The sequence below is a fragment of the Leptosomus discolor genome, chromosome 1, assembly GCF_034619465.1.
Source record: "Leptosomus discolor isolate bLepDis1 chromosome 1, bLepDis1.hap2, whole genome shotgun sequence".
NCBI lineage: Eukaryota > Metazoa > Chordata > Aves > Leptosomiformes > Leptosomidae > Leptosomus > Leptosomus discolor.
This window is the reverse complement of record NC_141391.1, coordinates 130,954,710-131,015,657: the sequence shown is the minus strand read 5'-3', so window position 1 is coordinate 131,015,657 and position 60,948 is coordinate 130,954,710. Positions and strand designations below refer to the sequence as shown.

The 60,948-nt window shown below is 44.0% G+C and overlaps 3 protein-coding genes across 6 annotated transcripts; 2 read left to right on the top strand and 1 right to left on the bottom strand.

Moving 5' to 3' along the window:
* Positions 1–2,033: 2,033 nt before the first annotated feature.
* Positions 2,034–5,657, top strand: DUSP12 (dual specificity phosphatase 12). 2 transcript variants are annotated; one of them, XM_086464710.1, is made up of 6 exons: positions 2,034–2,284; positions 2,375–2,488; positions 2,569–2,687; positions 3,689–3,785; positions 4,531–4,717; positions 5,312–5,657. In XM_086464710.1, the coding sequence occupies exons 1-6, from the start codon at positions 2,034–2,036 to the stop codon at positions 5,471–5,473; spliced, it is 930 nt and encodes a 309-aa protein (XP_086320836.1). In that variant the 3' UTR covers positions 5,474–5,657. The 2 variants fall into 2 exon arrangements, with proteins under 2 accessions (XP_086320836.1, XP_086320828.1); XM_086464702.1 differs by having other exon boundaries at positions 2,569–2,711.
* A 595-nt stretch (positions 5,658–6,252) lies between these two features.
* Positions 6,253–38,128, bottom strand: ATP6V1A (ATPase H+ transporting V1 subunit A). 3 transcript variants are annotated; one of them, XM_086478266.1, is made up of 15 exons: positions 38,103–38,128; positions 25,149–25,243; positions 23,368–23,496; positions 21,218–21,432; positions 20,347–20,484; positions 19,687–19,838; positions 18,680–18,842; positions 17,362–17,470; positions 16,437–16,559; positions 16,223–16,337; positions 15,038–15,101; positions 14,104–14,307; positions 11,887–11,981; positions 10,504–10,675; positions 6,253–8,550 (listed from the first exon to the last, which is right to left on the bottom strand). In XM_086478266.1, exons 2-15 carry the CDS (start codon positions 25,228–25,230, stop codon positions 8,458–8,460), a joined length of 1,854 nt encoding a protein of 617 aa, XP_086334392.1. In that variant the 5' UTR covers positions 25,231–25,243; positions 38,103–38,128; the 3' UTR covers positions 6,253–8,457. The 3 variants fall into 3 exon arrangements, with proteins under 3 accessions (XP_086334392.1, XP_086334400.1, XP_086334408.1); XM_086478274.1 differs by lacking the exons at positions 6,253–8,550; positions 10,504–10,675; positions 11,887–11,981 and adding an exon at positions 12,225–12,581; XM_086478282.1 differs by lacking the exons at positions 6,253–8,550; positions 10,504–10,675; positions 11,887–11,981 and adding an exon at positions 12,597–12,674.
* Positions 38,129–51,557: 13,429 nt separating this feature from the next.
* NAA50 (N-alpha-acetyltransferase 50, NatE catalytic subunit) lies at positions 51,558–57,653 on the top strand. Its single transcript, XM_086460636.1, has 5 exons — positions 51,558–51,629; positions 53,138–53,321; positions 53,769–53,888; positions 54,815–54,881; positions 57,431–57,653. The coding sequence occupies exons 1-5, from the start codon at positions 51,558–51,560 to the stop codon at positions 57,609–57,611; spliced, it is 624 nt and encodes a 207-aa protein (XP_086316762.1). The 3' UTR covers positions 57,612–57,653.
* Positions 57,654–60,948: the final 3,295 nt, after the last annotated feature.

Sequence of the window (60,948 nt, the reverse complement as noted above, 5' to 3'; positions counted from 1 at the left end):
TGTGACATTTTACGTCTGCTCAGAAACTTGCAAAGTCTGGCCTGTGCTGGGGAAAACTTGCAGTTACATGGTAGAGACCTCTTTGGACAAAAAGGCTTAAGGAAGAAAAGTGTTGGGGTCTCTGGAGACAAGAGGGAAAAGCTAAGGCTGGTGATATGCTGGGTGGTGATGTTTTGCACAGGCTGCTAAGAGCTAAGGGAGAGTATCCTTATCTACAGGAGGAAAGCAAGTTCTCTGTCTCCTCTTGCCATAGAACAGACCTGAACCTTATGATGGGCAGAGAAAAGGTGGCTGTACCAAGATTTCTGCATTGCTCCATCATCTTCAACAGTTTCACGTGGACAGCCTTGGAATCAAGGAAGATTACCAGAAGATACGATGCCTCTTGTCTACGCTACATCGGACTTCAGTGCTGAATGCAAGCCATAGCTCAGTGAATGGTAAGGGATCAGAATAAAAATCTCGATTTAGTTATGATTCCTGTTTTGCAGTTCAAAATCTACTCGTTGCCTGAGAGCTACTATAACACAGAGGAGTGGGGCAGTTTTCAAGCTGGGACAGACATTTGATTTTCAGTGGCAAGAGCCTATTCAGCTATTTTAAACAAATCCAGCAAGGAATTGTTTTGTCTGTCTTGTAGTTTAGGTTGCAATGGAAAGCGTAAGCGGTTCCTAACATGAGTAACAAAAAAGCTTCACAGGGATGCAAAACCTGTGACATTAAAAAAGTGCTTGCAGTTTGACTCCTGTGTGAGAAGCTTCCATCTAGAAGGAGTTAAGGCTAACCACCGTCTGCTTTCTTCTGCGTGCCGACTGCACTCCCACTTACGTGGATGTGGTCGTGCAGCAGACCTTAGCAGTAAGCTGATGCATTTCCCAGAAGCCTTTCCATGTGCTTGATTTCCTCAAGGCTTGTGGTGACCATCCTACAAAGCAGCCAGGGGTTGTACAGTAAGTGAAGGCTCCTCACAGCCCTCCTTTGTGGTTTTGATCTCCAAGCCAGTGATTCACAACTACGAACCTGGATCCTGGTGCGGCTTCCCAGATACCTGCTCCTCTAGGCCACCTCTCCGCACCACGCTTGCCATTGGCATGACAGGACTACTCTGAGGAGTAAGGATAGCAGAAATCAAAATCAGAATTGGGAGCTCAGTGGTGTTCTCCTCTAGTGCTCACCTCTGATCTATCTGTATCTATTCTAACCCCCACTGAAGGTTGCACTGAAGCAAACTCCAGGCATCCATCTCGAAAGAGCAGCCCACTGACTCCACGCAGAAGACACCAGTTACTAGAAAACCATTCTGAGAGTGTCAGGGAGTCAGTTCTACCTCATCTCCAAAGCGAAAAAAAAATTGCAAAAATGGCAAAACACACAAACAGTAGCAAATGGGGGTCTCAAAACCACAAGATAAATTAAAAAAAAAAGGTATTTTAATAACAACATATTGAGAGATTCTTTAATGATATGAAATTGTTTTCTGAGCATTTATAAGGAGACAGGACAGGAAGGTAGGAGACCCCCTTGATTTTAAAAAGGACGAGGTGGGACAGATACTCGTGGGTGTAGCGAGGACAGAATTGCACCGGTGCTCACAGAACTGTGAGGATTATTATGGAAATTATTGCTTAAATACTGGTAAGGGAAAAAGAAAGTGCCCTGACATCACTTCCCAGGTTTCTCGTGCCTGCCAAGGCAGCCGTGCGGCGGCGGTTCCCAGCAGGGTCTCCCACAGCCGCCATCGCCGCAGACACGGCGGGACGGCCCACGGGTGACACCCCCCCCGCCGCCCCGAGCTGCCCCGGCCCTGCCGCCCCCCCCAGGCGGCTCCCGGCGGGGCCGGGCCCAGCGGGCTACCGCCCGGCGACCAGGCGGGCCCCGCCGTCTCCATGGCAGCACCCTTCCAGTTGGGAGGGGGAGGCCCGGCGCCATGCTGGGAGTGGCGGCCGCGGCCCCGCCATGTTGGGGGCGGCGCCCTGGCCGGCCGCGGCGAGCTGGCTGCCATGTCGGTGGCTCCGGGTTGCCGAGGCGGCGGGATGGTGCTGGTGCTGCCGGGGCTCTACGTGGGCGGCGCGGAGTCGCGCTCTTCCCCGGAGTCGCTGGCGGCAGCGGGTGTGGTGGCGGTGCTGACGGTGGACGCGGAGGAGCCGCCGGTGGTGCCGGGGCTGCGGACCATGCACGTCCGGGCGCGGGACGAGCCCGGCGCCGACCTGCTGAGCCGCCTGGATGACTGCGCCGCCTTCATCGGCGCGGCGCGGGCGGGCGGCGGTGCCGCCCTCGTCTGCTGGTGAGGGCCGGGGCGGCGGGGGCTGGGGGCCGGCCGCAGCCTCCGGGCCGCGCTTCTCACGGTCGGCCTGCCCTGTCCCTTGCCTTGCAGCCAGGCTGGGGTGAGCCGCAGCGTGGCCGTGGTGACCGCCTACCTCATGAAGACGGAGGGACTCGGCTGGGAGGAGGCCTACGCCGCCGTCAGGGCCGCCAAACCCGACGCAGAGTGGGTCCCCGATCCCCCGCCCGCCGCTCTCTGCCCGCCCGGCGCCCCCTCACCCCGCTCTCCTCTCGCCCCCGCCGCAGGGTGAACCCGGGTTTCCAGGGGCAGCTGAAGCTCTACGAGGCCAGGGGCTGCGCCGTGGACAGCAGCAGCGCCCTCTACAAGCGGTACCGGCTGCAGATGCTCACGGAGAGGTACACCGGTGAGTGGCGGGGGAGGCTGCGGGGCCGAGCCCTGGGAGCATCGGCCTTGGGCTGGGACGGGTGCTCGGAGTGGAGCTTGGGCAGTCTCCGAGGGAGGGTAGCCCCAGGTGGGACCAGTCTGTCCTGAAATGAACGCAGAAGGCCATGTCAGAGGTGGCTGACTTTTGAGTATTGCCTTCAAAGCAGCCGAGCATTGAGTTGGCTGGGTAAACGTTTGCATCGTACTGGCTCTAAAGAATTCCAGCTCATCAGTGGGGGAAAAAAATGTCTTTGAGAGATGCCTGAGAAACAAGATCTGTAAGGAACTGTTCTCTTTAGCGAAATGCAGAAATGGTAAAGGTCAATTTGATACATTTCCTGATTTTTATGTACCTGGCAAAGCAAACTTAACATCCTCTAAAAAGAAGCCAACGAAATTTAAAAAAAAAAAAAAAAAAAAAGGCAAAACTGAGATAAAGTTGAAGTCAAGGTATTAAGTAAACTTGTAAACTTTCATACTTTAATTTGCCAAAGGATGTCTGTAGTAGATATGTGTGCATATGTGTAATTTTATAATTGTAGCTTTTTTGCAAGATCTCAGTGTTGCATATTCAGCATGACAGTGCTGTCTCCCTTTATGTGTCATTCTCCTCAGCATTTCCCATTCGCCAGCTGACTGTCTGTATTGTGTACGCTAAAGGATTGGCAGAACTGTCCTAACTGCTCCTCTGCCTTTACTTTCTAAGTAAGAACATAAAGCAAAATGCAACTATTTTACCATTGTTAAGGCCACAGTCCAGATTCCAGTTCCTTGCATTAAGCAGATCCCAGTCTTGGGTGGTGGGACAAGGCTCTTTCATTTTTAGCTTATCTAATGGGATTGGTGAGCAGACGAAGGAATACGAAGAAGGTGGCTTCTGCATGGTGTGACTGGAGTAGAGGCGTAGCACTGTCTTGTCCCACAGAAATGCAGCATGGCTGCGTTGATCTGATTCACAACTTGGTACTGACCCCTCTGCAGAACTTCAAGACTTGCCCCGAGAAGTCTTTGCTGTTGATCCAACCAATGTATGTCAAACTCCAAACACAGAGGTTCTCTACAGGTGCAGGAAATGCAGGTACTGAACCTTCTATATTTCTCCATAAAATGACATTTTGAAATCAACTCAAGAGAAAAGTAGCCCGTGTAAATCAACAGACACGTCATTATTGTCAGGACAGGGATGAGCTCTTGCCAAGGTTTCCATAGCGTGTGTGCCACAAAAAAATCAGACAAATAAAAGTATCTTATGAAATACAACGCTTTTTGTACCTTGGAGTTGTGCAGTACTTGTGCAGCCTAACCTGCCATGTTCTATAGGCTGGCATAATTCTGCTTGGCGCTCTGAAGTTACTTGCTCTGAAACCATAACTTCTAGTTTGTTTTTGACAGTTGGTTTCTCCAGAAGAAAATTCTGGTAGATTTTGGGGTTTACTGCATTTTAACTACCTTTTATGATTGCTGAAAGTGAAATTGAATAATCCCGCTATTTCCTAGGTGTAGATTTCTTCAAGTATATGAGGGTAGATTTACAGTTTTAGTAGGCAGGAGTTGTTTAAAAATAGATCAATATAAAAGACAGCATACAGCTGTGGGGCAGAGCTGAACCTACACAAATCACTACATTTGTTAAGAAGCAACCCTGAATGGAGTCGGTGGCTGCTGACCTCCTTCAAATAAAAAAAAATGTAGGATTTGTAATCCTGCTTGATTACTTACTGTCGAGGGGCCCCAGGTCCCTGTTTTCTTTTGTCTGTAGGTTTCCCCAGTAAAAAAAAAACAACTATTTTACTTCTTTCCCCCCCCTTCATCATGGAGGGCAGGCGCGCTCTGTTCCGTAGCTCCAGTGTTTTGTCCCACACGGAAGGAAGCGGACCGGCAGCCTTTGCCCGCAAGAGGATAACGGACTCTGCTCAGCTTGGTGGCGACGGCCGCGAGAAGTGTACCTCTTACTTCACTGAGCCCGTGCAGTGGATGGAGCCAGCGTTGCTCGGAGTATTGGAAGGACAGGTGAAGGAGAGAGTGTGCTTTATTTTTTTTTTGTTTTTTTGCAAAGGCAGAAAAAATGTTTCTGTTCCCTGATACGAAAGCCCCTGCACAAGGGCCTAGGTCTCCCAGCCTTTCTGGTGTGAATTTTGCAGCTTATGAACGAATTCTTAAATGTTAAATATCCTTTTAATAAGGAGACGAGCTGGTGGCCTTGTTGGACTGAGAGTATGAGCCAGAGTGTTAGACAGGGTTTATCTGCTGCTTGGTTTTAGTATGAGAAAAATTGTTGGTGGGACTTAGAAAACCTGCTGTGGTGTCAGGCTGCCTCATGCTTTCTGGAGACTGGCAAAATTGTCCTGGGACCACACTGGCTCTGAGCAGCTGCATTTCCACCCACTCCCTTCTGCCAGCACAGCTGCCTGCTACACCCCAGGGCTGACGAGCCACACCAGTTTAGCTTTTTTGCTCCTTTTTAAGCCCGTTTACCTTCTGTGAAGTGTTACAAGGAAAGGAGCTGGCTCAGCGCAGGTTGCACAATTTAATCTACCATAGAAGTGAATTCTAAATAGACCTACGTCCGCGTGTGCCTTAGAGCGGGTCGTGTTTTTCTTGCAGCTTCTGTGTCCTAAATGCACATCGAAGCTGGGCTCCTTCAGCTGGCGGGGTGAGCAGTGTTCCTGTGGCCGCTGGGTGACGCCTGCCTTCCAGATCCACAAAAGTCGGGTGGACGAGGTGAGGACATTTCCAGTTGGTAACTTCCAAACTGCCAAAACCTGAATTTGTCGCTTCTCTCGATGGATTTCTCAACGTCCACGAAGAACTGCTGGCTAGTCTGTGGTTGCCAGGTGTGAGCTTGTGACTTCCACCCTTTTGCAATGCGGTGGAATTACTTGAACATTTGCTCTATTCGAGCTTGCTGTTATCTCTAATATATATAAAATAGCAAAACACTTCCTTCAAAGAGGTGTTGAACAGTGGTCAAATATGTTAAAAATGCCTGAATGTGATGTCTTTAGTATATTCTCACTTCATTTGTTGCTATTTACAGAAGGTCTCAGCTCCTTATTTAAAAGGAACACTAATGTGTTACTTTCAGGCTGTGGCCAGCAGTGCTGCATATCTTCCCATCCACACGTTCCAACCAGTCTGTCCGAAACACACAGCGGAGGTTTTAGGAGGAATATCCCACAGTTGTGAGGTACATGGCAGGGAAATATTTTAAGGCTTAGCAAAGTGCTGTAAAATAGTACAACTGCTGCATTAGCATGCATGGCAGCTACCAGCAGCAAAAGGCAAGTTTAGAGTTACACTTTTATTGCAATAATAGTAGTCCTAAAAATACCTAACCCAAGAATATTTACTACATTATAACTCTTTCGTGTAATGTTTGAGGAGACTAGGCAAGCCGTACGGGAACGGGAGAACTGAAGTAAAGTATCCCTGTCAAACTGCTGATACCAGATTTAAAGAAATCCCTAAAACGATGAGGTAAGATTTTAAGCAAACTGTGAGCTTTCCTGATGGGGTGCTGCATTCCTAAGAAAACAGAAAAGACCTACTTTAAAGCAATTTTATTTTCATTGACTTCAACAATTTTTTAAACTTTTTTTTTTGTACACAATTTCCAGCAACATACATTATGAAATATACAAGATAAAGTAGGTGGTGTGGTTCTGCTCATCTTTTAATTCCTCCCACAGCTGTGGAGGGAAGACTTGCAGGACACAGTGAACTTCAGAATCTCAACACTGAAAACAGACACAAAACAAAAGAAGACAAAAATATATATGAAACTGTTTGAACTGGTCACACTTCAGGGCCAGGTACAGCACAATAAATATTAGAACTGCATTATCTTAGACATCTTCTGTAAAGTTTATAACATCCTCTAAAGAGATAAGAACATCTGGTTTCTAGCATGAAATGCTACATAGTACAGTGGTGAAGGGTACGAACGATGAGGAATCCAGCAAGGGCTTGGATGGTGACTACTCACTCACACATGCTCATTGGTAAAATAAGCAGCATACACCGAAAGTTTAGTGAGCTGTAAACTTAACCATTCACTGCCAGAGTATCAGCTGGAGTAGCTCCTCTTGGGAGAACCAAAAATAGTCAATCCCTTTAAGTTTCTCCCTGACAAACAGTGAGGTGATACCATAATGGAAGTGGCAGCATTTGGTCCGTAGCGCGAGATCCCTTCGCATCGCTACTGTTCAAAACTGGCAGCCAGTGGAAATACGTCAGTGCAGAATTAACGCTTACGTAGCCGCACCACTGCCACGGTGTTGCCGACAACGATTACTGTTTCATGACGGTAACAAAGCAGCACACATCAGCTGGAACCCAGCTGGGCACAGGGTGCTGCACAACCAAGCAGCATCGGCTGCCACTGGACATAAGCAAGAGGGAGAGACTGGAGAGGATGCCCGCATGTCTCTCTCTGTCCCACTCTGCAGCAATGGTACGAGTGCTGGGCTCTTTGAGTTTGACAGAAAGGCTGCTCTATGCTCATTCCTCATCTCATACTAGTTTTGCCCATAAACAAGCCCAAGATGCAGCAGTTTCGGCCGCTTGACAGAGTGCTTCCACAGCACAGAGCGGAAGACCAGAGTCACTGGTTGCTCTTGCATCACGATCAACGAGGCAGGAGTAAATACATTTTGTACTTGTCAGCCTTCCCCCTATTCATCCCCCGCCCCCAGTTTAGCATCATACATTCCTCCTACACAAGAACTGGGAACCTTCTGTGCTGCCACCAAACAGGCCAGGTGAGCACAGGTGGAGGAGGAAGGCTCAGCACACACTTTCCTTTCCTTAGCATGGCCTGGGCATCGCACCAGGAGGCAACTGCACGGGCAGGCAGAGCACCACCGAGGAAGGACCACGTTCCTGGTCCATGCACGTGGCATCACCAGAACTTGCTATCTATGTCCTGCAATACACGGCAGCGGTCACAAGCTTCACAGACTAAAGCAACTGAGTGTCGTGAGATTTTATGGGGTGAGTGGGAGGCAAGAAGGTAAAATTCTGCTGGAAGCTGAGCACCTATGGCTTTGATTTTAGCTGATGCTGAGTCCAACAGTCCTATCTGTATTAAGTAGGAAAATAAAACTCTACTTTTCCAGTGTACAAAAGTATACTGGTCGCTTATACGTGCTCATCTTCTAGTTAGTCCCTTCTTGGGGAGATCCAGAACTACCACGTTTCAATACCAACAGACTCAGCTGAGGGTTGCAGAAGGGAGAGAGTAGTGAAAATTTTTTGGTTGTATCAACGTGTCATCAGAATATGGTCAGAAATTCTGTTTGAGAATAGGGACTTTACATCATGATAGTCACTTAGCAAAGTGCCAGATGTAAGTGTCCTTACCACTGCCAGCTCAGAACGTACCGTGTGACTGCACTGAGATCTACACCTCCTCTGTCAATACAGCTCAATTGGTTACAGCCCAAGGTGAAAGACTGGTTACCAAGAGAGCTGGGAGAGGGAAGGTGAATTTTTTCCCACCCTAGAAGTGTACAACAGCGTTTCCTCACTCAGCCAGGCCCAATCACACATCACTCGCCATTTCAGACACACAAAGCAATGCCAAACACAAAGAGGAATGTTTCGTAAGGACAGTCTCCAAGTATGAACAGGGAAAACACAGGGCTATTTATCAACTCAAGTACTGTTGCATCATTCTTGTAAGGTAGGGAAGCAGAGGAGTTGAGATGAGGAATCGAGAGGACAAACTGGAGTGGTCGTAGAGGTCGAGTCTAGTCTTCCAGACTGCGAAATGCATTCTGCATATCCTCAAACAGCTGAGCGTAGTCTGCCTTGATTTTTGTTTCACCATCTTTGACAGGGTCCTGAAAGACAACGCAGCAAGTGGTCAGGAAAAGCCTTGTGTACTTTGTGTACTTGTGTACAAAACCCTACTTTGCCAGTGCTGTAATTTCTCGACCTCAGGATTAATGCTTGCTAACTGCAGAGCAGGCATTGTAGCTCCATCCCTGTCTCCTGTCTGTCTCACCAACAGCCATACGGTTTAAATCTCATCCTCTTTCCATGTTCAGTGAGCAGGCAGAACAGATACTGGACAGTGAATTTTTTTCATGAGCAGTGGTTACTTTATTGAAAAGCAACCGATTTGGAGAGCATTCAACAACACTGAGGGTCTTGGTTAATGCTGTGTGATTCAAGAGCTGCAGTGATTGGTACCAGCTCCTACCCCCAAACTGAACAGAGTAAGGATCTTTGTGACTCAGAAGTGCTCTGCTGTACTTTTCAGGGTGCATCCCCTCTAAGTGCAAGAGTTACTTTGCCATCACTCAGAGATTGCTCGGTTCCAACTAAAAGCTTATTGTGAAATCATAACAAGCTCAACATCATCTTTGTACAGCTTCATTTTCTCAGAATACTTTTCATGAAAGACAAGGCCAAAAAATGTAACAATCAGCTTTGCTCTGAGGCTGCAGGGCCTTCCCTGCAAGAAGCATTAACTGCCAAGCTGTGCAATCTGTTCAAAATCTTCACCATTCCCCTCTCAGCGCTACATTCCTCTGGGTCAGTGCAGCTCTTGGGAAATACAGGAGACTTACATGTGTGGATACGTTACTTCTTCACTCTCTCCAAAGTACACAGACCGCAGGATGCAAGAGGTTTAAATTCTCACGCCTTTTAGACTGTTACCCAGGAAATACAAGTTTTCCTTTCATAACTATATAGTTGTAGTACTGTATTAGAGGGCTGCCTCCACTTAACATGTATTCACCCTCTGGATTCCCTTTTTCAGCCATGCTGTCCACCGCTCCGCTGCATGCCAGATGTCTGCCAGGGTTTGTAAAAAGTGTATTACTTCCCCTATCTCTACATAACCAGCTCTCAAAGAAGCTCACGTCCCCAAGTGTATCTTGTTATGTTCTTGATGCTTTGAGAATATAGACCAGGGATTCACGTACTGCAGAAGCAAGCCAGTAACCTGAGGGAACAGAATACACTGGCAACCAGAACGCTTAATTTTAAACATAATTTTACCTTATAGTACTCGTTCTTGAAAAATCTGCAATATTGGCTTTTAAGAGTTATAACAGAGTAAGCATTATACTTTATGAAGAATATTCCTTAGCTGCTTTAACATCAGGCAGCATCACAGGTTACTCTCCTACCAGTAACTGCCACACCAGCACACTCCAGACCAGTTTTAGGAAAGCTGTACTCTAAAAAGATGGCCACTGATGTGACGCAGAGCAGGTGCTCCAAGCCACTTGTTTTCTCTTTAGCACGTGTTGAAGTTACTCGTCCCTTCCTCTCCTCCTAGTTACCTGCCTTAGGCCCTGCAGCCAAACACAGGGCACACCATGTATTACTGCAGACCACCAGCATTTCTTCCCTTAACTTCTATTCAAAATAGCTCAATTAACATTTCATCATTCGCTTTTTAGCACATTCCTGGATTTAAACTTTAGGCTGCTTTTATCTGGCAAGAACATTTCTCTCCACACAGAATTTTATCACAAACCCCCCCAAACAAACAGGAAAGGTGCTTGTACTACCTACCACAAATATATGTAGCATAAAAGAGACTATTGAAGGTGGGGTTGCCAAGGCACTGCAGCCAGCATCACCCGACTAGATTTCTTACTGTCCGTTCCTGTGCTCACAGACTAAAACCAGTTCTTAAGTGTATTCAAAATGATTGCAAAAAGTCTCTGTTCGTAGGCCTTTATCTAAGGCAACTCATGTCCACCTTTGAGTAACAGCCTTCCAGAGGCGCTGGAAGCTCACAAAAAGCAGCACAAGCCAGTTCCTTACAAACATACCTTGAACTTCATGGAGGTAAGTCTGTAGAGGATTTCACTCATGTTCTCTCGGATGATGGACCACGTGATCTTGTTGTCACTCTGGGCTGTGGTTTCTACGGCACGGCGTGCCATGTCATAAAATGCAATCATATTGGAAAGCATTCCCACTGTTTTATAGAAAGGGCAGAACCTGATGGAACAGAAGAGGATCTGTCAGGCATCTTGGAACAGTTAACAGGACTAGCCTTTGCTCCTGCCTTCGCAGCGACTCTGAATTCTCACCCGAGAGGAGCACTAGCCTGCTTTACTCCAGGTATTTTTAGTACATACTGTCAAAGCAGAGTGACTGCCTCTGACAGGTCCCACATTTTTAAATAGGTGAATCATAGGCTAAGACAATCATCCTGAAGTGAGACTTCTGAAGCAGCACCCAAACAGTGGGCAAAACAGGAGAGAACAGGAACCATCACTGTTGCCAGTCTCACATTTCAATCTGTGCCAATGCTAACGAGAAAGGGAAAACACCAGGGCAGCCACCAAAACTCCTCCTTGCTGTTTCGTCCATCAGGGGAGCAGGCTTCCTCCAAGCAGCCTGGCATGACCTGACAGCTCTGCAAGTTTCTTCGCTCACAGGAAAGGGAGTATTTCCATGGCAGGAGCACTCCATACACAAAAAGCTCCATTTTTAATGGGTAGATGACTGCCACGGAAGGTAGCTCATTATTATTTATATACTACATTGTGCTACTTCTTGTGCTTCCCTATCGCACACAAGCATACCTGCCCTAGTAACCTAATCACGGGCACACACACCATTGCAGAATGATGTGCATCTAGTTTTTCCAGTGATGAAGTATTCAAGACCTCCTGATCTACCTGGGCTGGAGAGCGAGATGAAGTACAAAAGGCCCCTTGTCAGGCTGTTAGAACACAAGGATAGCAAGGAAAAAAGCAAAGCACAGAGGGATAGTAAGCATTGCACTAGGGAAAAGATCCAGTAAGTTTTTTTGATGGATCAAACTTAGTCAAGAATTATCCAGCAGTAACCAAAAACAGATTCTTGCAGTCCCCCATGCATTGCTAGAATAAACAGGAAGACTTTGGGTCTTGACTATGAAAATAAAGTGGTCCTCTTCTCCTCCTCAGGACCTACTATTGCAGAAATACTGGCTAACTGAACACAGGGCCTGAGAAACTCAAAGGGCGTGACTGCATTCGGAAAAGGTCTGTGTGCCTTGGGTAAGACAAGGTGAATACACTGATGGCCTATCTAAGCACAGTTCTTCCATTTGTTTTTGGTGAGTAAAATTAATTTCTGCACTGATCCATTTCCAAATAAAATAGCTGTCTAAATCCAGGCTACACAGGACCAAGAGGGCAGAGTGGCCTGTCAGATCTCACCTGTCATAAGGCGTATAACCGTTCTGTTGCAAGAAGTCATCTTTTATCAGCTTGGCAACCTCCAACGTAATTTTGTCTGTTTCTGCCAAGGAAGCCTAGAAAAGTAAGGTACACTGTTAATTTAGAACTCAAGTCCATGAGGACATGGTATGTCCTGGCCAAGAACCATTATCTTTTAGTACCTGTTTTCTTCCCACCCTCTTAAAATGGCTTCCAGCAGAATTCTGTCTTTTGGGTATTTCTCACTCCCTGCTATAGAACAGCCAATTTAACTGATTGGCAAATTAAGATGGGCCAAACAGTCAATAAGTCTATTTTAATGTACCTAATGATAAACAATGGAAGTTTCCTTTAAGATAATGGAAAAGCCACCAGATAGAAAATGCACACGGCTCTGCTACGAGGCACGTTGAAGCATCACCTTCCTACATAAAGAGGTAGATTCATTCTTACCTTCCTCAATCCTTATGTCCATGCAAGAAAAACTAGATCTCAGCATGCTAGATCAGTTAGTAATCTTAAGGATTTGATACCGGCCTCCACAGCTACCAACGGGCTTTCCCTGTCTGGCGTTCCAGACAAGTAAAGGAGTCGACGACAATGCCTGTCATTCCCTGCAGGACAGCCACAATCCTCCTGGCTCACTGCTGCTGTTGCACCACAGGTCACTCTTCTCCACCTTCACTGCCCTTCTGCTAAAGGGGGCAGATTGTGTTTTAAGTACCCCAGCTTGCTTTCTAGACAGGAAGTTTGGACCTTCTTTCATGAGAGACTAACAGAATTCAGAGCTAAAAAGAAAAAAAAATACCTGATTGCTTTTACACAATTCCCCCTTTCTAAACGTTGGTTGCAGTTGTTAGCCAAGCCCAGACTGAAAGAAGCTTTTAAAGATAGTACCTGTGAGACCAAGATCACCAGTTCCAGTACTTCTATCATGGGAATAAAGCCTAGTTATAAGCACTGGCTTATCAATATCCCTAATCTTAAATCCAGCTGGTGGCCGGTCACAAGTGGTGTCCCCCAGGGCTCAGCACTGGGACCAGTCTTGTTTGACATCTTTATCAATGATCTGGATGAGAGGATTTAGTGTCATTGCAGATGACACTAAATTGGGTGGGAGCATTGTTCTGCTTGATGGTAGGAAGGCTCTGCAGAGGGACCTGGACAGGCTGGATCGATGGGCTGAGGCCAGTGCTATCAGGTTCAACAAGGCCAAGGGCCAGGTCCTGCACTTGGGTCACAACAACCCCATGCAGCGCTACAGGCTTGGGGAGAAGTGGCTGGAGAGCTGCCTGGTGGAAAAGGACCTGGGCGTGTTGGTTGACAGCCGGCTGAACGTGAGCCGGCAGTGTGCCCAGGTGGCCAAGAAGGCCAACAGCATCCTGGCCTGTATCAGCAATAGTGCGGCCAACAGGAGTAGGGAGGTGATTGTGCCCCTGTACTCAGCACTGGTGAGGTGCTGTGTGCAGTTTTGGGTCCCTCACTACAAGAAGGACATTGAGGTGCTGGAGCGTGTCCAGAGAAGGGCAACAAAGCTGGTGAAGGGCCTGGAGAACAGGTCTTATGAGGAGCGGCTGAGGGAACTGGGGTTGTTTAGTCTGGAGAAGAGGAGGCCGAGGGGAGACCTTATCGCTCTCTACAACTACCTGAAAGGAGGTTGTAGTGAGATGGGGGTTGGTCTCTCCTCCCAAATAACAAGTGACAGGACAAGAGGAAATGGCCTCAAGTTGTGCCAGGGGAGGTTTAGATTGGACATCAGGAAAAATTTCTTCACTGAAAGGGTTGTCAAACATTGGAACATGCTGCCCAGGGAGGTGGTGGAGTCACCATCCCTGGAGGTGTTTAAAAAACGTGCTGATGTAGCGCTTCTAAACATGGTTTAGTGGGCATGGTGGTATTAGGTAGACAGTTGGACTTGATGATCTTAGAGGTCTATTCCAACCTAATGATTGTATGATTTTAATTTACATGAGAAAAGTAGCATCAAGCCAAGGTTTATCAAATCTAAAAAAGTATATTTCCAGTATTTTCATGAAACCTGGAATAAAGCACAGTTAGAGGCAGGAGAGTTTGACATCTCCTGGTGACCATTTGCCTTTTTTGCACAGTGCAGCATCCATCAAAACTGGTCTAAGACACAGTCAAAAGCCTGCACTAGCAGTAAGGACATGAAAGATCACTCATTGATAGCACATTTCCTCATAGCTGTTTACTCACTTTCCCCACAAGCTGCACAATCTCTGCAAGGTCCTCTTCCTCCTGTAGGATCTCTTTGGCCTTTGTCCTGAGAGGGACAAACTCTGTAAAATGCTTGTCGTAGTACTCATCCAGGGCACGTGTGTATTTGCTGTAACTGATCAGCCAGTTGACAGAAGGAAAGTGCTTGCGTTGTGCCAGCTTCTTATCCAGGCCCCAGAAAACCTGCCAGAAGCCAGAAAGATCAACCAGTGTTCCAAATCAAAACCGAACAAAAATAATTAAAGGCAATAAAAAAACCCCAACAATACAGAAAGTAAGTTTGAGCATATGCAACATGGCAAAGGCTACCACGAATGCTTGAGACAGGAAGGGAAAGCCTTACTATAGCAGCGACTTTCAAATACACCTCTCAAAAAATTAAGCATCTTTTAAGCTGAGTTCAGACTTACTCAGCTTGAGACTCCTCACAAGGGAGAAGTCAGCCATAACAAAGACAATACTGGAGTGTAATTAAGTGGAGCCCTATTAGGCATAACTGCTTTTCCCAAAACAGTGCTGGGCAATCAGTTGCAAGACATTCTTCTTCCAGTCAGCTGCTCTGGGGATTCGATGCACCTATTAAGAGTGGTTCACTTTCCATCTCAGCTGAGGGCAGTCACATTTGAAGGGCAGCTCAACGGGCAGCTGTCAGGAAGCACACTGATATTCCTGAGCAGTCAGCATTGGAAGGAATTGCTGCCTTCACTCCCTCTTTCAAAGAGATCTCATCAGTTCAGAAACCATCTCATAAGGTCACCTTTTACACTGTTAGAACATTTTCCAAAGCACCCTACAAAGCTGCCCATGTCAAATCAAAGCTCTCACACCCCAGCCACTGGCACAAACACACCAAAGCACAACCATTTTGAGTCTAACAAAGAGGACCGAAGAACTGCAACGTCATGGGACATACCTGAACAATGCCCAGTGTAGCAGATGTGACAGGATCAGAGAAGTCACCACCTGGGGGAGAGACACTGAGCAGATAAGGAAAAGTTATCAGAATTGCTTTCACAGTTTAAACTGAAGCACCAAACATCTGACTGCACAGCTCAGTGATCACAGAAACCAGAAAAGTCAACACAATTTCAAGTAAATAACAGACTGCAAGCTTCCACTGCAAAAAGTGTTGATGTATACCCACACAGGTGTAATATCAAGCATACCATGAAATATAGTTATATCAGTGACTGATTGACAGTATCAAGGTATGATTTCAGGCACTTTAGCTCCAGGTAGTAACTCCAGCTTGGAATACCAAACCCATCTCAGCTGCAAGACATTCAGCAAGTGTGCTGATAGGACACCATGAAACACAATGCAATGATTATTTTAGAGAAAACAATATCCCAATTTGAAACTATTTCAGGTATTCACCTATATAAAAACCACTTCAACTTCATTTGGGCCTGACATGCTAATATATGCCTTCCCAGAGACAAAAAAAAAAAATCTTCCAATCTCAAAAGCACAATGACTTTGTGTACGTATGTTGTAGACAGCAGAACTAGGCAGAGCAAAGAATGGACTCTAGGTGTTCTTGCAGATGCTACAGGCTCTCCTGAAAACATGTGGGCAGGAAACTCACTTTGCCAACAGCATGACATACAAATCAATATAGCCTAGAAGAACGTCTGGGGACCACATGCTTTTCACAGCCCATCACAGCTTGAGATACGCTGCTCCACGTAATTCTACTCTATTTAAGCAAGAGATTCACAATTCATTATGCCCCCAGGTGCACACTCCGCTGGTCTAACTGCCCCTTCTTTCTTGCTCTGAGCATGGTGTGACATAATTTTCAGTGACAGCTCTAACGACATTCTTCCCTGAACCATTTGCTCCATTGCTGCAAGTGACTGTGATTCCACACCTCACAGAATGACCTGTCCACATTCATTCTTTCTGCCCCCACGCACAATTTAGCGGCAGTTCTGAGTGTACAGAGACTAAATATCTACCTACTCATTCACATATTTTTAGTTCTGCAGCTGCACAGAACAAGACGACCTTTTTGTCTGAAAAACAGGTACTTTGACACACAAAAACACAGGGGAAGAACTGCAGCCAACGCAAAGCAAAGAAACGCGACACTCACGCTCCGACAATGCTGACGCTGCCTTCCCTTTCAGGATTTCCCAGACACTTCACTCTGCCAGCTCGCTCATAGAAAGAGGCTAGACGGGCACCAAGGTAGGCTGGATAACCACTGTCTGCAAACACCAACACACAGAAATTGAGTCAAAGGCTCGGAGTTTAAAGGATGGATGCATTTACAAGAGAAAAGGCTTTACTGAGAAAAGGCTACTCACCAGCTGGCATTTCAGCCAGTCGCCCTGAAATTTCTCTGAGGGCCTCAGCCCATCGGGAGGTAGAGTCTGCCATCATACTGACATGGTAGCCCATGTCCCTGAAGTACTCGGACAGAGTGATTCCTAGAACAAACACAACAGCGTGCTGCAGGATACAGTTCAGAAAGGAATTCTATGCTTGTATGTTGTCACTAAGATGCAAATAAGTTACTTAAGTTTACATTTTGATGGAAATCAGCACTGAAAGTCATTCTTTCTTCCTACCAGATCATGCCCTTGCTGTCTTTTTTTTTTGTTTGTTTATTTCTTCTCACTCTCCCCATTTTTGCCTATGAACCACTCTGGCTTATCTTACATTCCCATGTATTTCTTTGAAGAGACACAGCAATGTCACTGATGCTAGTCTGTCTCACTGAAACCACGAACAAAGCCTTTTCGTACTGTAAAATGTCTCCTTCCCTTTCAAACTACCAGAATATAACAATGAGAAGAGGTCATGTTTTATCTTAATTATCTGTCACAAAAAAGAATTTAACAAAGACCTCCAAGAGTCTGCAAAGGAAAGAAGACCAGCTTGCCATCTCAGATAGTATTATTCCTGCCCATTAAATGGCTGTACTTGTCAGCAAAAAGCTATTCACAAACAAAAGCTTACATAATTAACACATGGAGAAAAACTACATGACAGCTGGTGCAGTAAGTTCACCTTATAAACAAAATTTACTCAATATTTGGAAGTTGTAATTATATACAAGCAAGCCAAATTCAACTAAGATACTACGACTTCGTGCAAGCAAGGCCCAAAAGCGTTGACTTCTGAAACTAAGCAGGTTTCTTGGTACTGACCATCTCGGAAACTGAAATTACTAGAGCGTGATGGCTTGCTCTACACACACAGCCTTTTCCAGTCTCCTGTAAATCTTACCAGTATAGATAGAGGCTTCTCTGGCAGCCACAGGCATGTTAGAGGTATTTGCTACCAGAGCTGTTCTCTTCATGATGCTTTCTACCTTGCCATCAACTTCCATTGTTAACTAAAAATGCAAGAAAAGAAAAAGGTAACAGTAGCACAATTTTCTGGGTTTTTTTTGGTTGTGTTTTTTTTGTTTTGTTTTGTTTTACTGTATTACTCACCTTGTATCAGGATACTCTCCTCACAGCTACTCTACCAAGAGCAGAGACTAGATTCAAGATTTCAACATACTATGCTGGTTTGCCTTTCAGGCTGCACACAGCTTAACTCTTTAATGTACGTGCCTCAGCCTCATCTCATCTTCTGCAACTGGCAAATTCCTATTTATCTCATTCAAATAACTAATGACAAATCCACTGCATCAGGAAGTACGTTATCCTCTCTCAGCTTACTAGGCTGGAAGAGTCAAAAAATCTTAGCCTCCTGCCACAAATCTGTTAGGAATCAGAGAGCTTTTTTTCCCCCTTATCTACATAGATCCAAGTTTGTCTTTGGCAACTGGACATAAAACCACAGACATAACCTTGGTGAAGCCTCACAAGCACCCGAACAACAGAATGCACATGCTGACGTTTGTGCAGAATTCCACTTCAAATATCCTGGGATTTGCCTTTTTCATGGCCACCTCAGCTTGACTTTCTCATCTTGTAATCAATCAGTCAACACGCCCCAGCCTTTTACCCCTTATTTCTGACAGTGGAGTTTCAACCTAACAGTTCAGACTAACTTCTTTCCCATATTTTACAGAAGACTGTGCCACAACTAGTTCACTAACAGTAGGTAGAAGGATTGATAAACCTGTTGCCTTTTTTTTTTTTTTAAACCAGACATTTTCTACTTCCTTCAGAAGATATTCCAAAGCCTAACGTGTCAAGCTAGTATCCAGTAACTGTATCACCACCTTGCACCCCGTAAATATCAATGCTGCATTTGCTATGCATGGTTAAGCTAGAAAAGTTAGAGACATCACCAGAGAAAGGTAAGGTGCTTATAACTGTGCTAAATTACACCCTGGCATTCTTCTTAGCTTTATTTTAAACAAATTAGAAGGTACACCCAAAAACTAGTCCAGACATTTACTGAGGGGCCACAAAACCATTCCTGAGGGAGCCAAAAGGGATTTCTGCTACTACAGCCAGAACTTAGAGCAGGCAGGCAAGAAGATAATTTCAAGTCACTCTACCAATATGATATTTTATCCAGTTACAACACCAGTACAATAGCAAGTCTTCCCAAGAAGGTTTAGTCTCCATGAATTTTCCATACTAACCTCAGGGAAATCTCTCAGCACTTCAGACATTTCATTTCCTCGTTCTCCACAGCCTACATAAATGATGACATCGCTATTGGAGTATTTTGAGAGAGACTGAGAGATCACAGTCTTCCCACAACCAAATGCCCCAGGAATCGCTGTTGTACCCCCTTGTACACACCTGAGTAAAGAAAAAGGACTCTGATTTGCAAGGAACTCAAAGCCAGCTCTCTTTCATCTTAGAATATGTTTTCCAATAAAACTCCCTGATTAAAAGTAGAGCGACAGGAGTCACATTCAGTGTTCTGGGTGAGAAGCACAAAGGTATTTCACTAAACCAAAAGACTAAGGGAATAAACTATCCTTTTATTCTCCTGTCCTTGAAGTACCTGAGCTATGCCGGTACAACAGCTAGACTTTCTGGCTTGAAACAGCAGTTTTCACAGCTGGAAGCACCAATGGAATGCAAAGGCTAAGAAAAGAACAACTGTACTTAGCTGTACATTATAAGAATAATCAGCATAATATTTTAGGAACAAAATGACCGAATTCAGTGTCTTGGAAGCTAGCTGCTTAAGTGAGCATTCTGTGTTACAGTTAAGTGCAACAGTTTTCATAAGTGACAATCCCCAAATCATTGGGAACTACACATCCTCAAAATCATGGAAAGAGATCCTACTTATGTGTTCAAATGGAGATAACAAGCTTTAAATTTTCAGCCTTTCCATAGATTTGGCATGATTATGTTAAGTTTATACTTGTCCATTCTTTTCTAGATTAATGCACTAGAACTATCTTCTTAAACTTATGTTCCTTCTTCCACTAGTAGGTTCTCCTGCCACATACAGAATTATGAGGAATCAGGCTAAATATTTTTTGAGATTATACTATGATACATAGTAAAAGCTTGGGGTCTGTTTGCCTGTTAAAAAAAAAAAAAAAAAAAAAAAAAGGCCTGCTCCCTTCACCTATCCCCCCCCAAAGAGAGATTTCTCACATACTAGAAAATAAAAGGTAGTACTTACGGGAAGAGGGCATCCAGGACCCGTTGGCCCGTTAATAAAGGATGATTGGCTGGTAACTTCTCAGTAACAGGACGGACTTGACGTACAGGCCAGACCTGGACCATAGTGAACTTCTCCTTCACACCTTCGAACTCCAGCTCTAAGACAACATCCTAACAGACAGCACCAGGCATCTGAAGTAAGCAAACAGCTGCACACTGGACCAGCACACAAAAATCTCACCTCAGCTACTCTGTGCATCTAGGTCTTTGATACCACCACAGATTGCTCAGAACCTCAACATGCTACTGTCCCCTCCTGAGGGAAGGCTCTTTCCCTTATTTACGAGGCTACTGGGGAAAAAAGTGCAAGATGAAGCTTCAACTAAAAATATGCTTTTGAAGAGCAACTGAATTTTACATATTCATACGAATCTGTAGATCCCCACAGAGGTCAGCAGACATTGTATGCTGAAGTGCCATAGGGAAGCCACATACATAGAAAGTAACTGCACAAGATAACCATGTAATCCCTGCAGGCAGGGTAGCAGAAGCGATCGTTAACTCGGACATCTTGTTGCAAGAAACACTTTCTAGTCGGCATCATGCAGAACAGAAAGAGTACATCAACCTTATGAAAGAGGCATGGAATATACCAGCAACTGCTGTTTGGTGGACTTACTGAAGTGTCATAGTTTCCTGGTGGAGCAATGTACGTAACTGTACCCCTGTTCCGTGGGGGCAGCATGATTTTGTGTTTGATGAGGGAGTTTTCATTCACCACACCATAAATATCTCCGCCAGTGATGTGGCTGCCAACCTAAAATCAGAACAGGTCTATAGTCATAAGTGAGAATTCCAGTTTTAAAAAAGAACCTTGACAAAGAACTGTATAAAATAACTACAGCTATTAAGTCTAGCACTGTGATTAGTTCCTTTATAAATGCATTGTTACAGCACAGTAGGCCATTTACATAACTCATTACACTAACAGCACATTGCTAGCAACACTATCTGGGCTCAGGCGCCTTTCAAGGCTCAGACAGTAGCAACTGCTGACTGATGCAAGGGATTCTCCTGGTTTCTTTTATACGTCTCAGCTAAATGCGTTAAGTAGAGAAAGAATAGCATGTGCTGAGCTGCAACGTTTGAAAAAGGATGCTGCCAAGGGCTAAAGCTGTGACATTTTCCAGCTCTAAGGCTATCTTCAATGTTCACAAAATGTGTGCTGCAGTCATTCTTTTTGCTCAGGTAACATCTGCTCCTACTAATGCTTAGTGCAATTCCACTACCTTCTTTACGGTTTTGCAAATACATTAAAACTGCAAGTTTCTCATATGCAGCAGCGACAACACACAGTAAGTCACATTGAGTAGGTTTTAGTGAGCCCCATCCAGCCTCAGACATCGCTACTGCCTCCTAGCACCCCTTTTCACAAACTTAAATACAGCATTAACCTTAGCTCCCAGCAGTCACAGCCTTGGCACTCTGCTCCAACCCTAAGCTCTTGAGGTAGAGGAGCAAGAGCAGAAGACAGGTTTATCAGAACCTACCCGCAGATTTTTGGAAGGTGTGAAGTCCCATTTGACATCTCGGCTCAAAGCTGACACGTTGACACCTCTGGGGATATAGATACTTTTGGTCAGAGTGCTGATGTCTGAGAGAGGTCTCTGGATACCATCAAAAATAGCTCCCATAATGCCAGGCCCTAGTTCCACTGACAGGGGTTTGCCAGTACGGAGTACAGGATCTCCTACAGAGACACCAGCTAAAGATGGCTGAGGAAAAGTTCATCCAGAGAAATGGAAAAAAAAAAAACAGGGCAGAAGGCATCACATTCAAAACATCATACTCTCAAACCACTTTTCTGACTTTAACGCAATATTTTTATTACTATATCACACATTATCATTTGAAAAGCATGTAGGCTTTATACTAAACTCAAGCCGAAATCACTAAACCAACAAAGTTGCTCATCCTCCAGAGAGACAAAGGAGGGGTAAATATTCTACTTTACAAGCATTAGTTCAAGTCAACTGTATGGATGGATGAGATTACTGGAGTGCCAAGCAGCAGGGTGACAAAACCCTGGGCATTTCTTAAATCTTCAGACCTATAAAAGAGGTTTAATTGTTAACGTCAGACAATACTATGAAATAACAAATTCTGAAGTGAAAAATTATATGAGAGCACAACTGTTTTGACCTTGAGCCTTGCACAGCCTTTTTGACGGCAATCTAATTTTAAGGGAGTTTGTCCAAGACCAGCATTATTTCCCTCCTGTCTGGTATCAAGTTGTCCAGTCTATTGTCCTGGTTTGGCTGGGATAGAATCATAGGCTATCCATTAGCAGTTTCAAGCCACCAGGGCAGCTGACCTGAGTTAACTACAGGTGTAGCCCATACCATAATGTCACAGTCATTACAAAGAGAGGAGATTTGCTGAGGAGAGGGAGCTCCTGCGAGGTTACTCCTGCTGGGGTTCTTCCTCCTGCTCCTCCTCTGCTGAGGACTACTCTGACAACAGCATATTAATTTGGCTAAGTATTTTCTGTTTGTACTGGTGGCAGTTCCATTAAATCTGTTGTACTTCCACCGACGGGTCCTCTCTCCTTTTTCCCTGATTCCGCTCCCTGACTGGTGAGGGTTCATCGGGTGATAGAGCAGCTGTTACGTTTAGCCCCGGGTACAGGCTAAATGTAGACATCTATGCACTAAGTTCCGAAGATGCACAATGGACTTCTCTGCAAAGGACCAGCCGCTTGGCAAAAGGCCCTGCTAGAATACAGAAGAAACCCCCAAAACCCTACGCAACACTCAGGAGATTGTATGCAAGTTGACTTCAGAGAGCCCTATGTCAAAGCCCTCTCATCAGCAACCTAAGAGTAAACTATACTCAAACCCGTTCTGTATAGTGATGGAAGGCTACTAGATACTACAATGATGATGACACCTAAAATGATAAATATTATGTACAGACAGGAGCTACTCACCAGTTTACCACCCAGCTCCTCAGAACAAAGCTTTGGGAGCCAGCACAGGCTTTTCCCTATCCTCTACAGATACAGAGCCAACTCTAAAGTTTAAAAGCATGTAAAAAAAAAAAAAAAAAGGTCTGCCTTCAATTTTTATGACTACTTTTCTGATATTCTCTCATATATGTGTAATAAATAATACATTTAAACTAGATTTTAGAATACATGCTGCATCCTAGATGAACCAAGATTCTGCAAGCACACTGCAGAAGCAAAACTGTAAACGACTACATCTGGCAAAATACTCTGCCCAGAAGGCAGCATCCTGCCCGCTTTACGTTTCCTGTTCAAGTGTTACACAAGCATAGCTTTCAAAAGCAAAGAAAAAAATGCAACAAATACTGATTGGTAGCATTGACATTTGTCAAACAACTTCCTTAACAAAGAGCTGTAATATTTAAATTACAATGAACTTAAATTCTAGCGTGTACATTATTTGATTTCTACTTAAAACAAAAAAAAAGGTCACCTCAGTATACAGCCAAGCAAGATAAGATTTACCTCGAAACCACCAGAATTTACAAAAGATGTGCAGAACAGATGTCCTGCTGGCACCGGAAGCAACAAGCGCTGGTTCCAGTCAGCTTTGTTCATCACCTTCACCCTAACCACCACCGTGTTCTGGAATGCACAGCCTGGCAGGCCCAGAGGGATCAGTGAAAAGGATACACGTTTCTTCATACACCTGAACAGTTGCCAAATCACCTTCCAGTCGGATAATCTCCCCCACCAGTTCACTGTGGCCTACTCGTACCAGCTCGTACATAGCAGCACCTGCCATGTTGCATGCCGTGACCACTGTAAAAGACAGGCACAGAAGTGACTATTTTTCCTGTAGCTCAGGAAAGTTACTTATTGGAAGTTAGTATGAACTGCACAGCGTAAGCTTGGTATTCACTCAAATCAAAAGCACATTTTTGATTTCACAAAATTTGGCTGCCACAAATCCTGACATTTCTAGTTTAAAAGCCAAAAGAAAAAGTTTCCCTATACTTGTCACGCTGCTCCTTTATGCTCCATAAGAGGACACTATCAGAATGCAGTAGTTCACAGACAATTCACGCCATAATTTCTCTTATCTTTCTTGACAGACAGCGAATGTTCAGGGTTTTAGAGACACAGTGAACTTTGTGTTACACAGGCACATCTCCCTTTCAGTTAGCTGGGCCACATTCCGATACCTGATAGTTACATAAACCCGTGGTTGGGGATCAGCATTTTCAAGTTACTCAAACTTCCATTTACCTTGGTAGCATCTGTATGCTCACATAACTACACAAATGCATAGGTCAAGCCAAGGCGCCAGCTAAAGTCAATACATACGTACCCTTGTATCTAGAGTGGCAGATGCCTACAAAGCTTTTAAGGAAACACTGTTTCGATATTTTATTTTGTAGAAAAGTTGTGCATATCTTAGGGCACTCAACTTTCAACAGAGGAAGACTGTTTTACAGCATGTTTTGAGCCTGAAACCTCCTACCGTTTTGAGTTAGGATTTCAGCAAGTCATACGTGAGGCCTAGCTGCTTTAGGATAAAATTTATTGTGATTTTGATATTATAATATCAATCTTGCACACAGGGTTCATGTATTTACACAAAAATACTTTTTCCACTTCTTAGGAAAGAAAGTTATATCAGTTTACATTTTTTTTTTTTTTTTTTTCTCCATTTCTGCAGCTAAGGAACTAGCAGTTAAAGAACAGGCATTTATTTAGGTAGACGGGAGCCAAGGGAGTTTTGTTCATCAAATAAGCTGCATTAACAAAACCAGATGCTATTCTTCTGTTCTCACATTCCCATTCTTTCCTTCACTCCTTGAAGAGATGCAGGAGGGAGAAAAGCCAGCACAGTCTGCATGTATTCAAAAGCTGTTACCATCAAAGCCTAAAGAAACTATTGAAGCTGAAAAAGAAGGAGGAAGAGTCGTCCTCCTCCTCCCAGTTGCACTACCACCACACTCTGCCACCTTCCCTGACCCTTGCAGCTCTTTGCTGAGCTCCTCCAGCCCACGGTGCAGTAACACAGAACAGCTTTACACTGGCAGGGGACTGAGTATTCCGGAGAGCACAGGGTCAAACAGCATTTCAGTGAGAATGGACTATGTATCTCACACCCTCTTAGAGAAGCTTAATACACTGGGCCTGCAAATTCTGACCAGCAGCTTTATCTCATCCAGAAAGCTTACCACCTTTTGTTTTTATTATTATTATTATTCAGCCTGCTTCTGCTCATTAAATCTTTAAATAAGATTAATTAGCAGTAACATCTTGTTAGTATATTTCTTAATATTTTATCAGACTAAGTTAGTGATTCTTCTTAAAAAGCTCCGCTCAAAAAAGAAAAAGCACTACCCACAGCTCTACTATACTTCTCCATTTCCAAATGAACAAGATTAACAAGACACTAGAGGAAACAGAAACTATGATTTCCTTTACAAAATAATACCTACCAGGTCCCGAGACTCCATGGACATAGCCAACAAAAGCCTCTCGGTCCTCATCACGGATTTTGGGTAGCTTGGAGAAGTCCATTTTGCCTGTTCAACTGTACGGAAGGAAAAAAGAAAAGAGTCAATCCTGAAGAATACACACAGGTAATAAGTTCCTCCTCTTTCTCCTCTCTGCTCTCTCCCTGTTTCCAGTTAGAAAGAATTCTGAACTGAAGAAAACTGAACTTATATAGCCTGAAGCACCTTAACTACACTGATTTTAAAGCTATAAAAAGTTAAAAAGTAACTAATTTAAACAAACAAAAGAACTAAGATCCCCTATTGCAGAAACACAGGGGAGGAACATCACTCCATAATATGCTCCACAAAACACCGCTGAGTGAATCGGTTACACTCCAAAAATGCTGTAACACCGCTGGACTGTTTTCAAGCCAAATAACAAGATAATTAAACAATGAAGAATCTCTTCTGTCTTCCACATCTCATCTACCCTCCTTCATAACATGGAGTTTTCCATGATTTTGAGTAAGCAAGAGAATGTTCTGGGGCTGCTTTACTACCACCAGTCTCTAAAAAGCAATACTACAAATATTAATTGGGAAAATTCTATCTTTGCTATCTTACACTCCTGCATCAGAACAATCAGAGGAAGAAACATACATTTTCACAAGCACCAGCACACAAACATGCAAGTCCTCTCCAAATGTCTCACAGCTAGGTATTGCGCAATCTTTGCTCTCAGTGAAACCCATGGAGCATTACAGAATTGTGCTGAAAAATGGTCAAAAAACACAACTTGCAACAGTTAAACAACAGACTGACATCTCCCACCAGTAACTGCTAGAGAATCTAACCAACTGGCACAGGAAAAGCTGTTTTAGAAACAGACCTCCTGCATCCATGTGTGTCCCTGTAATCTATAGTTGGGCTGTCCTGCTGGTGCCAATAAGAGTACTTAATGGTTTTGCTTTGTCAACCCTTATCATGCTTTGCGTTACCTTGGAAACTGATTAGTGTTAGAGAACTGTAAGGCAATTCTCTGCCCATTTCTACTGCATTCACAAATTTATGACCCAGCACCGGTGAAAGGTGCCGTATGGCAGCCCCAGCATACAATGCGTATCAACAGGGCCTATCCAGAAAAGCCTGTGGTTCGGTGACGTGAACCGTGTGAGGCATCTGCTGATATTCATGGTCTTTGCGAGAAGCTTAACCAAACCCGGCATCTTCTGCAAGGCAGCAAATAGAGGCATAGTCAGGCTTGAATACCTGCCCCGTGCACAATGAGCAAGACAACAACTACATTGCCACCCCTTCCACCATCATTAAAGGATGCTTTTCTGCCTGTTTTTCAGGAGCAGTAGGTAGCCAGCATCTGCTATTCTTAAAATCTTATGACTGTCTTCCAGTTTTTTAATACTATCCTACAAGCCCTCTGCCCCTCAGCCTCTTTACCAATCTAAATATTTTAAATCAGTGGCTCTGCTCTGTAAGAAAAGGATCTCTGACAATTCCAAACTCCTATTTATCCTAAAGAAAGAGATTCTTCCAGGCTCCTTGTCTCACTGGAGTGGATTGTGTAACATGGCTACTTGTAGCATTGATTCATTTCACAACAGCCACCCCAACAGTTGATCATGACTCAGTCACCACCAGCCTGGAGTGGAACTGCTAACTGCTCTCAAGCTCAAAGGCTATGTCAGGTATCTGCTCTTTCCATAATGATAGTTTATCCTTTAAGCTGCCTGTTGTTTAGGCACAGAAGACAATTTTAATTTCACTGCTTATTTCTCAAAAGTCTCCTCTGACAAATGGCAGAGGGGAGTTCCCCACAAAGCAATCTGCAGCTCCTGAACAGCTGGTAAGAGCTGGTTCTGATCGGACTAACATAACCACCTCACCTTTTTTGCTTTTCACAATTTCACTGCAAAACTCAAGCACAATTGCTGTTCGGACTGAAAAAAGCAGCCCAAAACATTTACTTCAACATACCATACAGAACAATCTCTAAGAGTCCTACTACCAAAATCTTCTACAGAAGCACAATAAAGAGAGAGTTAAACCAAATTCTCACAACTGAACTAGTGACGCTGTTTGACAATTGGACAGCACAGGATCCCATATGTAAGAGTCAATTTACAAAGGCAAGGAAAAGCAGGAAGAACACTGGCCGGTTTAAGTTTAAATTTAAATTAACTTTTCTTCATATCTAAAACCTGCAGGTCAGCTGCCCACCGCTTGAAGCAACTGTTTATCTTTTAGGGAGCAAATAAGAACCTCAGAACAGTCATTCTGCAGTTAAAATGGCAACATCCTGACACCCAACACCTGCCTCTCCTGTTCCTGGGGCTGCTCTGCTCCCTCTCCCTTCCTACAGCCACCTTCCCAAACTACTGGCCAAGCCAACTAAAAGGGAACAGGATTTCTCCGCTAGACCACCTAGCAACACACCAATAAACCATGTCTTTGCCATGATCTTTAGCATCTGCACCAACTGCTTTTAAACACACCCCTATTAACTATTTCCAGTGTAAAAAAAAGTTGCGGTGAATTCTTCCTCACCTTTCTTTGTTCCATCTCCTATATACCTCCAGACGAAGTACACACAGTCTAAAAAGCCAGTGCTCACCCAGCAAAGCTGACCTCTTTTTTAAGGGGCTACACATCTTTTAACATTGAATACAAACTCAGAAAAAGAAATGCTGTTATTTATCTCTGCATAGTTTTCTCGTGCTTGTGTATTAGTACTACTGATTTTCATTTTATATGGAAAAGTTCTTGAGGGCAAAAATGCTGCCTTACCTACCTACGCTGTTAAATGCTTTCATTGCCAGTACTCAGATGAAATTAAATTCCCTGAAGCACATCAGTATTTGCTAAACATAACATCATGTGTGTGCAGGCAGTATGCACTTTCTGCAGAAGCTGTGGTAGCTAGCCATTTTAGAAATCTGCTGAGCTCTTGTAGCCTTTCAGAGGCCTCTTGCCAACACAGGCACTATATGCAATCCACTCCTACAGAAGTCCACCAGCACATCTACACAGGATATTAGCTTGACTTTGATTCCCTTAGGAGCAAAGAAGCATCTTGTATCCTTTACAACTTATATACGGGAATCTTCCTCATCTTAAACAGTTCACCACTTGATTTTAAACATGCTCTTAAACTGTGACATGGTCATATTCTGCCTAATCAAGAAATCGGAATATTACTTGCTGCAGAACCGTCTCTGACTGCAAGGTGATTTATTACAGTAATTTTATAGTCATAATTAAACAAGAAAGGGCCAATGACCTGAGTTTTCTATCTTGGTTTCTTCCCAGCATGGCAATTTGGCGACACAAAAATATAAATGTCCTGCTCTCAAGGCTGGAGAAACCTGTTCTCTATTACCATTCCTTGTCTTTGCTTCAAACATTTGATCAGATCCAGAATTTACACAATGAACTGCCTACCACAAAGATCTCTTCAAAATTAAGGCTCCAGTGAAATTTTTTAGAAGGAGGCTTCTTGCAGCAAGGAAGAAAATCCATGACTGTTTTATCATATAAACACAGATTCTTACCTTATTTTGCAGAAACAGGGAGTAACAAAAATCCACAGGCCAACGAAGCAAGGCCAGAATTCAGCAGTGAAGCACCACCACTTAAGAAATAATTGTCCTTCTAGTGCCCCTACACAGAGGGATGAGAAAGGCTGCTGCAGAGGGGAAAGAAATTTCTGACACACAGCAGAGGCATAACCACCTGACTTGATGAGTCATCAGTCTCTCTCTCCCACCAGCACCGAGGAATGCCGCAATAGCAAATCAAGCTACCTAGAGCCCAGCTGAACTCCCGTCTGTGCCTTCCTTACCGCACAGGACCGAGCAGAAGAAATTAAAAGCAGCACTCAGCGTTCACATTAAGGGCCTCCTACAAAGCCAGTAACGCCCAAGTCCCAAGCGGTACATACATATCACTACATAAAAATCCTTGAAAGAGAGGTACATGCTTTCTGCTGGAATCCATTTACCAACCAGTCCTCCAGTGTAATATATCCACATCAGTGCGTGCTCTGTTCTGGAAAAGCTTAACAGAGCAACCGTTTAACAGCAGACTGCACAGGGAGGCACTGAAGGCACCATAATACTAATTGCTTGAGTATGTAGAACAGGTATTGATTCTTGCCAAAACAGTCTTGTGGGGCTGGCTTCTCCTAACATAAGAACCCCTCCCCTTAGCTAGCAGAAGCATTGATGCAACTGCACAACTCCAACACCTCAGCAAAGCAGACTGATGTGCCACCCTGAGTGACAGCTGCTAGAATCCACTTTCAACGATCGACAGGCGCCGACATTGTCCTGTACGTCATACAGAAGACAAGCAGCTCTGCGGTCTGTTCCCCAAGAAGCCGCATTAGTTGAAAAGCTCTCTGCAGCCTTCACAACTTCTCAAGACTATCTTTGCAAATTCTAAGATAAGCAACACATCAGATTGGCACAAGAGCTTAAATATACTAATCAAAATTGTCACAAATAGCACAAGGCCAGCAATTCAGAAGCAGCAGCGTTACGCTAGTAAGCCACCAGTGCTCGGATTCATTCTGCTGGAGTAACTTTGAACTAAGGTAACAGATTTTACTGTATCTAAAAGAGACTGATGTGTTGTGACTTCCTAGGGTAGAAAATAGAAGCCCTACATTCAATACCCAGGAAAACTTAACAGGCATGCATAGTAAAACATAGCCAAATAAAGTTTTCCAAAGAAAAATCCTCTTCCTCTTCTTAGTAAAATCCCAGACGTTACAGGATAGTAAAGATCACAACCCACACTGGACAATCAGCTTAGCACCACATTCGAGTCATGCTTAAGAACCAAGACTGCCAACATTTACTGTATTCACCTGAGCAGACCTCAGTACAGCGCAAAAACCCCTGTGTCCAGCTGCATGAGGATGTGCTGCAAGGGCCTCATAAACAATAGGATAATCACTGCTATAGACTTCCTTTAACTTGGACACTTTATACTTCTCCTTCCAACAGACAATATTTTTAAGAGGAAGTATTCCAAAAATACAGCACCTAACCAAATGCAGAAGTTCAGCAGCATTTCTGCATCTAGAATTTGGGATATTGTCCCAGAAGAAACATTATGCCCAGAACTCTTAACACAAGTCACTTGGAAGGAATGCCAAATAGTATTCTCAGGAAATTTGCTCCTTCATACTATGTAGTTATAATTTTACACCACAGGGAAAATTACTCCATATTTCTGTCGCCAAACAACAGAATCTCTGAGGTTAGAAGGCACCTCTGGAGATCATCTACTTCCAATGCCCTGCTCAGAGCAAGCTAGAGCAGGCTGCTGAGGGCCATGTCCAGATGGGTTTTGATTACCTCCAAGGATGAAGACACCTCAGCTCTCTGGGCAACTGTTCCAGTGTTCAGACACCCCAACAGTAAAAAGTGTTTTCTGATGTTTAAAGGGAATTCCCTGTATTTCAGTGTGTGCCCATTGCTTCTTGTTACTTCAGCAGATACCACTGAGAAGAGTCTGGGTCCATCCTCTTTGCTCCCTCCCATTAGGCATTTATATACTTTCCAATAAGATTCTCAGAGCCTTCTCTTCCCAAGGCTACATAATCCCAGGTCTCTCACCCTCTCCACACAGCTCCAAAGTCTTGACAGTCTTTGTGGCTCTTTTCTGGACCCACTCCATTCAGCCATGCCTTCCTTCTACTGGAGAACCCAGAACCAGACACAGGACTCCAGATGTGGTTTCCCCAGAGCTTAATCAAGGGGACAAACCACCTCCCTGAACCTGCTGGCAGCATTCTTCCTAACGCAGCCCAAGGTAGCGCTGTCCGCCTTTGCCACAAGGACGCACTGCCAGCTCCTGTTCAACTTGGTTCCCACAGGACCACTAGTCCTTTTCAAGCAAAGCCACTTTACAGGCAGTCAGTCCACACCTGTAGCAGGGCACGTGGTTATTCCTGCCCCGGTGCAGGACTTGGCACATCCTTTTATTGAACTTCATGAGATTCCCATCAGCCTATTTTCCCAGTCTGTCGAGGTCTCTGGATGGCAGCACAGTCCCCTGCTATATCAAATGCCTTCCAAGTTTGTATCACCTGCACTCTAAGGAAAGCACGCAGGAGTCACCTCCTGTGCTCAACACAATGATGTAGCTCAGTCTTGTCTTCACACTGACATCGAGAAGCTAACTGTACCAACCTTCTTACTGTGAGCTCTGAGCTAGAAGTATCACGGTTTCTTAAACTCAACAATATGGACATTCTTCCATTTAATAATTCATAAAATTCCAGTGGCCACAGGGCACTTTGAGGCCACCTCTGCTTTCAGTAGGTCAGGAATCTGATTAATGATGCTCAGCTACATACTGTGGATCTGTCTGCAACCATACAAGACAATTTCTCTTTCACTCAACTTGTTTCTTAGCTCCTATAAAGACCCTTCCTCTCACATGAGGCTTGCTACTGAGCACGTGTACAGGTAAATCCAGGTGTATTCAAGAAAAAAGATAGGAAATAGAATTACGCTGCCACTATCAGCACAGCACACAATGGCTAGAAAGCGAGACTGCAACATGGCAACTCATGAAGCCCATCAGAAGCTCCTACTGCCTTCTTCCTCAAAACAGATGGGGACTTATCTGTGGGTTTGCCAACACATACAAGCCTGATACTTCAATCAAACACCATGCCTTGCACACAAGCTAAATGTACATAACATATATTCATATTTAATACATATACACAGCATAAGAGACTCTCCCCCACCACAAAGATGGGGTGTGAAGTCTGTTCACGCAAGAAGTACCACCATCAAAAATTGTTATTCAAGCACCCAAGCTTTTATTCAGAAGCTTGTGAGATTCCTTCAGTTAGCCCAGAACAGGACTAGAGAAAGGTCGTGTTTGAACATGACAGAGAAGTTCGCAGCAGCAATAAAACTAGACAGAAAGGCTGGCAAGGCATTCCTCGAGTAACTGCTTTGACCCACTGAAGATTTGATCAGCTCAGTAGATAACTGGCCTTCTGACTTCAAATGCAGTTGTCACACTTTGTCTAGAACTGATAAAAGATTAAAACACTCCTGTTACTAGAGAAAACCACGCTGCTCAATGAGAAAAATCTTCATTACCTGGCTGGTAATATGCTACGGAGTTTTCCATTAACTGGAATTTCTACACCAATTCTTCCCTCTTAGCCCAGGCAGCTTCTTCAGCGGAGCTCTAGAGATGGAATGGATGAGCGTCCCTTATTTCTTACTTGCTACACTGCTTCACAAGTTTCCTACTGGGAAAAATTTTGACATTCCTTTCAGGCTGCTACACATCCTGCCCCTTCTTTGGCTTGATAGACTTTCACACAAAAGAAATACCTAATGCAACTGAGATCCAAGCCATAACACAGAACACTAATACAATATTCATTTCTGTGTCCCACAGCGGCCTTCTCTTCTCATCCCGATCCTGTCATTTAGCTGCTAGGGCTGAAAAGTTCTGCAGCCATCTGCTTAGTGCAATGCTCAGCCATTTTCTCCAGATGGGCACATTGTCATTAACCTCACTAACATGACTGCAAAGCTAAAATCCACCCCTTGCTTTTATTTAATAAGTCTCTCTACTTTTAGGTGTATTTGGCATCATTACTTGAAATAAGTGCATCTAATGACAGAAGTGCTCTTGGTGCTCTAACCGATGACAAAGATCAAAATGAGATGTACACAAAGCTGTAAGCAATTACAGCAGCAACCTTCACTACAGTTCAGTAGAGTCACTTCTGACTAGTTGAAGATTCTTGCCTCAACACACAAAAGGTGTGCAATTTCATAAAACAAGTATTGCTAGATTTGTAAGTCTGGCTCAGTTTTACATGCAGAAACATATTAGCAATTTGGGCTCATTAAAATACATAGTCTCCTCCACGAGCCTCACCACTGCCTAACCCTTTGCCTCAAACATAACAGCTAAAATACTGAGCACAAGTTTGGAATAAGCATTTCATCATTATACTTAACTTTCAGAGCAGTCTTTAAAGCTGGGATGTTATGGAATCTTCAGTTTATTATGTGAGGTATTTGACAGCTAGTTTGAGCAGCTGAAACAGAAGTAAGTTTGCATGAAAGTCTTTGAGAAAGATCTAATACCCCAAGCAGATAGAAGTACTCTTTTACAGCACTTTGGTATAATGAAACACCTGGTTGGAATCACAACACACATATTGGCATTGGATTCCAGTAAAAGGAAATTAAGTTGAGGTCGACTTTTCCTGTAATGGAAAACTTCATCTTTAGGTTTTAAAGCAAGCTAAGCCACATTTGGAGATTTTATGTTCAATTACCTGAAGTATTTACAGCTTCTTTAGAATAGCCAGAGCCCCTCCAACATATTAAATTTTAACATTGTTTAAACCGCATATTGTGGTGGTTGTCTGAATATCTACCAGGTGATGCAAATTTATCTCACAATATCAAAACCCTCAAGATTTCAAGGATCTAGAGGAAATTCACATAATAGAATTGCCTTTTTAGAAGTCCTTACCAATGTTATCTGCATTTAGCCAGAAATACCATTTTAGTTTTTTCTAAAGAGCTACTTTTTAAGGAATTACTTCCATAGTGAGAAACAAAATAATTATATAGTGTAACAATGAGAAGGACCCACTAACCAAACACTTCTTGGAAGATGCAGTTTCTTGACTAGAATATGAAAAAACAGTCAAGTCATTCTTTAGGCTGTTAAAGGAAACTTGAATACCTGAAAGCTTTCATCCAGCTATAATAAACTATTCTAATAAAGGTACAGCTTTCTCTTTATAACACTAATACCTTTTCCCATAACCTTGCTATCCCTCACCATGCCCAACCACAACAGGGCTGCTCTTCAAGCTGAGGGCACAGAACACAGCCCAGCAGCACAGACATTCAGACCACCTGTCTTTTACACAGTCTCAAACAACAACAAACCACTCCAGTAAGCGAGCAGAGCTTGTAGCATCCTAAAGACGAGCACAGCGCAGTGAACGCTGCGTCTTCACAATGCAGATTCTGGCATTTTTCTTGGGATGCCCTCTGGCAGAGTTAGTTGGACAGACTGGTCAGCTGAAACTCACCAGCGCTCCAGCACTTCAACTTGGCCACAAGAATCCTTACAGTATGAGCACTCTTCAACTGATTAAGAAGGATGAAGACTGTCACATTACAGAGATACCCTCTAGGAACACTGCTTCTCTCTTAAGCATTTGCATCTGCAATGGGTCTATTTTTGGCAGACATTTTAGTTCCTTTAACTGTTCGTCAGGATGAGTCTCAGTTACCTCGGGTAGCAATGGTCTTCAAAATTATTCTTCTCAGGATTAAACAGATGTTGGACAGCTAACGCAGAAAGCCCAGTGCTATAAAACCTGGCCACAACGGCAGCTTCCCATACTAGTTTCAGCACTTCCTGATTACTTCTGATTTGAACAGTTTAAGGCACCCACAACAGACTTTCCAAAATGCTGTTTGTCCAAAACCATGACAAAATTGAAGAACGGTCAACAGGCACCATACACATATTGGATCACTCCCAGACAAATTATTTCTGAAAAGAGCGAGCAGTGACACTGAAGTTTACAGTTACACAAGCTCAGAGAAGTAATCAAGCTGCTGAACCAAGAAAATAAATGCGGCACCTAAAACTGATCTTCTGCCATTTGGTTAAGTGACAGTAATAAAGTCTGTTACACTTGGACTTTCAGGATTTATCCATGTACATCTCACTTGTTTTCAGAGTAAGCCTAGCATTTCAGTACAGGCAGACCTTATCAGGCAAAGTTTGTTATAGCAGCCATATAATAGATGGAAGTCTAAGAAGTTAGCAACGAATGGTCAATCTTTCTAAGAGGAGAAACAGATGCGTAGATGAAATAAAGTAACCAAATCAAAAATATCTATATCTACGAAATTGTAGGACTTATTGTCATGAGGTACAACCAAACCCAAGAATGTAGTATAAGCTTAGCTGTCCACTTTCAAAGGGGAGGAGGGAGTGAATACAACGAAAAGAGCAAAAAAACCTTTTCAGAACATAAGAGAAGGTACAACAATGACAAACAGAAGATCCAGACTAAGCCAGTTTTGCATGTTGGACCTTTAGGTGATTACTGCCTTAAACTGTACAGAAAGAAAAGCTTGAGAAGTTTAGATTCATTCTGCTTCCTCTGCTGGAGCAGGTCTCCATTTCCCTCTGCAGAGCCGGAAGGCTAAAGAAGTCACATGTTTTAAGATGGTGAGTAAGAGTGAACAAGCATGATATTCCAGTTGACTACATCGTCTGTTTTCCTTGTTACAGTTCCAGTCTAAAAATATCATTTGGATACCATTGTTCAACAATACGTCAATATTTCCAAGTCTAAAATCCCCCACTTTTCTTTGTAACCAGTGACACAGATATGGAGGAAAGAAAATCTATTTCAGTTCTAAGCAATGTAGGATTGGTTCGTTGTGTGGTTTGGGTTTGTATGTTTGGTTTTTGAAGAGAAAGAAAAGAGGGAGTTGGTCAGCAACAGCATACAACATTTTATGGTCAACATCAAAGTAACCAAAGACATCTACCAGGTTATCCTGTAACCCTTTCACCTTTTTTAAAAGGGTAATTAGGAACGCAGCCTTAGCTCACAAACAAGCGACTTAAAAGCATGAGGGAAAAACGTCGGTAGGAATTTCCTGGGCTCAGGAACTCAAAGAGACAGTATTATGGTATCAAAACACCAGACACGAAGCGTAGTGCCTCTACATGTATCTCCAGGGGAACCATCTAGTAATCTGCTGATCTATAGCGGCTTTGGATGACAATGTGTAATACCAGTACCCACGTGTGTCTGGAAGATAAATGCACAAAGTCATACTGGGAAAAAATTTAGACAACAGAAGCACACTGAAGCCTGCAGGCTTTCTAAGTCAGGATTGGTGAGGTATAAACCCACTAAAATATAATTAGACAAAACCAATAAAAAACAGCTAAATTTAAGCTAAAGCTATATAAAAATTGAGCAAATAGTACTAAACATTCAAGGCTCAACCCTAGTATTAGCGCTATCTGTAGAAAATAGTTCTTGATTTGGAAAATGGAAAGGTTGCATTTACAGGAAACTGAGATCTTGTGTTACTATTGCAACACAAGACTTCAACCCCCCTTTGAACAGTCAGCTGATGCCAGCAGTCATTTTCCATCAGTCTTAATTTCTCCTTCCTCATCCGCTCAAGTTGATGTCCACGGTGGTTTACTATTTATGAATGCTATGCCTTGTCCCCTGATTATAGAATTAAGACTATTTTTTCCCCACATAAGAATAAGACTGTTTTCAAGAAAACTTGACATAATAAACTCACAAAAATAATCCGCAATATTTTTGGCAATTCAAAGACCTGTAGACACTGATCTCGCTTATTATGTTCTTAAGTAGAAAATAATAGAATGTATATACTATTAAATGTTTATGCTTGCTGCTCATTGAAAAGGCCTTTGAAAGTACTGTATAGGGAAGCCTAACATTCAGCTGCTGCAGATCTGCGGAGTCCCAAAGTCAGCACAAACACAGCAACTTACATCGTATTGAGGATCTGCCTCAGTTATTCAAACTTCCACTTACAAATGCCAACCTACACTTCTCCTGAAGTGCTACAAACAGGTGGGCTAATAAACCACCTTTAGCAGGCTGTCAGCAGGTTTTCCTCCTTTTCCACCCCCTCTCCATTTCATTAAGTGGTATTAGCATTTGAAATACCGTGCTAGATCAAATAGCCAGTGTACTTTGCTGAAGTACTGCATTACAATGAATAAAACTATCATCAAATTGCTTTTATTCCCAGCTGGAGCCCCATTCTCTGAGGGAAGCCAGTAAAACCTTAGGAAGAAATCACTTTGGGCAACTGCATTGAATGGATAGCTCAACACATATGTGTCATATACCCCAGTGTCATAGCTATCTGTAACATGTACAATAACATCCAGAACTCGGGCATACACAATTTCTAAGTGACATTTGGAACGCCTCATCTAAATCTGTATTTTGCCACTGGCTACAGGAATAGGAAACACATTTTATTTGCCATCAGTATTTTCAACTGCAAAACAACGTGTGGGCCCTTTTACAACAGAAGAGTTGCGGTCAGAAGCCAGGAGCAGCGTTCCTGTGCCACAGCCTTGCTGCTCACTCACTAAAGGGCCACAGAAAGATTCAGTTCCACCCACCCAAGATGGTGGGGTGACCTGGCACAGAAACCCAGCCACTGTCACCACTTCTCTTTAAAACGGGTTCTGGCATATCCCTTGGGATATCTTGCTGGGCATCTTTCAGAGTGCTCAGCAGGTTTCTTACTCGGAGAAACCCTATGCAGGGGGCCGCTTTGCTTTCCAGGCCTTTTCTCCCCGGGACAAGGAAGCAGTAAGAGCCCGGCAGCCGTCAGCGGGCTCTCCCGCTGGGGGACGGCTTCGCGGGAACACCGCACGCAGCGCTGCGCGTACTCGCTTCAACCGGAGCCGAAGGGGCGGCAGGCTCGGCCTCCGCTCACAGCACGGCCCTCTACCCTCACCGCGCCCGGGCAGGCGGGGCGGGAGGCGAAGGCCGGCCGGCCAGCCGCCCAGGGGCCTTGGCCGCCGCTAAGGAGACACCCGCGCCTCGGGGTCCTGCGGAGATTCCTCAGGGTCCGCCCGCCCCTTCAACGCCACGGAGCGCTCCGCGAGGCGGGGGCGGCTGCTGGGGGCCGCGCGCTCCCTCAGAGGGCGGCACGCGGGGAAACCGCCGCCCTTCGCGGGCAGGTAACGGGCGGGGGAGGGACGGCGACGACCCCCCCCCCCCCCTTTGCATCGCGACCCGCCAGGCGGAGGGGAAGGCAGCCGCCCAGCGTGCCTCGGGAGAGGAGGGGGCGGAAGGAGCGGGGCAGGGCTGGGGGAGAGACGCCTCACCTGCAGCCGGCGCCCGCACACCCGAATCCCTCCTCCGGCGGCAGCGGCGGCGCTGGATCAGCTGATGCCGGCCCCCGCGCGCATGCGCCGCCGGCCCCCCACCGGAAGTGCCCAGCTCCAGCCGGCGTCCCCGCACCCAGTTCCGGGCGGAGCTGTGACCCTCCTGCCCGCGAGGAGGTTGGAGAGCGTGGGGCGTAGCGGCGCGCGGTTGGCCGCCCCGCACCACGTGCCGAGACGCACCGCCTCCTCCCTTCGTGCCGCACCTCCCCGCCCCTCCCCCAAGTCACGCGGGGGATGCCGCGCGGCGCGGCCCGGCGCCGCTCCGCCCCTCCCTCCCCCTCCTCCGCGAGGCGAGGGGCGGGTGCGGCGCGTGCGCGCGGCGGGGGCGGGAAGGAGGAGGGAGTGAGGGGTCATGCCGGCGAGTCGGCGGGCGGGGGCGCACGCGGCGTGAGGTGAGGGGTCACGGGGGCGGGGCGGCCGACGGGCGGACGGAGGCCCATGTGGAGTGGGCGCGGGAGCGGGAGCAGGAGCGGGAGCAGGAGGCTGAGGCGCCCGCGCTGCCCGGGCCGAGGAGGACGAGGAGGAGAACGAGGAGGGGGAGGCCGGAGCTGCACCGCCAGGCCCTGCACGCAGCCAGCGCGGACGCCGGCGCCGGCCAGGCCGCGGCCGCACCATGAAGGGGTGAGTGCGGGCCCGGCGCGCCTCGCGGGGCTTGGCCCGGCCCGGCCGTGACAGGGCGGCGATGCCCGCCCTGGCCCGCCTCGGTCGCGCCGCCTGGCTGGCCGCTGGGCGGCGCAGGGAGTGGAGCGGAGCGGGGCGGGCCCGGGCGGCGCGGCCCAGGCGCGGCGGGCTGAGCGCGGCGCGGGCGGGCGGGCGGCGCCGCGCCTCGGCGGGAGACGGAGGGGCCGAGAGGTGCTGCTGCCGCCGGCAGCCGTCGTTGCCTCAGGGCTGGCGGGGGGTGGGCGGGTGTGTGTCGTTGCGTGTCTCCCGTTCTCTGGGGGGTTCGTGTCAGGGGAGCCCCTTTCGGGGGAACGAAGTCGGCCGTCCCTTCGCTGCTCGGAGGTGCCCTTTCAGCTGAGGAAGAGCTCCCTGCAGGAGCTCCCCCCCACCCCGCCGCCGTAACATTTATTCTGCTGCCGGAGCGAAAACTCTGCCCGTGCTCAGCCCTGCTGTGCTGAGCCGGTGGGACGCAGCGGCTCTCAGTGCTCTTGAGGGGTGTCGGCTTGCGGGCTCTAGCCGTCTGCAGAGCGAACGGAGAAAGGACCCGGCTGGGGAGATGCTGGCTGGTCTTTCGTACTTGCCTGGAGACAGCAAAGAAGCGCTGTCGGGTCTGTGCAAAAAAGCTGCCGGCCTCAGACGAGCGGTTTTGCAGCGCTATTGTTTGTAACATCCTCTTAGCGCTTTTGTTGGCTTAAGTCTTTAAGCGTTCATCTATATGGAGGCTGTACGACATGGATGGATGAAAACGAGCTTTGTGTTTTGTGTCTGATTTCTGTAGCACACAGCTTTGGGCCTGGCTTCACTTCTTGGTGGCTCTTGAAAACCTAGAGATTTCAGATGTGTTTGGCTGAAACACTCGATTTCCTGCGCGGTGGAGGCAGTGAGGTGTGGTGTCTGAACACGAGACTGGAGGCCTTTAGAGTCACGGTTCTGCTGTGGAGGCTGATGACCTGCCTGACCTTGCATGGTTCACTTTGGGACAGGTTTTTCAACGTTGCTTTTCAATGTTTATTGATTTCAGCATCACCCATGCTCCACAAAACGTGATCCTTCCACCCTGTGCCTCAGTTTCTTCATACATATAAGGGAAGTTTTCCGTAGCTGTTTCTCAAAGGAGTATTAAACCAATCCCCTTGAAACTGGTGTTATGCAACGCTGGGTATTATTATTCCAGTTTGGCAGCTTAAGGCAGGGTGAATGGAAGCTGAAGCACTTAAGCTTTTACTAAGAAATGGTAAGGGGTTTAGCTTAATAGCAATTGGGGTGAGGTCACACAACAAAACTGCTTGATAACAGATACTTAGCTATTTCTTATAGTGTGTGAGCAGCTTCAAGCACCATGAGGCACTGGAACAGGCTGCCCAGAGAGGCTGTGGATTCTGCTTCTCTGGAGACATTCAGAACCCGCCTGGATGCGTTCCTGTGTGATCTGCTCTAGGTGGCCCTGCTCTGGCAGGGGGGTTGGACTGGATGATCTTTCGAGGTCCCTTCCAACCCCTAACATTCTGTGATTCTGTGAGGGGCTGGCAGGTATCTGTAGAAAGAGATTCAGCCATAATTCCGAACAAACTGACTCTCAGATGATGTTAAAATAGGTGTGTTTGGGATATCAGGCAATCCTTTATTCACTTGCACCACCCTACATGAAACAGGGCACCTTGCCTCTTAGTCACCGTATAATGAAGATGACAGAGTTTGCGAGGAGGGTGACAGCACCGATCAGCCAAGATGAAGTGGTGGCTGACGTGATTGTTGTTCAACAGCGCTCCTGACAAAACTGAATTTCCTTTTGTCTTCCGCTGCCTGTTCTGCTGTTTTCTCCAGCTTAGCCTTGCTTTGGCCGTTTGTCAGCTGTGAGTTGAGGGACAGGGTTACCGGGGCCTGGGTGCGTGAGGTGGGAAGCAGCCCAGGCATGTCAGGCCAGAGCCATGGAGGTCTCCTGGCAGGTCGCAGCCTGAGCTGTCCACTGTGCTGCGGTGCGCCCCGAGAGCCTGAGCCCTGGCTCTGCTTGCGCTGCTTGGGAGTTCTCATTTTGGGGAGTTTTTTACTCTTTGTAACTTTTTTTTTTTTAAAAAATACAAAGCTATGGAGGAAAAAAATCTCCACATACCCCTCTTCTGCTTCCAGAGCACCAAACTTTATTTCTGTCACTTTACTTTCACTTACAGGCAGCTTTATCACTGTTTCAACTTCAGAACTGATCCCTCTGGGTTCTGTACTTGCATATTTCTGCTTTTCTGGTATTCCTTCATCTCTTTGAAGAGCAACATATTCCTGTCTTGTCAAAACACTGTTAGCACTGCACAGCAAGTTCTTGTGCAGAACAGAATCTTCATATTGAATCCAGGTGTTCTCTGAAAATTCAGATAGAGGCAAATAGGCCGATAGAACTGAAATTGAAAGATAACCCAATTTAAATACAATGAGAGAATCGTGGACTAGACAAAGATTTCGGAAGGAATATATTAAATTACATAGGGGTACTTTGGAAGAAAACTAAATTGTCAAGTTACAAAGATCAGAGAAGATCCCTAAAACACAAGTGCTGTCAGGAGGTAGGTCCAAAAATAGATCTAAGGCTTCAACTCCCAACATACAGAAACTAATGTGGTGTTTGAAGGGATCTGACCTGTCTTCAGTATTGAATCCAAAATTGTGGATCAGTTCTTTTGAACGAACTGACTCCATCTGAGCACTTTTTATGGGAGCGTATGCGTTGCATAGTAACCCACACCACAAAGTGCAGAGATAGTTTTGGGAGCACTACGACCCATAACATCAACTGTAATTGTGAACAGTCTACTTTGTCAGAGAAAGAATTAAAAAAGAAACTAGCAAGTTCACTGATATTTTGAAACTTCAGATCTAAAAGAGATTGTGTAGTCAATGTGTGTTGCTTGCAGCCGTCTTAGCTCTATGAATTAATAATGCATAGGGGTTGTAGTGTCTCTGTCATCAGGGTGTTTGAGATCTTTTACAGAGGACCTCTGGTTTCAGAGATAATGAAAGATTTTTTTTCTTCTTCTTTCTTTCTGAGCTGCTTAAAATTTTGTGGGTTTTCTCTTATTTGATGAGTTAAACACCAGCTTCTGAACTGGTGATTGCTATTACCTCCCACCTGCTTTTGTAGTACTTGGCTTTGTGTTCACTCTATCCTCATCTTCTGAATGATTTTAATAGTTCGGAGACTCGTGTTTCTGATTTTTTTCTTGAATGTGAGTTGAAAAACTGAGGTAGTTCAATTCTGTTACTGAACTCCATGATTCTCTAGAGATTCATTTGTCTTTTCCTTTAGTGTATTCCTAAATATTGTTATTGTTAGTTCTGGAATTTGAAAATCTATTTTAGAACTGCATTTGCATGAGGAAAAATACCAGTGGGAGGGACTCAGGTTCTACTGTCTGTAGTAATTTGCCTGGTTTTGTACAGCAGATGTAAATAATACTCCCTGCGCTTTACTGCTTTCACAGAGTTGATTCACTTGTTACTCAGAGGTTTTTGTATTTTCATTACAGTTGTTATGCTACTGGTGTTAGGGAAAGAAACCAGAAAATCTGGTGTTGATTCTTGAGCATTTGCTGGTCGCTGTCTGTGGCCTTTTGATGTCTTACAGTAAGGATGCTTTTCTGACCTGTTCCAGTTCAGATGAAGCCTGTGAGATCGTCATCCAGCCTTTCCCTGCTCCCCTTACCTAAAAACCGCATTATAGAAGGTGTGTAGTGCAGGACGCTCACGCTCCGTCATATGCTCATACCTGCCGTGTGACCGGGAGTATCAGATAGAGAGAGCACGCAGTGGGCATTACAAGCAGGGCCTGGTGCCTGTGAGCCTGTGCGTGCGTGTTAGTTTGTCGCATTGACCAAACCGCTCTCCAGTTTTGATGGGAAGCACCCGTGGCATTGTCATGCGGCAGCACGCGTTGAGGCACATGATGAAAAACTGGCTGAAGCGGGGAGCAGAGTGCTGTGTGTTAGACCACTGTCTTAGAAAGCAGTCTGCGCTGCTTTTATGTAAGAAACTTCTAGGAGACTGCCTCTAAACTTTTATGTGTTTGCAGTCAAGTCTTACACTTTGTAGTTTCTAAGGGTCCTGACTGGCTGCGGAAGAGCCCTTCAGACTAGATGCTACACAACAGGTAGCTGCCGCCACAGAGAACTTCATAACCCAGAGGCTTTGCAGGCCAGCGCTATTCTTCTGCCCTTGTAGAAGAGACACCGCAGCTGGGGAATACTGAGTGTAACAGAAAAATAACAATAGTGTTTAAGTACGGTGAGTCGTTATGGGTAAGCTCTGATAACTCCACTTGTTTTGCCCAGATTCATGAATTATAAACCCTTCAAGGTCCTGAAGCTGCTCGTGTTTCTCATGAGAACAGGGAGTATTGTTTTTTTTTTTTTTCTCTCCTGAGTTAGTATTACAGAGTTCATGCAGAACTGTTGATTGGTTTCAGTTTGCAAGGCACAGTGCTAAACTTAATGTATATGGGAGGAAGTTCCAAGTTTTCTCATAAACTGCTGAATTGTCATATGCACTGGAGGTGGGAGAAAAAAGATAATTGAGCTTGAAATTCACTGTTTGGTTTTAGGATTTTCCTGAACCTAGAAATGTCAGTCTGAGCTACGCTTTCTGCATTTAATCTTGTGGATGGTAAATTTAGACCTTGCCTATATGCATGCTTACAAATGGCTTAATATCTTCTAAATTGGTTTATAAAAACTCAGTGCAGTTTATTTGTAGGTACTTTAATCTGATTTATAACTCTTACAACTTTGAGTTTAATTCCATAACCAGATTAAGACATTCCACGAAGTAGGAAGGGTTGGGAGGATAGGAAGGTGGCATAGGGATTGTAGCCATTTTGTTGAACCACTTTAGAATGCAGTCTTGGCTTTTGAGTAGTGTTCCACCATTCAGTTCTTTTTAGATGTGTATGTGGCTTGTTAGTATGGAAATTGGCTTGATAGGTTGGGATGTTTCTTCTGTGAAAAATGTAGTATCTTTAGTTAATCACCAAATGCCACAAACTCTGCTGCCATCTCCTGAGGACAAGAGAAATGATGCATTGTCCTTTTCCACCTTAAATCTCTTCTAAAATAGGGAATAATGGGTGATGGTTGAGCCAGAAAAATACTTTTATTGAAGTGGAAATGATTCAGAACTTGAAGAGCCTGCCCATTTGGCAAGCATTAGAAGTGTTCAGACCAATAATCTGAGAAGGTGCTAGATATTTTTACCCGGAGGAGGAGGAGGAAAGGACAGAAGTCGGATCTTTATATTTGTTTGGGAATTGATAAGAAAGAAGTGCAGTACATCCTTGCATCCCTTCTCTCTGAGGCAGGCAATGTCAGGATTACTTTCTGCTCCCTGCTGAAAGAGCCGAAGGGAAGAAGTGACCTATGTGGGAGTTTTAGAGCAGCAGAAGTTTGTCAGGGGGGAGATTTGAGGTGGGAAAGTTGGGGGGGGAGGGGCGGGGGAAGAGAGAAGTAGTCTATGCGTAGAAGAATTGCTGGTTGTTTGGAGAGACTTGGGCTTGAAGACCTGAGAGCGGAGAAGCACGGCATTGGAATGGGGTAACTGTGTATTTGTGTCAAAGCATATTGAATTAATTTATTATGGGAAGGAAATGAAACGAGGCTTTGTAGAAAATAGAGCCAAAAACATTTCCACAACACTGTCACTAGGTGACTAAGATTAAGATATTTGAATTTTCCTGGGGGCAGAGTAATTTTTCTTTTTGAATGGATCAACAATACCATGCTGCACGGTAAGATCTTGATGCATGAAGTATCTCCTGAGCTTACTTGCTCTTCTTCCTCCCTTTCCCCATTCTTTTCCAGGCCTCGTGATTTTTGGCCCTTAGGAGACTAGAATCTCGATCCCTGAAAAAAATACCCATTTCCACCAGCTGACCTTTGTATTTATTTTCTCTCAAGAGTATGGGGTGAGACCCAGGGCAGCAACTGAAGGCCTGTGAAAGTTTTCTCTTCATAGCACTTGGAATTTCTTGTCAATAAAGATCACAAATTAGGTTGAAAATTGCAATTAAAGGAGACTTGTTTGGTTTTGACTCTTTAGCACAAATTCTCATTTGAGAACAATTTATTCTTATTGAAAACTGGGAAAAGCAGAGGGGAAAGAAATAGCTTTTTGTGCTTGATAAGTTGGGTGCTTGCAGTGATTGTTGCCTTAGAAGTATTGGAAGATATGTGCATAAAAATGATAGCATGTTCTGTTAATTTTTCACAGTATGTTGTTAATATAATGCATAATTTGAGCACCTCAAAAAAACCCCACCAACCCTGGGACTGAAGTCCGAAGTATAGACAGGAGACCCATAATGCCCTGACATTTTTTCTTTGCTAATCTAATGGACACAGACATTTGCAAGGAAAGGTGTTTCAGTGACTTAGAGTTTGCATGAAGCAGAGAAATGCCTTTCTCCTGATATGTCGATCCTATAGTTTGTTACCTAATATAAGCACAAGAAGTTCCTTAGAGCTCTATAGGTTTATGTAAATAAGGCATTTTGTGAACCCAGCATCACTTCTAATCTGAATTTGAAGGTAAGCCTCTGTTTTCACCTGAGGATCATCAGATACTTCATGAACATTAATTAGCAAAGGTTCATGATCTCCTGGGAGGCAATTAAGGGTTATTATAATTGTTATATCTGGGGACGCTGAGGATATAGAAGGGAGCAGTAACTTGTGAGATATGTCAGGATATCGGCAGTGGAGACACAAAACTAATTTTGAGCTAAGCTGTTTCAAACTGTCGAAGTACTTCTGCTTTGCAGTCATGGTTCAAAATCTGAATGTTCTTGTGAGCTTACTTAACTAATGAGAAAAAGTGGCTAGACCAGCAATGGAGAGTTAGGATTTCTGGCAGCTGTTTATCTGCTGTATGATCGCACACAAGTTCTTTCCTCCTTCACCTGACTTTGATGCACCTGGGATAGGCAGATACAATATCTAAGCCTTTACCTTGTGAGGTGCTTTGAAGTAGCAAAGTATTGCAGGCTACTAAGCAGTATATGTATGGCTGATTTTCAGTTCTAGACCAACTATGTTTATTTCTGATATTTTGGAGTTTGAAAAACTTGTTGGCTAGGCATGGTGATTCCTGCTCTTTGTATCCAGCTGCAGAGTGAGATAGCTTTTGGTTTTCTTGGGGAAGTTTATTTTTATTTCACACTTGTTGAAATGACCTCACTGTCTCCCCCTTGCACTTGCATAATCAGGAAGCTAAGATGCTTCATGGTTGTACTGCTACTTTAGCTTTAGGGTTGCCTTTCTTTTTTTCTTCAGAGATCAGAGTTGAGCCTAGATTTGAGATCTGGTACAACTCTCAAAGAACAGTTTTGAGCTGGGAAAACTGTGAGGCTGTTATAGCATAACTTTGCTTCTTGAATGTGAAGACCAGCCAGTTGTTTGTACAATGGTCAGGTTTTCTAGGTTGAAGTAGAGTGAATTATCTGAATGTAATGAAGAAATCTTGACTGTAACACACTGTATTTTTTTGTTATAAAGGAGAGAGGCAAAGAGGGTCTGAAGTATGTCTTGGGGAACTATGGTGCATGCCAGTGAAACCTATTCATGCTGAGATCCATTTGAGTTGCAAGTCTGAAGTGAAGTCTTCTGTTAATTCTGATTCTAAAATTGCTTAGCTTTCTTCTGTATGTCGCTGTGCCTTTCTACAGTCCAGCACACAGCTGGGGTAACTTCCAGCAGGGTATCAGGTGTCATGCAAATACATGTTTTCAGTAATAAGTGGACCTAAAGATCATCAGAGGGGCTCAGAAACAAGTTGGTAAGACTTCTTGCATGCTAGGCTTTTACTTATCCTTCTGGTTTTCTGACAAGTGAAGCAGAGTAGATTTGCAGCCCACAGATCTTCTAGATAATTGAATACATACCGGTCTGCCCACAAGAACTAGACTAACTTGTGTGCCTAGCAAGACAGCTCATCTGTTTTTTGGAGGGAAAAAAAAACCCAAAACCAAAAACCAAACCCCACAAAACCCAGAACACTAGAGAGGCTCTTTTGGCTTTGGAGTTGAATCTAAGCAAAGCCACACCCTTCAGGTCTATAGCTTTCATAGCTCTGGTTTGGTTTTATTTTATGAGTGGATTATCCTGTCTAGACTCCTGCTTTGACTTGGAAGACAAAATAGAAGCAATAAAGCTAGTTGGCCACTTAGTGGGTGACAAACCTTCTCTGAAGTCCTCTAATTTGTTAGAGCCCTTTTCTCCCCTGTGCTCCCTCTCCTGACTGTTTGACAATACCTCAGTAAGTTTTGTGAGTTGCAGATACAGCTCTGCTAAATTTAGCATGCCAGATGCCTTCAATAGGCCTGAGCCCAGCTATCAGTTACACAGAGATCTGTTTCAGTTAGGCACATCCCTCTGGGGAGAGACTTACACTATTTAAAGTTGAATGAGACTGAGATTCTTACAGCATTAAGAAACTCGGAATTCCCCTTTTTTCTCCCTGCTGTTGATTCTAAACTAGTGTGCCACACTTGCTGTGTTACCTGGAACTGAATTTGTTTCCTCTTGAACTGTAACTGGAGATTGGCTTCCTCTTGAGCTATCATTGTGTATAGCAGTTCTCCTTCAGTATACGTTGAGAGGCAAAAGGCAGCCTTAGAATAAGCAAAAGACATTATAGGAAAAATAAACAGTGTTCAAATCACAGCCCTGTAGTAGGCTGCGGGTAGAGGAATGCAGCTGCAGTAGAACTAATTGCATTGCATTTGGTCCTACAAAAAGTGTGAAGTTTTTTCTAGCAAGTGCCTGAAGGATCTTAGGGCATTGGCATAGAAGAGCAGGAGTGTTAATGCCGATGTTCTGGGCGTGCATCCAGTTTCAGTAACTGCTGTGTGTCACCTCACGGAAGTCTCACTTCCATTCGGGTTTTGTGGATCACCCTTCACTTCAGCTCTTACATGGCTGGGCAGTGTCGCTGGGTGCTTTTAAGGAACAGCAGCCTTACACACCAGAAACTTGTTCCCTTCACTAGTGAAGTCTCAGTGTGGTTTTTTTCCCCAGTAAGCAACCCACAGTGTGTTGCAGTTTTGAGAAATGCAAACGTAGTTCTACGGTATGTTAGGAAAATGCTTCCAGTAGAGACGGGGAAAACATAACTGCCATTGTACAAGGCAATAGTAACTATTTGGGGTGCTGTAAGCAGTTTTTGTTAGCCATGTTTAAGGAAAATTAACTTTAATCTGAAGGAATGGAAAGAAGAGCTAGTATGACAGTAGTAGGAATTAAGAGCCAGTCTTAAAGGAGGAAGCCAGGAGCTTGACTTTAGTTGGAAAGTATAAAGAGGTCATGGTGGCTCTCCGAAAAGGCCTGTGGGATAGGCTCTATTGGTACCCATCAGCTACTGAAGCTAAAGAGCAACAAGAGACAGCGTGTGAGTATGTTTAGGATGGAAATAATAAGAAAGCCTAACTATGAGAATAATGGTAGCTTGGGAACAGCCTTGCAGTGAAAGATGCTGAAGTGGCTTCAGTGGGCTGGTGTCCTCTCTAGGAAAGGGTATGGACTCGTAGAGCACTGTGGTAACAGAGGCCTAACATGATGAGCCAAGAGTCTTTTGTTCTTCCATATAAAAAATGGTTGCTTGGGATGGGGTGGCTGACTTGGTCTGGAACCTTTGACACCTGATATGAGTATAGGTGACTATTGCGTGCTCCACGGAGTGCTGTTTGAGTTGTAGGATGCCAGTAATAAGTGTGTATCTTCTTAGAAATATTATTGGAATAATAGAATAAAATAATCTGTTAAAGAAGGGCATGTCGCTGCTGAGCACTTCAGGTTCTTTACGCATCATATATGTTCTCTCATATGCTAATTTGAGCTCATTATTTATTTTTTTTTTCTTTGCGACAGCAGAGGATAGATGTTTCTGGTATAGCGTGTACTGAGCTGGAATGCACAGGACTGACCTGATCAGACCTTAGCTGCTACGGTAAACTTACATTACTGATTTGGCTGAGAGGTAACTTGAAGAAACAGGTCTGCTTGTAAATAGCTGTTAAAAAGAACAACCAACCAAAAAAGCCCTAAAGCTATTTCCATTACTCCAATGCAAAGAAAGGAGTGACCATTTTGTGTCCTTTGCAACTTACAGGTGCTTTGTCTTGAATGTTTTGAGGCTGGGGTAGTTTTAAGTCCTTAGGTTCAAAGTGCATATTGTTCATAAATGATAAGGTGTAGCACAGAATCATCTAGATGCTGAATGATCCCTGTGCTCCTCTTGCACAGTGCTTCCAGTTTAAACTGGGGTAGGCTGGTACTTCTGCTCAAGAATGAACTGGTTCTGCCTCTGGCAATTTCTTTCTCTTCTTTGTGCTGGCAGAAGACTTGTGTGGTGAACCCAGTCAGGGGACTGATGTGGGTTAAAATGAAACTTTACTTTTTTTTTTTTACAAGGTTAGTTTTAATTGAGGTTGGTTCACCACATTGTTGCACAAATGTTTGTGCCAACAAGAGGATGGAAATGAGTGGCTTGGGGACAGCAAGACTGATGCTTTTGGCTAGAGTGACAGCTTTCCTGTGTTTTTACTTGAGGCCCTTGTGCCACTTTTGCCATGCTGTCCTCGGGCAAAGTGATGAACTCTCATGATGTGGGTCTTCCTTTCCATGTCCTCATTTAGTTTACATATTAAATGTTTTTGTGTGTCATAGATGTGGTACTGATTTAATCAGCTAGCGCTATACATTAAAGTAATTTATGGTTTGAGTACATACTATTTAAACAGACATAATTAGCATATTGATTTATGTTTCCTGCAGTGTTTCTCAAACTTTTTTCATATTATCATCCAGGATAAATTACTGGCCCTGGTGCACCTCTTGAGCAACGAGGAAACAGCTAGTGACAGAACACAGGAGGCAGGCAGGAGATGGCAGGAGGCAGCAATGAATGTGCAAGTGGTGAGAGATAGGGGGGAGCCCAAGGGCTCTAGGAAATCTGTCAACAGCACCTTTTAGTCACCAACTACTGGTACTTATTTCTCTGGCCTCATACCAGCCTTGGCTCAGCAGCTATGAGCAGCCTTAGACTTTGCTTCTGCACTTATTTATTTATTCCCTATCTGAAACCTTCTTGGTGAAGGTCTGTCTTCTGCCATGGTCCCTTTCTCAGCCATCTTGCCGTGGCTGCCCCTGACAATATATCTTTCTCGTGTTGCACTGTCATCAGAAATATCCCGTAGTGACTGTCTTCTAATGCTTGATTTCTTGCTTCATTAGTAACTAATTGATTTTAAAATATTAGAAAACGCACTACCTGATAATAGTCTATGTCAGGGATTTTTGCTCAAGTATAAAGAGAGACTTGCCCTATAACAACTGCTGTGAGCTCATCATAAGAGTACAAGCTAGCATTACTGATCTACTGATACAAAAAAAAAAAAATTGCCACGGTTAATATACTACTAAATCATTTGGACAAGAGGTCTAGGCTTTCAAGGGACTGAGTGTGAATGTGCGGTTTTTCTCTTCCCTTACTGACCTCCTACTCTGCAGCTAATCTGATCTAACTGGACAGTTGAGACTTGCTCCCTTTGGTTTCCGCTCTGATGCAGACTGCAGCAAAAGAGGTTGCAGTTTCATCTCTTCACTCCTAATATGAGATTACTGAGGTGTTCTGCTCCAGCAAAACTCTCTCCCAGGCACAAAACCACCCAGAAACCCACATGCCGCATTTTATTCCTAACCTTTCTGAGGAAAAGGTATCAGCACTGCTGGCTGGGCTTAGAAAAAGGCACAACTTGCCTTCTGTGTACCTGAAGAAGCCCTGGCATGCTAGGCTGAACAGCTGTGCTAAACTGGACATAAAACAAGTACTACAGTTACCCCACTGTCTAATAACTTGATAGCATGCTTGTTTACAGTGGGAGTACTTCTGTGGTGTGAGGAGATAATCCTTACTAGCTCCGTACTTACTTTATGTTGAAATATAATTATCAAAGGGACTTACACAAGTGGTGATGCATGAAGGAGGGAATCTTGGGAGCAAAAATAATATAGAAGATGGAAAAGGCTGTGAAACAAAGGGCTGGTGGTGAGAGAGGTCACAGAAAAAAGGTACCGCAGACTATTTCAGCACAATATAGTGGTTTATAGCTAGAAATTTCAGAAATATATCCCATTGCTGTTGCTTGTAGTATGCCTGGGTGTCTTGATGTGGATGAGAATGTGGAGACTGTTTCTTCTTCAGTTGTTCTTGAGATCACTGTTGGAGAGCATACTGTCCAAGTTCTAGCAAGATGTCTCTCAGGAGATTGCTGTACAGTTGTGCAGAGCGCGGGGCAAACTACAAGGATTTGTTGTTTACCAATTGCCCTTGCAGTGAGGGAGGAAGAAGATTGACATGTTCAGCGTGGTAGGGGAAAAATAGGTGAGGAGCTGCCTGGAACAATTTGCAAGCACCCGTACTGGCATGATACGCTTGATACCAGGGGGCTTTTTAATCTCTTTGGCAAATGTGTGATGAAAGGTTCGACTTTGGAGTCAGCAAAGTTCAATATGTAAATGCCATCCATTAATTCTAAGTAGTAACTGGAACATACTAATCTGATGGAGAATTAAAAAATCATCTAGCGTGAACTAATGGACTATTGATAGTTCTCTAAAAGGTAGGCCCTGTTTATGAATTGTTTAGCTGCTGTAGGGCTCACTAGGGAGAATGTCTGATCTGTGTCATAGCAGAGAGCAAGCAATGGTGGTCACTGATGTCTTTGCAGAACTGAAGAGACTATCCATTGCTGTAAAAGAAAAGCAGAAAGTGGGCGTGAGGGCAAGTTATGCGTCTTGAAGTAAACGTTAAATGCTCCATTTCTGTAGCTTTTTCTGATAGTTTTGCAGGCTGCAGTACAATACCTAGAAAGCATTGCATATTTGACACCCATCATTGGTAGCGACAACTAAAACTGATACGATATCCGCAGTACTAATCATTTAAGAGTTTCTGATACATAATCAAGGTCAGTTAATAAAACAGAGACAGATTATACTCTGCATTGTTTGGTACAGTTCTTGAAGAAAAAGGTTTGTGGTTATTATCTTGTCTTTGTTTCACTGTATTATGTAAGTTCATCTGGGCTGTTGTGTCCTGGGCATCACCCTATTTGAAAAAGCAAGCTGCCTAAGCACAAGAGGCAATGGGGACAGAAAGCAGCCACTGCACATTACTAGAACAAACTTTGAAGCCTGGTGTACAAGGATCTTAGAAAGCTGCCTTTCTGAAAACAGGATTTGACTTCTTTTTTAAAGGCAAACAGTGTCTTTACCAATGTTTGCGCAGAAAACAATCTGGTTGCCTGCATGTATTTGGTAAAACAAGGTGGAAATGAACTTAGAATTGTGTGTGTTTCTGACTTGACATGCATTGACTTTGTACCTGCCTGTGTGTTCTGGTGACCATTTGGGAAAGTATTTTGATTATCTTGGGACTACATTTTGTAGTCCTCATTAGAACTGTGTGCCTGCACTTAGGAAATTGGCTTGGGGAGTATGAACACCTAGTATCTTAGTATCGTCTCTTTTTTATTCCTTTTTTTGTTTGTTTTTTCATTTGCGTCTGTATTTGTAGTGTTTCTGTCAGGAAGTTAGTCTTAGTAAAGGGAGAAGCTTGATCTGTTTCTTTTCAGTATAATTCAGTGTAGCATGGGTATTTTAAGTTTGCAATTCTGCTCTTGGTCAGCAGGAAGAATGTCTGTGTGATCACTGTGATCCAGTGATGATCATAATTGATGTGGCTATCACCTTGACAGTGGTATTCTTGCATATTAATAGCCTTAATATGAGTTTGCAGCACACAGTATTGTTGCTTTTTAGAGACAGATGTCTAGTAATGACTTAGTCTTTGTCTAAGCATAAGCTTTATATTGATAGGTGGTAAAATTAGGGCTGTCTTTGAAGCACAAATAAGGACTTAATTTTCTTGGTCTGTATTCTGGCCACTCCTTCTTCCTTTTGTTTTTTTTTCCCCTGTGATCTTGATGATCAATGAGGAAATCAATGGAATAAAGCTAACTCCTACAGAGATTTGTGTTCTTCTGTCTCTCATCCAATAAAACCATATATGTACTATGGTACATCAGTGTTAAGTGTGGCCTGAGAAAATTCTGACTGTATAGTCCCAGCTGAAGTTGGGTTTGGGAGTTAAATCAGTCACCAACAGAAGACTGAATTGCATCGGTTGAACGTTGTAGTTCAAATCAGTTCAGTGTTGAACTGATTATTAGGTGGGACGGTTCTCTTAGCATAAATAAAATAATTAATTTTTGGTGTCCTTAGAAATTTTGTAGTGTGTCAGATGTTAAGCATATTTTGATTTGTTCCAGTAGCCGGATCGAGCTGGGAGATGTGACGCCACACAACATTAAGCAGCTGAAGAGGCTCAACCAGGTCATTTTTCCTGTCAGCTACAATGACAAGTTCTACAAGGATGTACTGGAGGTTGGCGAACTAGCCAAATTAGGTACAAATGTTCTTGCCAGTAATTGTGGGCTATGGTGGCAGAAGTGCTCATCATTGCTATCCATAATGGTTTTGAATGGCAAATCCCTCTATTTTGTTGGTTTACATAATGAAGAATAACTGCTTGGGAGCCTCGAAAAGGCACAGTCCCAACCTCAGAGGGTTTGTTTTCTAAATAGATGCCATTTTACTGGGAACAGGCATGTTTTCTGTTACAGCTGCCATCTTACCTCCTGATGTCATTGCTAGTTGGTTTGAACTGTAGTAAGCAGACCACTGTGTCAGAGCGCCTGTTGGTAACTTCAAGTGTTAAGCCACAATGTGTGATATTTTATCTGGATGGGAGAATTAGCAAGAGGGAAGGAAGGAAGATAGGGAGTGTAAATGAAGGAGCTGTATGTACAGTTTGAGGCTTTGACTGATAACACTTTGTTTCCCTCCCTGGCAGCCTATTTCAATGATATTGCAGTGGGAGCAGTGTGCTGTAGGGTCGATCACTCCCAGAACCAGAAGAGACTCTACATCATGACACTTGGATGCCTGGCACCCTACCGAAGGCTAGGAATAGGTAAGGAGGATCTTCTTTTGTGTCTGAGTCGTTGATGAAACCAGATTGCTCTGCAGCCTTCTAAATGCTCTTTCAGATTTTTAACTGAGATAATGCGCTTTTAGACCACTGATTTCTCTGGAAGGGACTTTGGGGAAAGAGTACTATTTATGGTGTGCTCTTTTTTTTCCTGCCTTTCAGAAGTGGACTTTCTGTAGAACTTTCTGATTCAGGATTTCAGATTAATCTTAATCACATTATCCTATTGTGGTGGGCTCTGCTTCTATAGATGTTAAAATTGACGCACAGACGTACAAAATCATTTGTTAAAAGTACTCAGCCAGTATGCGAGTCATGCATAAGTAGAACACAACATTCCTTCACTGGGTTATCTCTTCAGTCTTCTAAATGTAGGTTTTTTTCTATTTATTTTGTCACTATTGCTACTGATTATTGCTGCTCAGGGGTAGTACCTGCTTTCTGTCTATGCTGCATTTAGTTCTTTTCTCAATGTTGGAAGTCCATAGGCCGGATTAATCAAGACCTTACAGTAACCTGTTTGCTTTGACAAACTGGAATGAAAAGAGAACTTTGTTTTAAATTATTTTACTAGGTCTTTATTAGAAAAACTTACCAATGCTTTATACATTGTTTTGACCATATTTTGAGGTGAGTTTAAGACCTCGAAGCTAGTATTTAGATAAGCTTCTTTGTATTTATGCTTCTGGCCTGTTGGGGTGTTTTCCTCCAAAGAAACAATTAATTAAATTTCGTGAGCGGTCAGATAGATAGTGAAATACTTATATACCATGTTTTATTTGGCTTTCGTAGTTCTCACAAGCTCTGTCACTTTAGCCTACCTGCTTCTCCTCAAGAAAGCCCTTAGTTAAGTACAGACTTGATTGTGCACTTCTGGTTTTCTTAAGTATCTCTTTACCTTTCGGCAGGAACGAAAATGTTGAATCATGTCTTAAACATCTGTGAAAAAGATGGCACTTTTGACAACATCTATCTGTAAGTAAATGAGTTACACATGCATTTTTGGAGAGGTGATAGAGGCATATATGGGAGCAAAGGGAGGGCGATCCAAGAGCATTTTTATTATGTATTTCAGTGAGGTCGTAGGACATCTTGTAAGTACTAGCAAGAAAGCTAGGGGTCATATTTTGGGCTTCTTATATGATGCTGAGAAAACCAAAAGCTTGCTTGCTTTAGAAGGGCTTCTGCAAATTTGCTGAATGTGAAAGTAGTTTAGTTACAAAATGACCTTCTATAGCAGAATTACACTGTATGACTGAAAAAAATTTTGCAAAAGAATTTTTTTTTTTTTACAATACAGTGTCATCCTCAGAATGGAAAATACTGCAAGTCTTGCATGCAGTTTTGATGCATTTGCTGTCTCTCTCTTATGACAGTACCGTACGGGTTAGAACATCAGATCAGAGGTACCTCCAAGCGCTCTAGGTTCACATTCAGTAGCAAGGCCCAACTGCTTATTTCCATTCTTGTGCTCTGCCAGGTCAGCTGTTTGTGCAGCAACACAGTAAACTAGGTCGATGATCTGACCCAGCTGGGGAAGCTGTTTTCAGTTTGTTTCTGGGAGTTGTTTTTGGGTTTAGTGATTTTTTTTTTGGGGGGGGAGCGGGGTTTGGTGGGGTTTTGTTGGGTTTTTGTTTTGCCTTCTTTTTTTTTTTTGTCAGCTGTGTGTCTGCATAAGCACTTGGCATGATACAGACATGAGAACAAGCACTGGGGTTGAGGACAGAGCACCTTTAAAAAGCACCGCTATCGTAATAGATCCCCATGGAAATTGAGCCTGAAATCCGTAGATGCCAAAGCTTTGCTTCCTCTTCGCTGCTGGCTGCACACTTCTGCTGCTTCCTGTGCATTGGTGTGTCTGTGATTACCGAGTGAGCTGATGCAGTTTCTGGCCAGATCATTTCCCTGAGCCAGCTTCTTCCAGTCCACCACTGTTGGATTATACTAGTAGAGGCACAGTGCACTGGTAGGGATAGTCCCACAACAGGTACAGCTTGGGTGGACTTAATCTGCCACGGAACTGCGCCCTGAACTTTTGCCAGGACTGTTGAAGATGCTTAGAGAGGAGTGTTTAAAACAGGTATCACTATAAAGAGGTGACTTTCTCCTTAAGCTTAGTCCACTTCTGTGCCAAGGAGGTGCAAAGTCTTCCACATCCTCTACTGTTGTAGCGTTGTGCCATCTCTGTAAGAGGAACAGGTGTTTTAAAGGGGAGTTACAGTAAAGCCTTGTTTTCCTGCTCTCCTGCCTCAGAAGAAGTGGTAACGAACTCCCTGTCAGATGCCTGCTAGTTGGCACAGGTTTTCCTTTTTGCTTTTCTGTGTTACTGTGTGCACGGTGAAGGAACAGTTTGCTGGTTTTAATGCAAAAGCCAAATCCTTCATAATCCTTCTTTCGACTTCCCAGAATAGGGTTCTGGGATGACAATAAAGAGCCCCCAAAGTTGGGCGTAACAAAGTTCTTTTAGTGGCCCACTGATTTTATTACTATGTCTGTTGCTTGTGCATTGTCTATCTGAATGTACTGTGCAGCTTAGCACCCAATTTGATATCAGTACCTAAATTTGTCATTATTATGAATTTCCCTTTTAGATATTTGGTGCTTATTGGGCTTAACACTAAGATCTTTTGTTTCATTCTGCTGTTGCTTCCAGAGTTGCTTTGGTTCTGTGGTTATGCAGCATGTTGTCATGACAAAGTGATTCATGAGCTTGTGCAGTGTCCACTGAATTTTGAGTGTTTAATGAATGCCTTTTGCTGAGCCAAACATCCCTCTTTTTGTTTTGTTTTGGGTTGTGTTTTGTGGGTTTTTTTTTTTTTTTTTTTGTTAGAACTTGTGCAAATCAATGTCCTAGTCACTTAGAATGAAGAACTGATGGCTGCTTGTTTTGGAGGCCTTGAAACTCTTGGAATATGCTAGCAAGATCTTTAAAACTCTGGGGGCAATAGATAAAAGGGGAAAGGACTTTGTAAGTCCATATGGCTTTTTTGTGCTGCTATAGCTTATTGTGAGGAGAGACGAGTAGTTAGAAGTGAGCAAGGAGTTAATATCATATCAAACACCGTTGACAGTTTTGTGGTTTAGTGTGAGGGATCATCACTCGGACAACTGTTTTGGTCATCTGAGAAGTGTTTCTACAGGAAGTTAAAACTGGTTCTACAGGGAAACCTTGTTCTGTATTCCCACAAAATATCTGTCACTTCCAGATTAAGAAGAATTGACATTACTGAAGCTCAGTAATGCTTCAGAGTGCCTCTGCTATTTGTGTTCCTTAAAAGAGCTTTACTGAGGGGAAACATTTGCCACTTCTTGGAATGATTGCCACAGGCCATCCAGGAGCTGTGTGGTAGCTCAGGATTGATTTGGGAAGACCAAAATTTCCAGTCCTGAACTTACACCATTGTTCCTGTCTCTATCTAGATAGCTCCTTTTCTTAGCTTGTCTTAGACCACTTTGAGGGTGGAGGCAGAATGCTGTACTGCAAAGTTCTGATACCTGTGTCTCTATCTTCCTTTCTGTCCCAGGCATGTCCAGATCAGCAATGAGTCTGCAATTGACTTCTACAGAAAGTTTGGCTTTGAGATCATTGAGACGAAGAAGAACTACTACAAGAGGATAGAGCCCGCGGATGCTCATGTGCTGCAGAAAAACCTCAAAGCCCCTTGTCTTGGCCAGAACGCAGATGTGCAAAAGACCGACAACTGAACAAAGCCCCAACGAACACTTTCTTGCACTTGCTTGTCGCCAAATAAGGAAAGAGAGGCCTCTTGACTTTTTTCTTTTTTTTTTTTTTTTTTTTCCAACTCCACCCCTTCATCCTCTTGTGTTTTTTGGTTGGGTTTTTTTTTTTTCCCTTGACCTCTCTCCAACAAAATGTAATGCTTCTTCCAAGGATTGTCCAATCATGTTTGGGGTGGGGTTTTTTGAGCTCTCCTTTCTGATTTCCTTTTTTGTTTTGGGTTTTTGCTTTTGCTTTGGTTTTTGGTTTTTGGGGTGGGAAAAGGTGTGCAGATCTCTTTTAAGTTTGAGGTGTGGAGGGCTTGAGCAGGTTATCCTGATGACAAGTTTCCTTCAGAATTATCTCTTTCAGTAAGCAGAATGTAAATCCAGTGGGGGGGAAAGGAAAAGCAATATCTTGTCCTTTGACTCCTACATTATTGTGGTTTTTTTATAGCCTACAGGGTACTTTACTCCCCCCCCAACCTCTGAATGTTACTTCAGTACTTCCCACTCTTCCTCTTAATTCCCCCCGCCTCAAAAAAAAAGTATGTTTAGTTCTTCCCAATATCTTTTGAGTATGGCTTTTTCCTCCATTGTTTGCCGAGAAGGGCGGGCTACTTTACCATACCTTTTCACTCTGCCTGGGCTGATCTTTTTGAATGCTTTTTTTTAAATACTCCTCACCCAAGCTGGTGCTACACTTCTTAACTGACTGAGAGGAGGATTTAGAGTGGTCTTTGTTTTTTCTTTTTTTTCATTTACCCAACTCCCAGCAGACTTCTGCCAGAGTAAGAGCTGCATCTGATGTTGGCAAGAGTAACCTTGTAAAAATATGAATCCTGAGGCAAGACCCTTGCTTTAAAAGTGGGTGAAATGCTGTAGGGCTCATTGAGAGTTAGTTTTGTCTGTCGTTGGGATGGGAAAAATGACTGTGACCACCTTACCAGCTTTGATCACATAAGGCAAGCACCTGTCTCCAGATAAATTTGTTACAGCTGCTAAAGCTGTGGTGACAAATCTGAGATGAGGCAAGGGTTGAGGAAACCAGGCAGCAAGACTGAGAAGGCAAACATGAGTCTGACCCTAATCACATAGCTTTGCAGGGGTCTCCTGGATTTGCTTGGGATTGGCTTGGCTTGCTGTGTTTATGTGCTCCTTCAGGAGGAGGTGGTGAAGAACTGCACAGTTTGCTCCTTTGAAAATTATTTTTCCCCTTTCCCTGTTCAGTGGTAATAATGCAGTTCTCCTCTTGTGAGAGGGCGTTCATGGAGCACCGGAGAAAGCGGCGTATATAATAGAGCATTTATGGGTTTGGAAAATAGGCTGACTGGCTTCTTCCTAGTACTGTAACCTCAAAGCTACAGTAAACTCTACTAAGCTCTGCTTTGCATCTTTTCATGCTTTGTTTGCGTGAATATCAGTGCTCCTTTCTATGCACTGTTGCCAGCGATTTTATGTATGCCAATACAAATACCAACTTGAGCTTGGACTCTTCTCCAAGCACCTGGGAAAGTGCACTGAGCTGAGACAACACCAACCTGCCCCATCCTCCAAGTAGATATTGAACTGCATTCCTTTCCTGTTTGCTTTTTAAAGTTTAAATCCTCATCTTGAATTCATCTGCTTTGAAAGCCTCCAACCTCTAGTGCGCATTGCAGCATACATCTGGTTAGTAGGTGCTGTCCAGTCATTTGAGGGTGACTTGGGAACCAAGGATTTCAAGACGGGAGTTGTGGTGAGGCAAGGGATGGCACCTCTCATTGCACATTATGTGGTCTTTGATACCCAAGAGGTGACTGTACAAGCTGCTCCGGAATTACTCCTCATTTCCCAGAGGTGCGTAGTGTTTGTTGGAGTGCATCTCAACAGACCTGTGCTGGAAGACGGCTACTTTATTTGCTGGGTTTGCACTAATTGAGTCTTGGGGATGGGCAGATCGCTAACAACAAAAGCCCCTCTGCATGGCCTGAGCACCTGTGTTTGCAACACTTGGTGGCAGACTCTGGCTAGAAAGATGCAAATGGTTTCCTTGGCCAGAGGCAGCCTAGTTTTGAAAAAAAGCTTATCTTTAGCACTGCTAGGACCTGCTTGTGCTGGTTATGTTGGCAGTTCCGGCATCTTTCTAGTAGGGGATGTATTGAAGCACAATTAACTTGTCATATGCCAACATAGTTTCCCTGGCCATCTGTAAGACCAAACCAAGAGAAGTATGCGGAGGGAGAGAGATGGTATTGTATTTGAGGATGTTTGTGCAGCACAGCTGTAACTCAGACCATAGCTGCCTCTGGTGCCAAGCAAAGTGCTCTTCATTCTTCTAAAACTAAGTGGTAAGTGTTTGGGTTGGGTAGATGGGTGTGGGGATATGAACTCTTTTAGGATTTGCTGTTGTCGTAGGCTTCCACAAATCAGTGTGTTTCACAGACAGTTTTCCTTCAGGTTTAAAAGTACGAGTCTGATGTCTGAACTTACTTGGATTAACCTTTGTTTCTGTCTCTTTTGCTTTGGGCTGCCATCATTCTATGAATGTATCCCTGAAAACAATTCTTAAAGCTCCTATTCCACAGCAAACCTGCCTCATTGTAACTTCTGATAAAACGTTATTTAGGAGGGGAAGAGAGAGTAACCACAAACCTAAGACTCCTTTTCCCAGGCTATTAATCCTGGAAAACGGTTGTTGAATCTTGAATACAAGGTTTAATCTAATTCTCGTAGAAAGCTGTGTTCCCTGTACATGGATAAGCATGAGTAAAGGTCAGTAGTTCTGGATGACAAACAGTTGTATTTTATTAGAGTATCAGCTGTGTTGGGTGTGAGAAGAGAATGCTGTATCTTAGTGCTCTTACCCAGAGACACTGAAATGGTGTGAAGTATGGGCTTACGGCAGAGAACTTCAGTTACTTTGGTTGTTGCTGCTGCAGGACCTCCTTTTAGTTTGAAAATAACAGCTTATGAACAACTAAGTTGTTTGTTGGTTTTTTTGTTGTGGGTTTTTTTTTTTTTTTTAAAGTTGGGAGTTTCAGTGCATTAAAAAAACCCAATCAGCACTTCCTGTTCTGGATGAAGAGCTAGCAAGAAAAATGTATGCGACTAACAGCTTTAGAGTGTAAATTGTGTATATATGAGTTATTCCTGAATGTTTGCAACTGTTTTTGTCATGCGTCGGTTGAAGTATGAAGATATTATCTACTAAAAGGCTCCTACTAGAGGAAACCATGGTACAGGGGAAAAAGAATCATCCAGGAGAGGTATCCCTCATTTTTGGGAGGGGGAAGGGAGAGAATTTATTTTGTGTATACAGAAACTGGCTGAGTTTACATGATGC

Excerpts from the sequence above, each read along its gene's own strand:
- DUSP12 (XM_086464702.1), top strand. The coding sequence starts at position 2,034 with ATGGTGCTGGTGCTGCCGGGGCTCTACGTGGGCGGCGCGGAGTCGCGC. Across the intron at positions 2,489-2,568 it reads GCCGCCAAACCCGACGCAGA|GGTGAACCCGGGTTTCCAGG; the intron begins GTGGGTCCCCGA and ends CCCCCGCCGCAG. Across the intron at positions 4,718-5,311 it reads TCGGAGTATTGGAAGGACAG|CTTCTGTGTCCTAAATGCAC; the intron begins GTGAAGGAGAGA and ends TTTTTCTTGCAG.
- NAA50 (XM_086460636.1), top strand. The coding sequence starts at position 51,558 with ATGGTGGTCACTGATGTCTTTGCAGAACTGAAGAGACTATCCATTGCT. Across the intron at positions 51,630-53,137 it reads AAGAAAAGCAGAAAGTGGGC|AAATTTTGTAGTGTGTCAGA; the intron begins GTGAGGGCAAGT and ends TGGTGTCCTTAG. Across the intron at positions 53,889-54,814 it reads CTACCGAAGGCTAGGAATAG|GAACGAAAATGTTGAATCAT; the intron begins GTAAGGAGGATC and ends ACCTTTCGGCAG.
- ATP6V1A (XM_086478266.1), bottom strand. The coding sequence starts at position 25,230 with ATGGACTTCTCCAAGCTACCCAAAATCCGTGATGAGGACCGAGAGGCT. Across the intron at positions 16,338-16,436 it reads ACTGGCTGAAATGCCAGCTG|ACAGTGGTTATCCAGCCTAC; the intron begins GTGAGTAGCCTT and ends TGGTGTTTGCAG. Across the intron at positions 15,102-16,222 it reads AGCGTCAGCATTGTCGGAGC|TGTCTCTCCCCCAGGTGGTG; the intron begins GTGAGTGTCGCG and ends TTATCTGCTCAG.